This window comes from Rhinatrema bivittatum, chromosome 12 (genome assembly GCF_901001135.1).
Source record: "Rhinatrema bivittatum chromosome 12, aRhiBiv1.1, whole genome shotgun sequence".
Taxonomy (NCBI): Eukaryota; Metazoa; Chordata; class Amphibia; order Gymnophiona; family Rhinatrematidae; genus Rhinatrema; species Rhinatrema bivittatum.
This window is the reverse complement of record NC_042626.1, coordinates 7,423,785-7,491,479: the sequence shown is the minus strand read 5'-3', so window position 1 is coordinate 7,491,479 and position 67,695 is coordinate 7,423,785. Positions and strand designations below refer to the sequence as shown.

Here is a 67,695-nt window from a genome sequence, read left to right as displayed (position 1 = left end):
AAAATGTTGCAGCTTTAGTGCTTGTTCACACTCGCAAGCCTAAGAAACGGGAATGGTTTGTCCGATGAATGATACAATTGATCACGCCAGCATGGTTTGTCCACGCATTCTCAGTAAATGAGATACCGGCCGAAGTCTGGAATTTAAAACCTGCAACTGTTTGGATCGGAAACACTTTTTAAGAGGTATTTTTTATCATCATCATTTACCATTCAGCCTGCACAAGGGATCCCAGTGGGTGGAATTTAAATAATAGTTGTAATAAAAATGCATAAAATAACCCTGTTGAAAGTAGTATAGAACAGATAAAAGGTACCACAGAAATACTTCTTGTTTCCTCCCTGCCCTTCTACTCTCTCACAGCATAATCTTAGCTGGCTACACTTTCATATAAAACATTCCTGTATATCCAACGGTGATCGCTTTCGGCTTCTTTTGCTCTGCCCTAAAGTGAGGGCAGTCAGAAGCTTAAGCACCTGCTCCTTCATTGCCGGGTAGCCCCAAGGAATCGCTGGAGGATGTGTTTATACACACAACACTGTTTGTTTGTTTTTTTAGATACACTTGGTGTTGTCTTCTTAAATACTCTTTTTGTCTAATAATTTCTTTGAACAGGTTTTGCATTGAAGCACAGCTCTCGAAAGCTAGCGCTGCCACCCAAATCCAGTTTTCAGGAGATGCTGATTTCACCCCATTGCCCGCATGAACTTGTAGTCCTGCTTGTCTTAGCGAAATCAGTGGGGACACCCAAACTATAAATCCATGTAGACAGGGGGTAAAACCCAGACTGAATCAACATGTCCTACAACAATGGAGCCAGCTCCACCTTATCAAGAGCTAGTAACAGATGTATTAAGTTCCTCCAATCAAAAGGTCTTACCTGCATGACAGATGATGCAATCTGCCCAGCTGGTCACTTTGTTGCTTGACCTTTAATTTTTTGACCAAGTAATAAAGGATTTCAGGAAGATCTTCCCATGTTAATGGGAAGGTTAATCAAGACACTGGTGAACGTTTTCCCATTGTTTTGGATCCTTTTGTCCAGATCTCATTAGGGAAGAGTAGCCCCAAAAGTTTGTTTGCTGGTTGTTTTTTTTCAAGGGCTATTTTTGTTTGTTTTTAGGATCATTTATTGTTTTTTGTTGGGGGTTTTTTTTTTTGCCAAACAAAAAATTAAAACAAAACAAAACAACCTGACCAATTAAAAAAAGCAAAACAACCCAAATCAGGCCTCCAACAGCACTAAATGTCTCCTCTCGCCTTCCACAATTGAATCTGGGGCCCAAGACCCACTCTGGCCTTATTCCTGCCACAGATGGAACCCTAGCCAAGGCTTGGGCCCAGCTGAGACCTCCCTGCTGGCACTGGAAACTCCCACCTCGACCCCCACTTACCCCCTTCCTGTGGTATTCATAATATTCTTATGGGCAGGAGTGGAGCCACGCGTAGCTTTACGACATCACTTCAGCGCCTGCTTCCGGTGAGCAGACGCTATCTTGGTCTTCAAACAGGAAGACACTTCCAGAGTCATGGGAGGCCCATCATAGTCCCATAATGAATATGCAAATACCTGAAAGTTTTGGGGAATTTTTGTAGGAGGCCATTTTTGGAATGAAACTTCACATTCTGAAGAAACTAAGACTTCTTTAAACTTCACATACTGAAGAAACTAAGAAACTAAGAAACATACTGAAGAAACTTCACATACTGAAGAAACTAAGACCCCTCCTTCACTTTAGTGACTTCCGAACAGTCCTCCAAGCCACCATATTCACAAAGTTAGATTATTGTAACGCCCTACTCTTGGGTCTACCTTCAACCACAATCAAACCGCTGCAGATGCTACAAAATGCAGCAGCTAGAATCCTCACAAACTCACGCAGATCGGACCACATAACTCCAATACTCAAAGAACTTCATTGGCTTCCAATCCCTGCCAGAATCCAACATAAATGCCTAACAATTATCCATAAAACTCTACACAATAAAGAGATGATTTGGCTAAATGATTCACTCCAATATCACTCCCCCAAGAGACCAACCAGATCCATTTATTTAGGAACTCTGTCAACCCCTTCCCACAAACTTTCACAGCTCGCCTCCACCCGAGAGAGAGCCTTTTCCATAGCAGGACCATCTCTATGGAACTCAATGCCCCCTGACTTACGTCTAGAGCAGAGCACAACAACCTTCAAAAAAAAGTTGAAGACCTGGTTGTTCAAACAGACATTCACCTAATCATAGCATCCCTGGTCAACATAGCTCTGTATTAAAGTCTGTAATTTACAATGTAACATAATGTAATATACCTTCAGATAATGTTATATAATACTCTACTACTGTACCGTATTATAATGTGGCAGTAATGTAATATAGTTGCTTTCTTTCTTTCTCTCTTAACGTTAACTCTATCCCTCACTAAACTCTGCTTCTCTTTTTCGACATCCCGTTCCTTGGAATTTACCTTGTTAGATGTAACTATTATTTTCCTCCTACTGATGTTAATTGTTACCCCTGTTATAATGTAAACCGATGTGATATCCATTTGAACGTCGGTATATAAAAGTTTTAAATAAATTAAATAAATAAATGAACTTGGAATGAACCAAAAATGGCCTCAATTGTTGTACTTTTTGCATTTGTTTGAAACGAATGCATATCCATAGGCATTAGCCATTTTTTTTCCAGTCTTCCTTAGCCTTTCTATTCTCTGGTCTCCGACCATTTTGTACATTTCTTTTGGAGGAAACAATCTGTATGAGTATTAAGAAGGATCACGTAGATTAGCACAATAATTCACAATTTGAACAAAACTGTGCAGATGGAAATGATTACATACACTTGGGCTTTTAACAATTCTGTATTCACATTCTCTGCTGACTCTTCAGTGTTATGGGAGCTTAAGGAAACTCATGTCACCATAAATTTGGCTAATCTCCCCTTTATTGATGGGTTTACGTTGAGTCCCAGTGGAATTAGTTGGGAACAGAAAAGATGAGCTCTGTACTTAGAGAGTCCTCGGTCACAGAGACAGCCTTGTGTGAGTTACATAAGTAAGGGTGAGGATCACCAAGCCCATCCCGTCAGCATTCGCGCATGTGCTCTCTCTTTTTCTCCATGTTATACCCTCCATGTCTTCCTTCCAGTATCCCCTCTCCCAACCTTCTTCTTCTCTCACTTTCAACATATAATCCTTCTCTTTCTCTCTCTCTCTCTTTTTAAATATATATATATATATGTTAACATGCATATACTGTATTATGAATTGCGAGCAATAAAATATGCATGTAATGAAGCAATTTCTTTAACTATTTTTGGGATGGTTGCCTTGGAGATTCCTGCAGAGCGGCATCTCCATTTGAATGCTGGATTTGGGTGAAAAGGCATTGGAGCTCCTGACTGCACATAAAGTCAGGACCAGTGGGCAAGGATAGAGAATGCCAGCCAGGGGTTGCACATCTGGAGGAGGCGGAATCTGAAGGTCAGGAAAGGAAGCTCTTTGTCAGTGAGAAACTGACAAAGAGCTTCCAACTATTTGGGCAGGGGAGATCTAAGTTTGGTCCGTGGAACTTAGTTTTATACTTCGGGATTAGATATTGCATAAGAACAAAGGAAGAATAACATACTTGAGATTGGGAATAAATGCCGGGCAACATTGCTCTGCTATAAGAAGGTGAGTTGTGCACTGGAATGGTGACAGCATTCCTGCAGGGTTGTGAAAGATGGACTTAGAACAAAAATAAAGAATTATTGATATAAGGGCAGGGCAAATGTGGGAATGGAGCCAAAGGAGAAGCACATTTTAAACACTAAGTTTCACCCAGAACCTCAGGAGTCCACTTTTCGGGACTTGTGCATCCACCCATAGTCCACATATGTGTGCGGATCCAAAAACTCCCACCCCTGTCAGGGTCTTCATGTCCTCCCTGACTTGCTGTGAAAATTTGGAGCAGACAGGCCACCAAACAAGCTGGAGGGAAATGGTTGTCTCTCCCTTAGGGAGAGATGTCAGCAAGGATATCCCCCGAGGAGAAGAGGACAGGCAGTAAGCAATGGCGATGAATGAGCTGAGCAATGCTCCTGCCTCTGTCATGGCTTTACTTACAGCTTACAATTACATTAGGGTGGGCGATGATTTTTTTTTTCAAGAAGGAAAATCTGCCAAGCTAATTTAACCTGCCATCTGCTGGGGATATCCATGCTATTTGCTACAGGAGACCCAGAAAAGTCCCTTTCCTTCCCAAAGCCGCAAGACAGCAGTTCCAAGCAGAAAACTTGCATGAAAAGTTGGGCTAGCCTCAATGAAAAAGACACAAAGAAGCTGATGGACCACATCACTGATTCTGGACAAAGGTGAAGAAGTGAAACATGGCCAGGTGAAAATTAAATGGAGGAGGGAAGGTGCAAAGCCAGGATGGATGGATGGATGGATGGATGGATGGATTGATTGATGGATGGATGGATGGATGGATGGATGGATGGATGGATGGATGGATGGATTGATTGATGGATGGATGGATGGATTGATGGATGGATGGATTGACATTTGATATACCATCTTTTTCCATGAGTAGGCTCAAGGCAGATTACAAAACAAGTTTTAACTATCAGGTGGAGTCCATTGGTCGAAGGTAATTTACAATCACGGTTGAATCAAATTCACAGTGGAATGCATATAACTTCCAGTCCTTTCTTGATGGTTCAGACCGATAGGTTGGAAGGACTCAGTGTCTCTGCCGAGGGGATTCTAAAGGACGTACATAGAGAATGGCAGCAGTAACAGATCCCTCGTCCCGTTAGGCTTAGCATAGGAGTGCAAGAGTAGCCTTGTGGCCAGAGCAGTGGGCTGGGAACCAGGGTTCAAATCCTGTTGCTGCTCCTTGTGACCAGGGATAAGTCACTTCACCTCCCACTGTTTTAGGTACAAACCTACAGATGAACGCTCGCACATCCACCTCTCCTCGCTGCCACAGTAACAGGGATGCACAATGGCCCGAGTGCGCTCTGCATTAGGCACCCAGGGGAGTGGCTGTGCCTCCAGGGCCAGTTCAAAGTTTTTTGCTACCCTGTGCGAACAATTACTATGCTGTCTCCCCCACCAAAACGATTCATTTAGTCTCTGTCCCAGCCCATCAAATAAAGCCCAGCTCCCTCCTGCAGTCATGGACCCCGCCCCTCACCTCCGTTACATATCCAGAACACAGACAGACAGAATGAAGAGATCAGAATAAATATTTCAAACCAGTTAATGAATGAGTATCCAAAATTTCCCAAACACCAATAAAATATTTCAAAATATCCGATGAATAAAAAATCCACTACTTAAAAAATGTTCTAATTTTCCCCCTCCCCAAAATTTAATATTTCAAAAGAACAGAAACATCAAATTATGCCCAATAATTAAAACTAATAAGAATTTAAACATCTCCTGCTCTCCATACCTGGGATCTTTTGATTTCCATCATCATGGACTGGGGGAGGTAGGACTATACAAATTGTATCTTCCCTCTCACACACACGCACAATAACCCATTCATTCTCTCACACATTCTGTCTCTCACATACACCTGCAACGTCTTCTTCACAGATATGTGTGTGTGTGTGTGTGTGCCTGTGAGAGCCTATATGTGACACATAGGCTCTCTCACAGGCACACAAACACACACACAAGCACACAGGCTCTCACAGCCACATTCACGGGCACATAGGCTCTCATACAGACACACACAAACATACACATAGGTTCTCCCACACACACACATACAAGCTCATACATATACATACGGGGCTCCTATTATCATCAGGCTGTGCTGGGTGCACTCCACCATGCTCCAATGGCCTTCCTGTTTGGGGGAGGAGTGGAAGTTGTGAGCGGACGCTGGCACCTTCTCTCCTTCTCGGCATCGCAGTGGCATAGCCAGAACTGATTTTTTGGGTGGGCACAAGTTTAACATGGGTGGGCTGTAGGCATGCAGGTCTTGGACCTACTACTTGTATTCTTATTGATAAATATTGCCATATACTGCACCCTACAATGGCTTTCTAAATTGTTTGCAACAGGCATTATGCATCATGCACAAAACTTTAAAACATTTTACCTCAATTATTTCAAGCACTTACCAGAATTAAAACTTCCTTTATTGATCTGTATTTTATATTTATTGCAGTTTATAAATGCATAAGTATATCATGTAAAAAGCACCAAAAAAATACAAAACCAAACAGATCCAATCAATTATGTAATAAAACAAAAATTTATATATTCTTTCATGAATCCTCTTTGCAGAAAGCCAGAAATCATCATCACTACAATAAAATATCATTTCATCAGAACAGGTGCAGAACAGAGCTAGGACAATTCACATTACAACCAACATGAAAAAAAAATATTCAAATTCTGGCATCACCTCAGCAAAAAATATCCCTCCACTGCTATTTTGTGAAGTAACACAAACTCCTGCAAAGCAAGAGACATCTAGAACCTTGCCATGCCCTACAGTCACAGCACTGACGCTCAGGATTCAAATAACAGCAACCTTATGAAAAATCAGCAATGCAAATACAACACCAGGCCCTAGAACATTAATATACCACCTACTGGGGTAACAGAACAAGCTGGACTGCTACAGAGAAACTACATGCGAACAGAAATACTGCACTTCAGTCACACACACACAGGCAAAACAGAGACCGACCTTTACCTAATAGAGAAATAAGTGACTACAAATTAGAAACAATCAGACAAAACTAAAATAGAAAGCCTGAGAAACTAGACTCTGAACAGTAGAATACTGAAGAAAGTGCAAAATACAAAAATATAAGAAATGCACATTCCCAAAGATGGCATATTCAGGTTGCTAAAATCTCTAAATATATATATTGTTTTTATCTTTGTTGTCTGATCTTTGTATTTTTCTAATCAGTTGGTCTTGGTCTCTTTTTCACATTTTTCCCTTGTCGCTCATTTCCTAATTCCTTTTCAGTGTCTCTCTTCTCCTTCTGTCTTCTTCCCGTCCTCTCTCACACACACTCACATGCTTTCTCTCACAGACTCCCTCACACACACAAGCTCTCACTCTCATACGCTCTCCCTCACACACACAAGCTCACATTCTCTACACACACACACACACACACACATACAAGCTCTCACTCTCACCCCGCCCTGCCACCCGCAGGCTCCCATTCTTATGCACACACAGATGCACACCCAGGCTCCCAATGTCATCCACATGTACACATTCAAACTCCCATTCTCACCCACCCACACACACAGCCTTTCCATTAGACATAGCCAAAGTAATACTTCTGCCAGCGCAGGGATGGGATCCCATGACGGCCTTGCAGCTCTGGCCCTCCTCTTCACCGTCGCAGGGATGGGATCCTGTGATGGCCTTGCTTTTTCTGAAGCCCTCTCCTTTTCACCATCACAGGGATGGGATCTCACGACGGCATTGCTCCAAGAGGTCTCTTTTTCAGCCACCAGCAGTCTCCTTCAGCTGCCGGCAGGTTGAGCTCCACCGGCAGCCCGCCGCCCCCGGTGTGTTGCCCCGGGCACATGCACGATATACACAACCATTTGCGCCAGGCCTGTGTGCCCCTACATCAGCCTGGCCAGAGCTCCCCCCCCCTCCTTATCCCTGGCAGGGCTGAATCCGATTGGTCCTTTTCACTCCCTCGCCCCGGATGGCTTGTTCAGCGTCACAAGTACCCTCAGTGGAACTAAAAGCTGGAGGAAACGCTCCCTCCCAGCGGGGATCCCTGTGGCAGCTCCTTCTCTCCCCCTCTGGTCTGCAGGGCCACAGCACTGCCAGGCCCTGAGCCAGGTCGCCCTCCCTAAGTTGGAGAATGATAGCCCCTGTTATTTCAAAGGGACCAGTAATCCATTTTGCACCATGAGGGGCAATAAGGAGGGGATGACTCAGAGGCTGAGGCCCTTGAAGGTTCCTATTCAAAGGATTTGTCAGGGGTAACTTTTTCAGTTTTGCCCAGGCAAAATGTAGGTGGGTGCTAGAAGGAAAGCGCTGGGCAATGCCTATATTGTGTGCTATCCGGGTAGGGCTGGTGTAAAACAATGTTCTCCAGGCAGTGTTAACTGGATATATTCAGCGGGAGACTTCCCCGGCTGAATGTGCTGGATAAAGGCACCTGCTACCGTAACTGCCTGCCCAGCATGGACCTCTGAGAATATTCTGGGAAAACGAGTCCAGTAATTATTGCATGAATTCAACCCCACCCGTGCCGGAGGGGGAAAAGCAAGGGCGTTGTAGAGACGCTGGATCCCAGAGGAAAGTGGAAGTTCCCCGTGACGCCCTCATGTAAATCAGGAACTCCAACGCCAAAGGAGAACCCCCTGTCTGCACCGCATCCCTATGGGGGTAGGCATCGGAAGGATTCAGCAGAGGAAGGGAACTTTGTGCTGAGGAGTGTCCTCTGTACCTGGTACTTCGGTGCCTGCAGACTATGTCTATACATAAACAGGCCAAGCTTGAAGCTGGATATCTACCGTCTGCCTTGAAGAAAGAGTTGGCAAAGAGCTGCACGGAGGCGATAATGTCATGCACCGTCTGTGTAGCTGCTTAGGGGGTATATCAGCTGAGGCCAAGGTGCAAGTTATCCCAAGTAGTGAAAGGCATCCGAGGCATCAACCACAAAATTAACCAACCCTGGTAAACAAGGCTGCTGGCAACTTGCAGAGCTTTGGCACATGCCCATGGAAAGTACAAGGGACTATTATACTTGTGACGTTATCCCTGTAATGTCAAATAAACTGGTTCTTGATTAATGAATCAGCGTGATCAAAGTTACTGCTGCTGAACTGTACCTACTGCAGCCTCTGTGACCTCACATCCTGTCATCTGTGACCTCATATTCCATGGTCACTCAGTTACATAAAACATTGACGAGGAATGGCTTCAATGAATCGTAAATGATGGGTTTTCAGGCAACAGTCGTACAAAACAACCTTTATTTATTTCTTAACTTTAGTCACATGCTCAATTTATATATTCACATTGCTCCCCTAGCAGATATTAATCTTATTATTATTATTGTTGTTGAATAAAGCAAACATATTAGAAGGGAATAAAACCAGCTGTAGGCTTTGAAGAATTATTACACTAATGGAAATGAAACCCAAGGGCAAATGGTCAATCAAGCAATAGTGGAATTCCTAGACCCATTGCTGTGAAACAAACATATATGACCATCATTATAAAAGTCGGTAAAGTCTACTTATTGGTAGAAAAAGTGGTCTTTTCCAGACCTCGTCTTGTTATAATCTTTGGTCATATGAATGTGTTCTTTTTGAAGAATTTTTCTGTATGCAATTTTTAAGAAGAATAGAAAGTATAAGAACTTAACTTAAAACTCCTCTTGTTCTTAAAGGAGAGCCGCCTGACGCTGCCACCAGCACTGTTTCAGTGTTTCGGTTCCCTAGGGCCACACTTCCCGGTCCCCCGCTGACCCAGGGAAATGGAACTCTTCCTCCGCCCGGGCAGGAGAGCTGGCACTCAGCAGCACCAGCAGGGTCTCTTCTTCCCACCCGCTCCAAGGCCCGGAAGAGGAAGTGGTGTGCAGCGGCCGCGTGTGCGGGAAGAAGAGACCCTGCTGGGGCGTGCAGCATCGGCCCGAAGAGGAGCGGCGCGGAGCCGAGCAAAAGAGGAGCGACGTCAGCCCCCGCGGCGGATGGAAGTCCTTCCTCGAGGCCGCGAGGGCTGGCAGCGGAGGAGGCTGCTGCTGTCACTAGTTCGGTGGGGGGAGATAGAGAGTGAGTGAGTGAGCAAGCATATGTGTTGGAGATTGTGTGTGTGTGTGACAGCATGTATGTAAGTGAGTGATTGAAAGCCTGTCTGTGTGAAAGAGAGTCTGTGTGTGTGAGAGAAAGAGACAGCATGTAAGTGTGTGATTGAAAGCCTGTCTGTGTGAGAGTATGCATGTGTGATTGAGATCCTTTGTGTGTGAGAGAGATAGCATGAATGCAAGTGTATGATTGAGAACCTGTATGTGTGACAGATTAAGAGCATGTGTGTATAAGTAAGAGAGAGAGCACGTGTGTCTGTGCGTGAATGAGAGTCTGTGTGTATAAGTAAGAGAGAGAGCACGTGTGTCTGTGTGTGAATGAGAGTCTGTGTGTGTGAGAGAAAGAGACAGCATGTAAGTGTGTGATTGAAAGCCTGTATGTGTGTGTAAGTGTGAAAAGACAGACAGCATGTGTGTAAATGTATGATTAAGAGCCTATATAAGTGAGAAAGAAAAAGCATGTGTACATGTGTGTGACTGAGAGCCAGTGTGAGAGAAAGAACTTGTGAGTGAAAGAAAGGGGAGAAAGTTGCAAGCAAACCATCCCACCTCCTGCAAATTCAAAACAATCTCCGGGTACCTGGATATCAAACGTTCCCAGGTATGCAGAGCAAAGCATTTTTTTATCCTTATTTTGCATTACTGGGTCTTTGTGTCTACTATTTTAAAATATTTTATTGGTATCTAGAAATTATTGTTATGAGTTTTTAATTATTGGATATTTCATTCAGCAGCTATTTGGAAATCTGTTCATTTTGTTAGTATGGTTTTACTGCTATTGATTTTATATTTCTTGATTTGTTTTGAGGACTGGTGAAGTTTCTCTTTTGTTACACTGCATGCAATCTCTCTGGCTTGCTGCGGCTTCCAGTTCAGATTTTGTTTGCATGTTTCTAGTTAAGCTTTATTGTCTCTATTCTTTGTGAGATGAGATATTCTGCTGGCATGTAGTTACTGTGTATGGCTCTATAGCAGCCCAGCTTGGTCTGTTTTCCTAATGGGAGGTGTATTGGTGTCTTAAGGCCTGGTGTAATATTTTCAGTGTTGCCTTTTCGTAGGTAAGGTGCTTCCTGTTTGAGTGCTAGAAATTGGTGTTTTGATATGCGATGTTTACTATTTATGCTATTTCTGTTCAGACAGAGTACTTGTCTTTCCCTTGTGCCATTCTTAACAATAAAAATAATACTGGTCCTTTATTTGTTTATTTCCACCATGAATTGTAATGAGCAGTGTGTCACACATGTGAGTGTGGTCTGTCAGGTGGGTCACGATGGGAAAAAGATTGGGAACCACTGTCTTAGAGCAGTAGAGTCCTTTCACAGAAGTATTTCACTCATGAAGATGTCAGCTGAATAAAACCGGCTAGATCCTTATAAGTGCCAATATGAAAGCTTATTAGCTTTTAACTTGCTGGTTGAGCTGTGCTGAGCTATGTCGCTCCTAGAAATGACAGCGTTATATGATGGTCATATATGTTTGTTTCACAATGATGGGTCTAAGAAGTACTGGTGAATTTTGAATACCACTATTGTTTGAACAATGATTGGCACCTGCACACGTTACTTCTCCATGGTTTTGCAATGGGGTAGATAAACTTAGACGCTGGCACTTTTTTTCAAGCATTCACCCAACAAAACAGTTCATTCTGACAAATCCCGACTTTGATATTCTTTCTGTGTATCCTGGATATAGTTTTAAGGTTGTGCTTGCTTGGCTAAACAGTTCATCTTGTTAAGGTCAGAGGCCCACCGACCACAGTCTGCCCCACAGCTGCAGCCCGGGCTGAAAAGATCTGTTTCTAAATATCAGCCAAGTTAGCGCTGTCTCTGCAGGCGTGTCGTCCGACTGTCACGTTCAACAGACGTCCACCACGGAAAATGAGGAAGGCATTTTGAAACCAAAAATGGTGTATTTTCATACATGTAGGCATGCAGAACAGTGGCAAAAAAAGATAAATTCAAAACCAAGAACAAAAACTAATATGAATTTTGTATTCATCCATAATTTAGCCAAAGCAATGCCATTCTGCCCTGCAAATATTTGGGGTAAGTTAGCAAAGAATCAACAGCTAGAAACCACTGCCCACAGAATAATGAATTCAGAAACCCTGGGGGGGGGAATGAATGGGGGCTGTGTTCTGCAATGAGATTTCCAGCTGGTTACACTTGACCACAAACTAACACATCCTTGGCAAGTTGAGAACTTTGAGGGCTAGTAGCCACAGAAAACTGGATTTAGGCTCAGTTGCATCGCCCATCTCATTGCGTCCCATCTTTGTGCCGAGAACTGCAGGCGACAGAAGACAGGCACCAGAAGAGGTAGCCTAACCCAGGCCTGCGTTTACCTTCTCTTCCACCGCATCCTGGCATAATGGTAACTCTGTTCCCTGACCGTGCAAGTGGTAGCCACACATGGCTCAGCTTGGCCTGGCCTGGCCTGGAGCGTTCTGCTAATATGGATTGGGATTTTCCAGCCTGTGAATGGCGACCTCCTTGTGTCTGAACAGAATTTATCCTGTTTATGTAGGCCAGACCTTCACTCCACTTGTCGTGGATTATTTAGGTGAATTTTCAGCGATAATTAGTTTCATAAATTAGGAACGTAAGTTACATCCTGACTCTGCTTGGTCCCTATACTTAACCTTCCTGCCAGAATGCTAAATTATGTCCTAGGTGCAGTTATGACTGGGTCCAGGTTTCCAGAACCCAAAGAACAACCATGCAAGATCCTCGAGTCCTTTATACTGTTGACTGCGTTTGCATTGCCCCCTGTAGGTTTAGGCTGTTTTAGAAGTGTGCCCAGAAATCTGTAGATGTGTCTGGCAAGAGCTGGACAAGAGAGAAGGAGCCCGCGAAGAGGCTGGCATGCTCCATCCCTATCCAATCTACCCATGCCATGGTCAGAGCACCAATCGTTACCGAGGAACGTACGGTAACTCGACAAGGATCCAAGCCAAAGATACATCACACAGAAAGCACATCCTGTACGGAAACAGGAAGCGAGGAGAATCTATAAAATGAGTAGGTTTGGATGATTAATGAAAGTATGTCCTCATTCCTTCAGCAGAATGATGTACTGCATTCCAGGCATAGTCTGATCTAAATGTTTAACACAAGCATCATAGAATTTAAGAGCTGAGAAAATCAAAATTGGAAAAGCCAAATACAGCAGACAGATGAGATCTGACTCACATAGTTTCAACTGCATATGGACTGCAGGCCTAAAATAAACTGTGTGGATCAGGCTTCCAAAAAGGCAGGGGTAACTGGAACAAAGGGGCCATGGGTACCACTCTAACGACCTGGATGGTTTGGACAACAGCCTCACTAGTTTTGGTGGCTCTGTGGATTAAGACAAAATTTGGTGGTAGGACCATGGGAAGGGGCCTGAGTAATAAGCAAAGTGGAATAGGACAAGGAGATGGCAGAGGTCAGCATTGTAACAGAACTGAAGCCTGCTTGGGACAGATGTAGGGAGCAGTGGTAGGAACAGGGTGGAGAGGTTGGGGTGGGGGGAGCTGGTTGAATTCTAGGAATTTCTGTGCTCATTTACACAAAGGATCCTTCTTTTCTATGCAGCTAAACGTATGCACCTTGTATGCAGCTACCGTCAGTCTACTTAGCCAGATAGAGCTGATTTAAGTGGGTTAACCCCTTGCATTATGTACGCAAAAGGCAATGGCATTCACTCCCACCCCTCGAGGGTGGCCAACAGGTCGGGTTTTCAGGATATTCCTAAGGAATATGCATGAGAGGGATTTGCATACAACAGAGACAGGTGCATTCAAATTTATCTCATGCGTATTCATTGGGGATATCCTGAAAACCTGACATGTTGGCAACTCTTGAGGAGTGGGACTGAGTACCACCGGCGTTCAGACTGCTACATTTTGAAAATGAACCTTAAGCTGGAAAACCATTGTATGCACACAGATCTCATGAATATTTGTGCATAGTTGGATACCTGGAAACCCGAATGTGGCTCTGGCACTTGTAAGCTGGAGATTTCCGTCCCTGATCTAGGAATTCAGCCTCTTTATTAAGAGCTGCCTGGAAGGGTTTGCAAACCCTCTCCTTCCATTGTTTTCTGATCTTTACACGTCTCTTAGCCTAGGCTTTGGTCACTAATATGGATCCAAATCAAAGCAGAGCTGAAGTGGATTAGAAGATTAAGGGCCTGGTTTACCAAGGCTATGATGGGAAAAAAAAGGCCTAAATCCTTTATGAGATTTATCCCACGATTGGTAATCTCGATCTTCAATCTGAGAGGCTACTTCCTGCGTCACCCTCCTGCTGTCCTCTAGCCTTTCAGTGCCCTTGCCAGGAACGTGTCAGTGGCCCTATTCTGATTGGCTGACGAGGGGCTCCATGGCGACTTTAAATGGAGATCCCTTGTCTGGAGGCCGTGCCTCTGGGACTCCAAATGCAGAAGAGTTGTTTCCATTTCATTAGAAAGTGGGATTTTCATGTTCTTTTGTATTTGTTAATTATTTAAAGAAACTTATGTGAAGACCATTAGCTTTTTTTTATTTTTTTTAACTTCAGCAATTGTCAAAAAAAGAAGTATTTTTCCCTTCCACGTGATAACTTGGTGTCCCTCTTTTACATAATGGGGAACAAGGATGGAAAATCGATGGAGGAGCTGAGTACCACAGAGATCCACCAGTGGTACAAGAAGTTCATGATGGAGTGTCCCTCGGGCCAGCTGACCCAACATGAGTTCAAGCAGCTCCTTGGCCTGACAAACCTGAGCCCGGCTTTGAATCAGTACATCCAGCAAATGTTTGAGACGTTTGACTTCAACAAGGTGAGTAAAGGCTACATTTGTTAGACAGGATCCTTTCACCGGCTTTCTGAAAGATGAAGTAACTCGGGGTGATATTATCCACCTGTGAGATATTGGGTCAAAGATCGTAGAATACTAGAGGGATCTATAACACGCTGGAAAGGCAACTCATCTATATACAATGATGAGGAAGATTTGCTGTAGAATGAAACAGTTGCACCAGTGAATCTGGAATTATTTTTAATTCTCAGGTCCTGAAATCCAAGGACCAGATTCATTAAGGCTTTTCTCCCATTTTGTGTCCAAGGGGGAAACCCTTAATGAATCAGGTACCAAGTTTGCAACTGTAATAGCTCAGTGCTGTTTTTCACAGAATGCCTCAGGTTACCCAACAAAAGCCACAATGTTCTCACCCCATGGCCACTCGTGTTTTCAGGATATCCAAAATGACTACACATAAGACAATTTTGCATACATTGGAAACGCAGTACATGTAAATTTCCCTCATGCAAAGTCATCATGAATATCCTGAGACAGGTCTGGGAAGCTCTGCAGTGTCCCTGCCCTAAGGCACTCGTAATCTAAGGCTTCTCTTTTGCAGACTTTGGAGAGGAGCCCAATCTCTGTGGGATAGATCCAGATATATCCCCCATGCTGACCTGAGTACCCTTTTATGAGGCATGAAAATCAAGACTGCCAATGGGATGAGCACTTCCCGGCAGTCCACCATTTCTATGTTTCAGGAATTGTGCAGAACTGATCGCTTAGTACACAGATTTTCATGGAGAAGGGACAATCACCTGTAACAGCACAATTGTATTTTGAGTATGCAAATAAGTCGTTCTGAGGCAATAAACACATCATTGTAAATTAATAACCAATCAAAGCAAACCCCAGGGTACCTGGAGGCCAGAGTTATGGTGTATAGGTTTAGCTTGCTGAATATTAGAAAACTTGCTCACTTGCACACAGCGGGGTTGGGAAAACGTGAATTTTTTATATCTTGCAATAACTAAAGGAGCTCAACATCATCTTGACCTTTGTCTTCTTCTGTTCACCAAAGTCATATCACCTTGATGATGTTGACCTACCGATTTCTATTAGGGACTTATTTATTCTTTGGATTTTTAATTCACCTTTCCCTTTCAGCTCAAGGCAATCTTCAATATAGTTCAGTACAATAAATAATAAGGGTATACAATAATATAACAGGAAACTTCAGTACAGTAATGAAGACTTGACTAAAGTGGTGTGGTTGCCTTGCTAGTCCACCTGGATATGGAGAAATAAAGTTCAATAAATGAGCTGTAGGCAAGACCTTTTTACTGGACTAATGTCATACATTTGTGACTTGCTTTGGAGAGCTTGTGCCCTTCATCATGATAGTGCAGAGTGACTAATGTATTACCTACGACTTGTTTGTTGGCCTTGAAACTGGCATGGCAGCATCAAATGAAGAGCAGCTATTTTGAGTAATAACACAAATGCCTCCAACCCCTGGGAAGCTCATCAAAATCTTTTATTGCGCACCCTGTTTTGGGAACACTTGGTAATACACATTCTATGACCCAAAATAATGAGTTCTATTCATTTGAAATCCTTTCCTAGCCCTTTGGCTCTTTGTTGGTATGCCCCTAGAAGACTCCTCTAAGATAGACCATGTGGGGTTTGGTCCAGCCTGAGAGTAAGGTCCAGAGGCTTTCTGAGAGAGCTGGAGAAGGAGCAGCAGCTCCTAAGCTCTCCCTGGTGTGGAAAAGCAACACCTGACTCTGGGGTCAGGTGCCTTTCCTGAAGAACAGCGAGTGACCCACTGGAAACCTGTAAGCATGGGTAGGAGAACGCTGCTTGTTTGAAAAAAGCTTGTAAACTCTGTGGGGCAGTGAGATAACCCCAAGCAGAAATGGATCATGCCGCTCTGTGATGTGACATCTCCAGGGCTGTTCTGACCAGCTATGGGAATCCCATGTAGTGGGAGAAAGCAATAGGGGAGTATAATTGCCTTTTGAGGGTATAATATCAGCAGTTACATTCAGACTCTGCCAAGGGGGACTGACAGTGATCTGGGCCCCCAGGTAGTAAGGGTCATTGGCCTCTCATGGGAACCCTAACTACCCATTCAAGGCTAGGGGAGAGTGCTGTGAGCCCTCAGCATTGGCCTATTGTGTGAATGCTATGGTGATTCTGCCCCTTGACCCTGCTGAGTTGTTTGTGATTGGAGACAGGTTGAAGGAAAGCTCCTCTTGCCTACTTTTTGTGAAGATTGCAGTATAAGTTGAAAGTACTGCCATTCTGCAAAAGTACTGGGCACACATTATGGTTTGGACTCTATTATGACCTTTTTTTGTAAATAAAAACAGCCAAGTTTGGAACACAGTATCAGTGTGGCTTGCACTTTTTGAAAATCCCATCAATCCTAAAGATTGTGTACTGAACCTTTTTGCCGCAAGTGGCCACCCCCTTTCACAACTGTTTGACCTGTGTAATACATGGAACCTACGCAGCTATGCTCACCGCTGCTGGGGGACAAGTGTCAGTGAGGCTACAGTGCATTGTGATGTCATCACAAGCTGCCTTGCCATTGGCTGGCACCTCATGATGCTTTCACTTTGTAGCGGAGAATTATAATGGTAACCTGATGCTCCTTGAAATAGGTCAGAATCCCTTCCAATTTGTTAAAAACAGTTAGGCCTAGAGTCATAATATAAATGAAACTTTAAACTACTTAATGTGCCCTGTAGTAATTCTCAGAAAATCTCATGTTTGTAATTGAATAAAGTTATTTATACCTAATTGAGAGTCCAGGGTTGAGTCAGGCCAATAAGGTAGGTTACAATGTTCGAACCAGACCCTCTGGAGAATGATTTGATGAACAAAATTCTCTCATGTCACTTTTCTAGACACATAAAATGTCAAAAAGGTGACATTTTTAATCCACAATTCAAAACTTGTGGTGTTGCAAATCGCAAAGTGCAATTTTGAGAATTACGGTTGCAAAAAAACCAAAAAATCCAAATAAATCATAGATGGCTAATGAGGCAGTTCCTTAATCTTAATCCAGGGCTCCCGGTTTCTCTAAGCAGTTCCAGCTGCCATGCCGTGGTGTATTCTGAACGCTATCATTCCTGTTCTAGGATGGCTACATGGACTTCATGGAGTACGTAGCAGCTCTGAGTTTGGTCCTGAAGGGGAAGGTGGAACAGAAGTTGAGATGGTATTTTAAACTTTATGATGTGGATGGTAATGGCTGCATTGACAAGGGAGAGCTCTTGAATATTATCAAGGTGAGTAGTGGATGGGTTGGATGCCTGCTCTGTTAAGAAAATGCTGAAGAAAATGGAGTAGGAGAATGTATCCAGAGCAAAGCCTGGAAGCCAGTGGTACCTGGACTAAACTGGCTTGTACAGTGCATTGCAGCATGCAATCAAGTGCTTATTATAAACTGAAATAACACTACACTATGGATGCTCAGCTTCCCGAGCCATGGACAGCGAGCTGTGTGACTTCTGCTACTGGCTCCTGCTGACCTGATGATGTCATCATCAGGAAGTCATTCCAGGGCAAAAGCACAGCTTTTGATATTTATCGAAGTCCCCCAGAATCCAAATAAAATCAAGGCTATCAACTGTTAGCAATTCTATTGTGCCAGCCAGTGGCACAGCGAAGGAGGGGGCAGAGAAGGTCAAAGCCCCTGGGTGCCGAACTGTAGGGGGTGCCCGGGGACCTCTGTAGGGGGTGCCCGGGGAGCTGTAGGGGGTGCCCAGGGACCACTTTCTGTAATTGTTTTTTATCAGAGGGGGGTTATTTGAAATGACTGCTGTTTCTGTGACCTTAAGCCTTTCTACAAGGAGGATGGTGGAGGTGGGAAGGCCCCCCGGGCACCAGAGAGCCTTCCTATCCCACTGGTGAAGCCTCCAGCTTTGAGCCATGCAGAGGAAGGCCATAAGGACCTTCCACTCTCCCCTGCTTTCTATGTCACTGGCAGATCCTGCCCAATGCCCGGGCATTACCCGCTGCTGGGCTTCGTGCTGGGTACTATGCACCAAGATGGAAAGTTACTCTGAGGAGTTAGAGCTGAAACCTGGCTGTCTCATTAAAAGGACAATAATTACGTTTTAACTCCCTTTTGGCTTAAGAATTCCGATGCACTCCTGCATTTATTACCCCCATCCACCAAAGCTCTCAGGAGCTGAATCGACCATCTTGTTCTTGATGCAAACCAAAAACCGATCTCCCAATTAAAGCGTCAGCTCTCTGCTTGTGAAGCACATTATTAACACAAGAGTTTATTTGAAGGTAATTTATTATTTATTTTAAAATAGTTCTGAAGCACTTACCCAACTGAAAGGATTGATTAAAGCCGATCATCAGAATCCCCACCGCCCACTCAGCTGAATGTTACCCTCCCAAGGGAAACAGCCATGACCTCCAGTTTCTTTCAAGATGAAAGCTAATTCTGTTCAGCTTTGATATGAACGGGGCGCCCTGGCTCGTAACCCAGATTTCCTCAAACCTTAGACACATATTGGGGAGAGCATAGATCGCCTGCCAGCAATGAATATTTTTAACCACGGGTAGCGCACCCTGGGTTTTCCAGTTTTGATTTATTCTGTTCTGTTCCAGGCTATAAGGACAATTAACAGAAATAACTACGAAATGACGGCTGAGGAGTTCACGGACATGGTGTTTGATAAAATTGACATCAATGGAGATGGTAAGTGCAGGGGGGAGAGGGGTTACTCCTCTAACTTGCTCATAAGGAGGGAGGCGGCCATACTGTGTGCGTTAATGGGGCTCCCAGGCTTCCGAACCCCTGAAATGAATCCACAGCATGAAGGATAAACCCTATTGGCAATCCTGGCATGGGGTTGGGAGGGGCAGATGGCTGTTAGGTATTGGGAACGATACCATTTTCTTACCGATTTCCATGGAACATAAAAATCAACTAAAGCTGCCCATGAGGAAAGAATCCCCAGATTAAAAGCAGGCCAGACTGCAATGTTTCCGTTCATCGCTTCTTGGTAAAAAAAGAAAAAGGAAAAAATGATAATATCTGAGCCTCCGGCACCTAAGAATCGATCTAAATAGCTGAAATTCCTGCAAAACTTTCTGGAAATCTGCAGCCCTGAAAGCTATTGTCAAAAGATAGGGTCATGGCGCCCTCCAGAGGCAGAAAGCAGGAGCGCACTGAGTCTTATTAACAAGTACAATTGAATAGGCCTATTTACAGGACTTTCCGGTCTGTGCACTGTAGGGACTGCTCTGCTGCATACACACACTAAGGGTTAATAAATTTTGTCTGTGCATATAGCTTTTCCCTTAATATCACCAGAAAGAGCAGAAATCCATGCTTGTAACGTCGTGCATCACAGAAGTAAAGGAAAGACAAGAGGGTCTAAATAAAGGGTTCTTCCATCTGTAACAACAGCTGCAAAATTAGCAGATGAAATCATAATAATTTTTAAAGAAGTCTTGAAAGGCACAGTTTCTGGCCAATGCACGTGGAAAGCTGCAGCTTGGCTCATGTGTGGGGCTGCTCACATTAAACGCCGTCTGTGATAGAAGTTATCCCGTTAAGGTTAATACTTTACAGTCCTTTTATTATCCATCCTATGTACGTTCTAGACTTTGCTGGGATCTAACCTTACGTGGCATCTTTCATGAAAATAAGCGTTGACTGGCTTTCATCATCTAATTCAGGATGGCAGAGGTGTCGTCGTCTCGGGGATGAAAAGCCCAGCTGCCAGTTTTGGTGCCTGAGCTACGTCTCTGTTCTTTGAAACACCCCCCCCCCCCCCCCCCCCCGTTCGTGCACTTTAATGGTTTGATGTGCAATTCCGCTTTGTGCCCAGGCAGGCGGCAGGCATGGCACACGTTAACCTTACCCTCCTCTTTCTGTGTGTGGCAGGTGAGCTGTCCTTGGACGAGTTCCTGGGGGGAGTTCAGAAGGACGAGCTGCTACTGGAGGTCCTCACTCGGAGCCTGGACCTCAAGCACATCATTCGTATGATCCGGGACGATGGCAGGAGGATCAAAAGCCTGCAAAATGAAGAGCCATAGGGGGAGAATCCCCTCCCTCCCTCCCTCCCCATCAGAGAGCAAGCCACACAAACCAGAAGCAATAAGGGAGAAGCATTTGAGAGCTTTATGTTCTGTGTTAGAATATTATCTTAGCAGAACAGGCACAACGAGCCCTGATGAGCTGTGCTGTGACAGTGACAGCCTCTGCGGAGGAGATGGACTGATGGGAAATCACGGGAAGTCTTTTGCCACCATAGACTTCTTGGTGGATCTGGATTTCCATGTGCGCTTGTCGGGAGCTGCAAAGTCAGCCCGCCAGAAAGAAGAGTAGTGCTGAGGAAGAGTTGCTAGCCCTCAACGTAAACATGTTGCCCACTCAGAGGATTGAAAACCTCTGTGACATGATGGCGCCACCACCTAACCAGCACCAAGTCAAACTAAGTTGGCAAAGTAGTAACGTAGCAGATGACAGCAGGAATAAAGACCATGCAGTCCATTAGTCCTTGCTGCTGACCCGGTTCTGCTTTCCGCACTGCTAAGGATAACGTGCCAGCTGCTAGCCACAGTGTGGGGCTGCCTGCAAGATCTCTGTCCTTAGGCAGGACAATCTCCTTTTGTCTTCCTCATTTGTACCCCATTATTTTGCATAAATGAGCATACAAGGTCCCCACCCAATTCCCTCCAGCACCCACCTTTCCCATACCCAACTTCTAAGCTAAATAGCCTGTGCATCTGGCTCCCTGTGCAGCCTGCCAGACAGACCTGGCTGCATAAGTACCTGCATTTCTATCCATTTCTGTACATTTTAACAGACATTGCCAGGTACCTAAAATAATATAGCACTCTGCACCCTTAGGATGTGTAAAGAACTAATGGTTGTCCATTATAATTTCAGATGATCTGCTAAGAGAAAATGTGTTCTTTTTCCAGCTAGTAGCACTGCTATAGCAGCTTCTGCTTGGCTTAACACGGGGATAAAACATATTTGCGAATTTCCAAGAAAATAATAATTATTCTGTCTGAGAGTAGGTAGCACTAAAGAATTGTTTGTTTTAAGATGTTCTGTATGATATGATCATGCGCAAGCTGTCTTCATCAGTCTGCATAAAATACTGTAATTTTACTTGCATGCTCTGCAGTGGTCACTGAAAATAAACTGCCTGCATATCTTTTCTCTTTTTAATGCAATATTTTTTACATTTGATGGTCTAGCTCTCTTTTAAATATAATCCCAGATGCCTGAAATTTGGGCCTTGGTTTTTTAATTTTAAAAGCTGCCGTATCTTGCAACACCCTTGCTGCTTTCCACAGCTTGTAACTGGTGAGGAAGGAGGCAGGGGAGGGGAGATCAGCGCACGAAACCTTTGCTGTAGTAGAAGAAACCTCTCCATAAGCCACCATAAACCCATCTCAGAGAAAGACTGGACAAAGAGCCCCAAAGCGTCTATGCAGGGTCATTCATTCATTCCTTTTCTTTTCTCTCAACACCTTAAACCTTACGCTGTGTGTGTGCGCGCCTATCCGTGCGTGTGTAGCTACAGCTACGTTTATACAGACTGGCGTAGGACCAGAAAGAGAGGGCAATGCAGTGGGCGAAGGTAGGTGATAACTGGAACTGGGTGGTGGGGGAGGGGATCGAGCAGTACTTACTATTATTCTGGTACTGTACATTGTCTTCACTACATAATACTTTGATACTGATACTCCATCGCCATGGAAGCTCAGGGTTCAAATTCCACTTCTCCCACTGAAGCTTTTTAGGCAAGTCACGTCACCCTCCACTACCTCAGGTGCGAGCTTAGAACCTAAGCATGTTTCCCATGGAGAAAGAATTAGAGAAACCCTGTAGTAGTAAATAAGTCCCTTAGATTGTAAGCTCTCTGGGGAAGGTACCTTACTGTAATTCACCTGGAGCTCAGGTTTGCAGAGGAAAGTAATTAAATCTGAAAGCTCCATTTACCAGATAACAGATTGTTTGGTAACTCATGGACTGTGCCCCCTGAGGTTCTAATTTTGTCTGAGGAGGCATTTGATCAGGGAAATCCTATTATAAGGGAGACATGAAGGATTATGTTGCCAACAGGGATTAAAGGAAGAGGCAGGGGATTTCAGCTCTGAAGACTTTAACAAGGATAAAGGCGTCCCAGCTCCCATGGGCAGAAGGGGACAGAAGAGGAATGCTGCAGGCTCCTTTGTACAGACCCAACCACTGCATGCACGTGCAAAGAAAAAGTCTTATCAGAGCCACGAGAATGAAAAGGGTGTGCGCCACCCGTGTAGGAGCCGTGGGCACCCACGCTCGTAACCAGTGAAACTAGAGGCCACCCGCTCTACTCCCACGTTCCCACAGCTTCTACCCCAGTGACTGCTAAGAAAGACCTGCAAAAGTAAGAGGGTATTAGTTAACACAGCAAGGATAAGCAAAATTCATAGTGCCATGCTGAGGTCTATGATAGAAAATTCTTATCACAGTTTCATTTTGCTTATCGGCCTCGGCTGCCCTTGAAATATATATTATTATTGTTTGCGGGGGTTGTTTTTTTTTTACAAGCTTATTGACTTTTTTTCATTCCATGGGCTAGAGCCGAGTTCTAATTGACCTCCATGCTCCTGAGATATTCTGTGCACTGCATTTTATATCTTGTTGCCAAAATCCCTTCCTCCCCTTTTCCTGCCCCAGATATTTGGGCCAGCATAAAAACAGCTGCTGCGTATCCCCACATAAAGAGCAAATACAAGACTTAAGAAGTGAGAGGCTCATTTATTATATAAATAAATTCTTTATTATGTCCAGAGATTACAAAAATGTGAATACCACCCTATACTCACTGCATGTTCTAATACACAAGAACATAAGAAGTTGCCATACTGAGTCCATGAAGCCCAGTATCCTGTTTCCAACAGTGGCCAATCCAAGTCAAAAGTACCTGGCAAGTACCCAAACATTAAATAGATCTCATGCCACTAGCATGAGCAGTGGCTATTCCCTGATATCAGTTTATGGACTTCTCCTCCAGGAACTTGTCCAAACGTTTTTTAAACCAAGCTAAGCTAACTTCCTTAACCACAACCTCTGGCAAGAAATTTCAGAGCTTAATTGTGCATAGGGAGGAAGAATAGCCTAGTGGTTAGAGCAGTGGCCTATGAACCAGGAGACCAAGGTTCAAGTCCCACTGTCGCTCCTTGTGATCTTGGGCAAGTCACTTTACCCTCAATTGCCTCAGGTACAAACTTAGATTGTAAGCTCTCTGGGGATAGAGAAATACCTACAGTACCTGAATGTAAACTGGTGTGATATCTCAATTGAGATGAATGTCAGTATATAAAAATAAATAAAAAAATTATGTGAAAAAGAATTTTCTCTGATTTGTTTTAATTGTACTACTTGCTAACTTCATGGAGAGCCCCCTAACCCTTCTATTATTTAAAAGAGAAAACAATCGAATCACATTTGCCTGTTCTAGTCATCTCATGATTTTGTAGACCTCGCTGTTCAGAGAAGGCGACAAAAATGGTGGGGGGGGGGGAGGGGTCTCCATCAATTGACTTATGAGGAGAGGTTGAAGGACCTAAATATGTACACCCTGGAGGAGAGGAGGTGCAGGGGAGATAGGATACAGACCTTCAGGTACCTGAGAGGTTTTAATGATGCCCAATCAACAAACCTTCTCCATTGGAAAGAAATCAGTAGAACTAGAGGTCACGAAATTAAACTCCAGGGAGGACGACTCAGAACCAATGTCAGGAAATATTTTTTCACAGAGAGGGTGGTGGATGCCTGGAACGCCCTTCCAGAGGAGGTGGTGAAGACAAAAACGGTGAACAATTTCAAAGTGGCATGGGATAAACACTGAGGATCCCTAAAGGCTCGAGGATGGGAATGAGGAAAAGAGTGCATGGGGGTAACTTGCTGGTGTGGCGGTTACTGCCCTTAACCAATAAGTCTTCATACTATTGATGCAACTCCATCATTGCTCTCTGCTTTAACAGCAGGGGGGAAAGAGGAAAAGGGGAATTGGACTCAGACAGCAGCCAACAAGGACATTGAAATCTACAGTCTGGGAAAACAAACAAGCATGGGGGTAACTTGCTGATGCGGAGGTTACTACCCTTAGCCAATAAGCCTTATACTTGTGATGTAACTCCAACATTGCTCTCTGCTTCAACAGCAAGAGATAAGAGATAACGGGGAATTGCACTCAGACAGCAACCAACAAGGGCCTTGACTTTAATGGTTTGGGAAACTAAGTATGGGAGTAACTTGTACATCACGGCACTTGCCACCACCATCTCTTTATGGAGGAGACCTGTATGGCGCAGCTGGTGCTACCATAAGCTTGCTAGGCAGACCAGATGGACCATTTGGTCCTTTTCTGCCGTCATTTCATTTCTATATATATCGTATCCCCCCTCAGCTGTCTCTTCTCCAAGCTGAAAAGTCCTAACCTCTTTAGTCTTTCCTCATAGGGGAGCTGTTCCATTCCCCTTATCATTTTGGTAGCCCTTCTCTATCGCAATTATATCTTTTTTGAGATGCGGCGACCAGAATTGTACACAGTATTCAAGGTGCGGCCTCACCATGGAGCGATACAGAGGCATTATGACATTTTCCGTTTTATTCACCATTCCCTTTCTAATAATTCCCAACATTCTGTTTGCTTTTTTGACTGCCGCAGCACACTGAGCCGAAGATTTCAATGTGTTATCCACTATGACGCCTACATCTCTTTCTTGGGTTGTAGCACCTAATATGGAACCCAACATTGTGTAATTATAGCATGGGTTATTTTTCCCTATATGCATCACCTTGCACTTATCCACATTAAATTTCATCTGCCATTTGGACACCCAATCTTCCAGTCTCACAAGGTCCTCCTGCAATTTATCACAAGCCGCTTGTGATTTAACTACTCTGAATAATTGTGTGTAATCTGCAAATTTGATCACCTCACTTGTCGTTCCCTTTTCCAGATCATTTATAAATGATTTGGAATTTGCCTGCACATGTCGCTGATGTTTTAGGTACTTCTCAAGAGCTTTTCTGAAAGCTGATTAGTTTGGCTGTCCCTTCACTCTCCCCCCAACCCCCTAAAACCATTAATGCATAGGAACACAACGAGGACACATCTCTGGCTTCAAGGGAAAGGCCAGTGTCAGTGGCACTCATAGTCTGTTAATATTTCCACTGCACTGAAAATTCCCCTTCTAAAATAACATCTTTTCCTAGGAGATATCCTATAGTAATCTGCTCACAAGCCTGGGTGAAGCAAAAAAAACCCCCCAAAAAACAACCCCCCCCCCCCCCAAACAAATAGAAAATAGTCCAGAAATGTAAAGCGTGGTACATTACAGAGCGATCGCAGCATGAAAAGTTACCGTGTTTTACTCCCTTGAATGACGATGCTGGGAATTGAGGATCTGATTGGTCGGTGCCCAACGCCAGCGTTCCACCAACCTCATCCCCAGCGGGAAAAGACCTTGAGATCAACAGAATAGTTAAAGCGGCCAACCTGAAACAGTTTTGCTATAGATTCTCAGCCTTATATTTTCCATTTCTCCTGAATCATGATTTCCCGAGAGTGGGGCATTCGGTGAGGAGGCACAGAACCTTGTGACGTAAATATATTAATAATCGAGCTGACAGACGTTTTGCTACCTGCCATCTCTTCCCGCGAGGTATTAATGAACGACTGCTACCTCTCCACTTACCATCTTTGGAACACCAATAGATGTACGCAGCACTGTACAGGCACACTGAAAAGAGACACCCAGGTGAGACAAACAAGAGGCTACAGGAAACTGATTTATTATAGAAAAAATGGTTAAAATCAATAAGTCTGAGGTCAGTGACAGACAGGGTTTAAGATTTTAAAGCAGACTCAACAAGATGAGGGAGGTCAATACAGGCAAAGCGCGCAGAAAGGTGGAGAACATAGCGGCAGGAGATGGTGAGACAAGAAACAGTATCCCCTACTGGTCATGATTAGTACTGCAACCTAGGCTTAGCGATGAGAAGGGACCATAAGGCTATATTTGCAAATAATCAGTCTATGAACATCGTACTAGAAAGAGGCCACTTTAATCATCTCCTTGCCCCTTTGGCTGTTTGTGTCCTTCAGATTAAACTATGCATCAAGTTGTTGGAAAACTCAACCTTTAGACGTGTGCACTTTTCCAGTTGTTTCATGGTTAGAATAAAGAACTTCTTCTCTACTCATTAATCCACCCTCCAGGGTTAATCTCCATCTGGAGCATCTTCATTACCCACTTGTCCTTCCGTGCTCCGTCAATGAACTCATCGAGGGACAATTGCCCTGGTAGAAAAAAGAGGGAAAAAGAAATAGTAGGCATGACATTAGGGCTCTCTGTTTCACAGCGGGGAGCAGTCGGGAATGAACTCGATTCCTAATGCTGCAAGCAGGGCAGTCGATGAACAAAATGGTGCCCAGGACAAGGGCTGCTTTCGGAGCTCAAAAGAGCAGCGTGTGACCCTGCCCAGTTTAGTGTCCAGGGCAGTCGTTCCTCTGGCCCACCCCTTGTAGGTCAGTGGTATCTATTCTTCTGGTCCCTGGTTTGTTGCTCCATTGACCGGGAGGTCTTCAAGAAGCTCTCAGTTGCTCTTTTGATGATGTTAGCTATGACACTGTTTGCCATGTAACAGGATGGGCCCCAGGAGGGCTCTTATCTGAAAATCCATTACTAAACTAATTACTTTTTTTGTGTGCCTAATCTGATTCATTTTCTGTCAAAGCAACTAAAGGCCAGATGTTAGGTTCCTGCCAAGGTAGGGCAAGGAGAGTGCAAAGAGCCTGACAGTCAGTTGACTTACATCATTTTGGAAATAGCACATCTTCTGCTCCAGGATTTAAATTCCCTGAGCCTTCTCAAAGGGATAAAAAAAAGTCACAGAAAAAATGGAGCAACCAAAAATCTTGTACAACATGTGAGTCTGACCCTAAATACTTTTTTCCCTAAAAGATAAAAAAGTCTGTTTTGGTCCTAGGGGCACAGAAAGCCTATTTTTAAAGGGGTTTCCCCCATGTGCACTGAAAAAGAGAAGCAAACCTGAGAGGCAAGTTTGTTTTTGTTAAAATGCCTTCTTTTTCAGCTTGATCCCAGGAAACCGGGCTCAAGTTGAAATGAATTTGTTTTCTTTTTAGATTTTTCTTCTGTTTGGGTTCTTAATATTAAAACATAATAAAAAAAATGTTAACCTTTTTTTCTTTGATGATTGGCCTGAAATTCAAAAACCAACCTCAAGCTGAAGCAGCCTGCTGACAAGTGGATCGTCCCGAACCTTGCTGAGTCTGAGGGCCAGGGAAGGGAACTGGTCAAGAGGAGCAGAGTCCGAAGGCCTGGCTGAGGTGCGGGAACTTTACCAGCACCCACATCAGGGCCCAAATTCTAAAGGTAAGATACAGAAAGGCGCTGCGCTACTAGTTAGGTCCTGCTTCGGGAACATTTGGGGAAATGTTTCAGTGACCTGAAAGCCTGGCTCCTGGCTCTTGCAGTGATAATTTCTCCCTAAAATAGATAACTTCATCCATAGTGACAACAAAAAAAAAAAATCATGGGGTGGATGCACTTGAGGAGCTCTGTCCTGGAGGGTCAGGATTGTTGCTTGAACTGCTGCATTCTCGCTGGACACGAGAGGAGATGAGCAGAATTCCACTGACCAGGCGCAATGACTAAAACATGCATCCAGTCCTTACCATCTCCGTTCTCGTCCACGAGCTGAAATATCCTGTCCACCACCTCCTCCGGCGTAAGCAGGGGTGCCCGCGCCTCCCTCTTCGGCCAACGCGCCTTCTTCAGGCGGTAAATGGACTGAGAAGAGAGAGGTCTCGTTAGCAAGAGATGGGGGGTGCACAGCCCCTTACAGTTCGGGCGTGGCTGGCGTCCCTGCAAGGTCTTCCCATAAACCAGCCTGAGCTCTGTTTATGGACAATCAGTCCAGGTTTTAAGCCCAATGTGTGGGAAGACATCTCATGCATATTCAGTAGGGATATCCTGAAAACCAGATCGGCTAAGGGGGGACCCTGAGCAGGACCACTGGAAGACATGGGGGAGCTCATATGTGGCCACATTATGTACCAGCGTGTCAGGGGGCTACAGCATTGGAGAGGGAGCCCCCCACCCATCTATGACCACCCAGGCAACTGCTTGGCTTGACCATTATGTGACCCTAAGGATAAGTTCAGCCAGCACTGACCAGGTGACCAGAGCAACCAGTAAGCATGGACATAATCTCTGCAGAATTACATCGCCATACGTCCAGTGCGGCCAAACCAGAACCGGGCCAGCCTGTGTCCTGGATGCCCCAGATATCTGATCACCTTACTTTCTGTTTCATGACTTTACCTGCACAGAATGCTCACATGTTCTACTCCCTTTTCAAAAAGCTATATACCACAAAAATAATGTTAAACTATGATAGAAATAACCCTTTTAAATGGGGCATTTATTTTTTAAGCATTTTATATACCATCATTCCTAATAAAGATCACAAGAGACATTCATAGACCATGGCTATTCGATAGTTTGATGAGACATTCATAATGTGGGTCCCTACATTCAGAGGGTCAGATCAATACATTCATGACTCAGGTCGATACTTGAAAGAGGAATAGCAGATGACAGGCTGAGTAAAAGGCACATTTCATGATGAAGAGTGTGCCTAATCGTTCTTCCCTTAGGTTGAGTGTATCTGCGTGGGAATTCTTTGAGAATGTAATTGTTTAGTTCATTAGAGACTCCTTTCTTCCAACTGAGTTAGGTTAGATTGGGTGCGTTTTTGAAAAGCCATGTTTTTAGCTCCTTTTTAAATTTCTTTTTGTCTGGTTCATAACCTCTGAACAGACATTAACTGGCATGAAATGTCCTGTGCAACTGAAGAATACATTTGCAATTGCTATAGCAGTTTCTTTATAACAAATGTGTTGACCCATGCCCCATGTGCTATCCAGGAAGACCATCTCATAAAGGAGTGGATATTGGATTTGTACATAACTCACTCCACACCTGTAAATGTAAGAGTCTCTGAAGATTTACCTTTACAAAAAGATGCAAAACAAATCTTCACTCCCTCCTAGCTGAGGTGATTAAGGTCAGCCAGTGGGGGGCACACTCGAGCCACCTGCCCAGTATGCCAGGGGTAGGATACAATAAACCCTGGGCACCCTGGTTACCATATTCCAGCTAACAGTGCTGCCATTGTTCCTCAACAGTGGACTGCATTGTTTATCTGGGTAATGGTAGGAGTGAGCAGATATCTCTCTACAGTAGCATTAAAAGAATAAAGAAAAAAGAAAAGCAAATCTGTGTATTAAAGCTCTCTGGTGTCGCTTTCATTTCGGGGGGAACCAAGAATCAAACCTTTTTAGTGAGGCAGTGCCAGTGGCAGGCTACTTCCGCTCCAGTCTGTGAGCTGTCATGAATTCTTGCCAAAAAATCTGCATGTCTTTGTGGACTGAGGCAAAACGTTCATAAGCCTGAATCTGCCGGAGCAAGCTGGCTCCTGTCCACTGGTGAAAAGTTTCTTTCCAGCAAGGGAAGAATATAATTACCTCACAGGGATGATCTGGAAAGCAGCAGAGCATGGCGCGACCTCAGTGTCCCAAGCAGATTTCCCCAGTGCATTGCACCTCTGGGGCTTCCTCTCCTGTGCCTCGGCTGAAAAGCAAGAACCACAGGCACCTTCCCTTCTGATCTGGGGTCTCTAGGGAAGGCCAAGTGTGTGAAGTGCTGCCTCCCCTCCTCAGGAAGGAGCGTCAGTAACCAGGGCATGATGGAAAGCCAAAGGATATAACCAGATAGCTCCATGTCCTATGCAACAGGCTGAGCTAGTCCTGGGTTTACGTCAATGCACGTAGTTCTCACTTCTTGAAGAAAATCTGGAACTGCACCTCCATGCAAATTCAGGCCAATACAGTCGGACGCGCTAAAAAGTGCATCCGATTTCAGTGTGCAAATGAGAGGTCCTGCTAAAAGGAGGCACTAGGGACAACTGCATGCCGCCAGGAGGGGTGGCTGTCAGCGGGTTTGGAAAACGGACGCTCACTTTTACGTGCGCCCGTTTCCCTAACCAGTGCACAGCCTCTCATAAAACTGAGCATCCATTCTGCTATCCTGACCCACCAGCACATTTTTTTAAATCTTTATTTTTACCTTTTGGTTCCTCCAACTTAACATTGCTACACTTAAGTTGGAGGATGTAGAGAAAATCAGTATTTTCTGCTTTTTTGGGCTGCTCAGAAATTAAGCCCTGCTCTTGGGCAGGCGCTAATTTCTGAGCGTAAAATGTGCGGATCGGCCACACATTTATTTTTCCTGGATCCCAGGCGAATGATTAATAGCTTCATGTGATGAGCGCTATTCGTTTCGGGGGGTTTGGACGCGCGTTGTGGACACGCTAAACCCCTTATTGTTTAAGGGGTTGTGGCCGCGCATCCAAAACGGGTTAAAAAGTGCGGCACTTTACAGTATCAGCCTGATAGAGAGCTAAAACCAGGACTGGTTTGTTCTAAATGGTGCTAAGTCGTTTTCTCAGTTCCCAGTTAAAGTTAAAAAGAGAACTTTAGCTCTCTGGTCTTCCATTCACAGTAACATCTTCTCAGGCAGGAGGTACTGCTGTCTCTGGGCCATAAGACAAGCAACATAAGAGCCACAGACCTGGCACCTGAGTCTTGATGAGTAAAACCTCTTTGTAAGCCAATCCCAATTCATATTTAGCCTCATCCCTAAATCCTGTCTGCATATGAGACTTGTGTTTTCTCAAAAGCTCACAGGCAGCACCATCTTTGGGCCAGGGTTTGTGTTGGTCCAATAACTTGGACCAGAACTTGCAAAAGACCCCTTAGGAGAAAGCAAAGATAATCTCTACCAAGCCAACCGGGACTCACCTCAACTATTTCTAGGAGCTCGGCCTTCTCTATGCAGCCGTTGCCATCTCTGTCATAAACTTTAAAGGTCCACTTCAGTTTGTGCTCCAGTTCTCCTCTTAAAACGAGGTTTAAAGCTGCCACATACTCCAGAAAATCAATGGTGTTATCCTGCAGGGAAGGAGAGATAATCATAGCTCTTCTCCCATCCCGCTGGCCACAGGCGCATGCAATGCATTCAGGATCTTGCGGGCTGAAGGCAGAATGCTGACACAGAAAAAAAGCAAAACTGAGATTCTGTTCACCCTGACTTCTCTCCCCCAGTCCTGCTCCTTTTCTCTCTTTCACTCTTCCCTTCCCTGAACCGGAATTTGCAACTCGTTAGCAGGTTCTGGAAGACTTGAATAATTATGTGAGCTGAGCTGAGTGCCTAGAATGCCCAACAACACTGAAGTTGGACTCACAAATAAATCTACTCAAATATATTTAGGGACCTTCGTTCTCAGTTTTTATTTTAGTTTGTCAGGGAATTTCAATGTTATAACAACAAATGTCAGTGGGAAAATGACTGATATAACACACTGATTTCTTTTTTTGTTCTAATGTTGAAATTCCCAGGCAAACTAAAATAAAAGCTGAACTGACAATTCCCTAATTATAATAGCAATACCTCTCAGATCTGACTCCTGATTGGTAATGTGTCCTCTGTATTTTATAATGTGTGGTATAATACCATACACTGAACCTCCTCTGAAACAGAAAAGAAATTATTACAAGGCCACTACATCAGCCTCAAGAAAAAAAAAAAAAAGTAGGTCTGAAAGTGGAGAAAGGAGCAATGCCCCGACTCTGATTATTCAGATTCTTTCCGTAGCTTACAAACTATAGCACCGCAGTGCACATGCAAAACACTCACAGGTCTATATGTTTTAAAAACAAAGAGGATTTTGCAAGCTGAAAATGCCGAAAGAAGCAGGACTGGATTTAGAGATGGACAACATAGGCATATGCCTAGGGTACCAAATTCTGAAGGCACCCAAAACTAGAACTCCCCACACTGCTCTCTGATTTTTGGCAGTGAAATCCTACATCCCTGATCCTCTGCCATAACCTTAAATCCAGCCCTGGAAAGAAGTGAAGCTTCAAGAAATGATTTTGGGTATTCGTTAGGGGACATGAGATCATTTATTTATTGAGAACATTTGGTGTCCGACTCCTCTTTGTGTCTATATATTCTACTGTGACCCTCACTAGCCTCTCGTGGGCTCTGGTCACAAGGCACGGAAGAACAGGTAATATTCTAACAATCTGCTATGACAGTGATAGATCCTGAGAGAGTGCCACTCTCTCCTTGACAGGCCTAGAAATTCAGATTGCTTCAAAGGAAGTAAAAAACCAAAATAGTAAGTGCCGGATTTCCAAAAGCATTTACACACTTAAAACTGGGTTTTACCCGTGTAAATGCACTTTACCCATGTAGATGCACTTTTGAAAATTGCTACAATAAATGTCATTGAATTGTTCATAGGATTTACCTGCATAAGTGCAATTAACGTAAGTAAATGGGCTTTGAAAATTGCTACCATAGTATGTTGCATTTATGTGTGTAACTCCTTTGCAAATAATCCCTTAAGAGCAATGTATTAGCAGCTAGCAGAAAAAACAGTAGGGTTAGCTCAGAATTAAAAAAAAACAAAAACCCAACACATTTATTTCTGTGTCAGTTTCTGCTTGACTGCCGCCTCTATCACTGGATAACAGCAGAAACAAGCTGGAACCCAGACTTAAAATTAGATTGGTAGCAGTGATCGCAGGTAATGCTGTATTTATTTTAGGGGTTTTACTAAAAGAACACTTGTTAATGTTTTTTTTCATTAGATTAAGCCACATTCTGCCTCTGCAAAGCAACCTCTACAGTAAAGTCCATGGAGCTGCTGCAGGGCAGAGCATTCTGTCCCCTAGAATAATACAAGCCACAAAGTATCCATTAAGTCATTGTGCTACTTTCTATCCAACCAAGAGGAATGCACATTTATTTTTAGTTTTTATAAACCGACGTTCCTGTATAATATACATATCACACCGGTGTACAAGATACATATCTTGTACAAGATACATACCGGTGTACATACATACGGTGTACAAGATACATACCGGTGTACATACATATGGTGTATATGTATCTTGTACGGTGTACAAAATACATATCTTGTACAAGATACATACCGGTGTACATACATACGGTGTACAAGATACGTATCTTGTACAAGATACATACCGGTGTACATACATATGGTGTATATGTATCTTGTACGGTGTACAAAATACATATCTTGTACAAGATACATACCGGTGTACATACATACGGTGTACAAGATACATATCTTGTACAAGATACATACCGGTGTACATACATATGGTGTATATGTATCTTGTACGGTGTACAAAATACATATCTTGTACAAGATACATACCGGTGTACATACATATGGTGTATATGTATCTTGTACGGTGTACAAGATACATATCTTGTACAAGATACATACCGGTGTACATACATACGGTGTATATGTATCTTGTACGGTGTACAAGATATGTATCTTGTACAAGATACATATACATATATACAAGATACATAATATACATATCACACCGGTGTACACGCCCTAACTAAGACACTGGAAGCGCGGTACCCTGACATAACTACACCAGGTTCGGCAAACGGCAAGGGCCCTGACCAGAGGAGGGTCGGAAGAAAGGAACACAGGATGTGGGCAGTCGATGGTCTGGAGGAGGCCTCACCCCATTTTTGTCGAAAGCTCGGAACATGTGCTCCAGGTAATCGGCCGCTTCCTGGTTGCCGGCGACCCCAAAGAAGTGCTTGAACTCGTGCATGAAGAGGGTCCCGCTGGGGCACTCCACCACAAACTTCTTGTACCACTCCTGGAGCTCGGCCACATCGATCTCCACTTTGCTGGAGTCCTCCGCGCTAAGGTGCTGGCCCATGCTCTGCCAGAAACGAAATGGAGAAAGAAACGAATGGAAGAAATCCAACGAGATTGCAAGGCTCTTTCTCTTGGGCTCTACTCTTCAGGCTTGTTGAGGGGAGGCGTGGGGGGCAGGGGATGTCCTTTTTTCCTTCACTGTTATCCCCTCTCTGGTTTCAGAAAAAAATTCAACTTTTCAATCTTTTATTATTCTGTTTTATCTAAATGTTACAGATCATTTCGTATTCCTATCTTCAGGGAGCTTGCAGCCTGCTCTGTGCACCAGAGCCTCCAGCAGGCTGCCTGAGATTCTCCCCTCCCCTCCCCTCCGCCGCTGCCCCCACCCCAGTACTGAGATCTGAGGTCATGGGGGCTGTCAGAGAGACCTGGACACAGTCTCTAGTCTCTATGGGCAGGATGCCTTTCAGAGGGCTCCCTCAGGGTGCATCCCTAAGCTTCAAAAACAAAGTGGCATCCTAGAAAAATAGTTTGGACTTCTGCAGCGTCTTTCATCCAAACATGAGCCCTAATGGCTTCAGAAGTAAATACTTCCTGAACATGCCCATCTTTGGGGTGGATAAGCATATTTTTGGGACTTAAGACTGGTTGAATGCCCCCAAAGAAGATGAGGAGAAGAAGCGATGTTGTTACTATTATAACTTAATTACAGCTCGATGCACTCAGGTCAGAGAAGATAAAGCGACTTTTCAAAAGCCCCCAGAAAAAGTTGATTATACCAAGGAGATTCGGACCAACATCCCCCTGGTTCTTTAGCCTGCAAGCCCCCCTCAAACACTTCATAGATGCCTTGTCCACAGCAGAAGTAACTTTGTGCTGAATGCACCTGGGCACACACCCAGGTGCGTAGCTACCTGAGCACATCTCTCCAGGCCCCGCCCACATTCTGCCCCCTTTCTCCTGATGCGAGATATTCGCGCATGCAGGTGAGTGGCTTATAAAATTGGGTGGCCATGCACTAGATGCGTGCCCATCCTCTGATTTTGGTATGCACCTGGCTTTTAAAATTCACCTTTAAGTGCCCAGGATGATTGTATGTCGTCAGCTTTCCCCAGAAACAATGATTAATATCACTTACTAAAGCAATCTCATTAATAACCTCTTTTTTTATCTAGTCTCACTACCCAGCTGCTATTACATCCTGTCAAGTGGAGGGGGCGGGGGGAGATTAAAATCCTACTGTAAGAGGATTGCAGAAACATTAATAGGACACATTAGATTATGGTTTTGTGCTGGCAGAAGGAGAACAGGAGGATTAAACAGGGTTCTCAAGGAAGCACTTTTTTTTAAGGCAAGAGAGATGATAAACAAACATTTGAAATACAGCAGAAGTAGCTACAAGTGCATTTTCTGATTAAGTTAATTAGAAATCTCACACTGGGATCCCGTTTGAATAAAAGGTGCTGAGAATCCAAAATTCATCATGCGGATGATACCTGAGACAACATCATGGAGTCAATCTTTGGAAACCGCCTGGATCCTAAATTAGAAAGATTTTCAGCTGACCTTAGGGACCTAAATTTTTGCATGCAAATTCACTTTTCCCCCTCCCCTAACTCTGCCCCATTGCCACCCACTAAATTTAGTGTTTAGACCTACTCTGTTTTCAAAGGGGTAGATTTATGTCCCTAACTTCCAACCATTTGGAAACTGACCTCCATATGCTGAGTAAATACCCTAAATTTGCTGCTGAATGTGATCTCGTTTAAAGTCATTTTTTCTCACATCTCGCCCTATGTTGTTATCAAAGGGGACATGAAGGGTTCATTTTGAATGTCTGAGTAGAGACGCAGGGAAACCCAGGCAGGCACCTATTACTCCTTTCTAACGGGCTTTGCAGTTGGTTGCCGGTGGGCCTTAGTTTTAATTTAAATTCAAGGTTTTGAGGTGATCCGCAGGTCTGGCCCCTAGCGATCTTTCTGCCTTTTACCTGTTAAACTTAGCTGGGACGTCTCTTTATTAGCTTTGACTGAGACCTGAATTCGGTCATTATCAACTTCAAGAAGAAGGTGCTTGCCTTTTCTTCAGAAAGAAATTTAAATCATTTTCAGTCCAGTTGTTTGTTACTTCTATAGGCTTTTGCAGTGTGATAAGTCTTATTATAGAACCAGAGAAATGTGATGGCAGAAAAAGACCGTATGCCTCATCCAGTCTGCCTGTCCGCCCAACTAATTGAGCTTTACAATTCCCATCTCTCCCTCAGAGATCCCCTGCATCTATCCCCTGCTTTCTTGAAGTCAGATACCGTTTCTGTCTTCACCACATGCATCCACCGCCCTCTCCGTAAAGAAATATTTCCTAAGATTACTCCTGAGTCCTACCTAGACCCTCGTTCTAGAGCCTCCTTTCCATTGAACGAGACTCACCTCCTGTGCATGCAAACCTCTGAGATATCTGAATGTCCCTGTCATATCTCCCCTATCCTGCCTTTCCACTTAGATCTTTAAGTCCTTCCCCATATGCTTTAGAACAAAGACCACTGACCATTTTAGTGACCTCCCTCTGGACCGGCTCCGTCCTGTTTCTATCCTTTTGCAGGTGGGGTCTCCAGAATTGTACTCAGTATTCCCAGTGAGGTCTCACCAGGGACCTGTACAGGGGCAGTGTCACCTCCCTTTTCTGCTGACCCTTCCTCTCCCTATGCAGCCAAGCAGCTTTCTAACTCTCGCTGTCGCTTTAGCCACCTATTTGGCCACCTTGAGATCAGATAAAGTTACCCCCAAATTCTTCTTTTATTATGGTGCTTGTCATTTTTTGTTCATATCTGTTCTGATGTTGATATTTTTATCCGCTGAGGATACAGCCCTGCATTAGCAGAATATAAGTGATGCGTCTAAACATAATTTTTTTTTTCACTTTTTGCATTTAAGCCCTTGTGACTGTGAAGTTCCCCACCCCCACTTTCTTTTGCCGAAACCTATATCATATTAAAAAGGGCCTTCCGGTGAGAGACGTCACCTCCAGGTAGCCCCTGTGAGATTGCTTGTGCATTCTGTTCTCATCTGCTTGGTTTACTGGTTAAACTACTTTAACAAAAATGCACTCAGCCTCTAACCAGTGAAGACCAGGTGAAGGGCTCAAGGGGATGCTATTTCCTGAGCTGATGTCAGTCAATTCAGTGAAACTAAGAGACAATGACTGTCCTATTCCCAGAAAGCATTAGATCATAAGAACATAAGAACATGCCATGCTGGGTCAGACCAAGGGTCCATCAAGCCCAGCATCCTGTTTCCAACAGAGGCCAATCTAGGCTACAAGTACCTGGCAAGTACCCAAACATTAAATACATCTCAAGCTACTATTCCTTTTTGATTAATAGCAGTTTATGGAATTTTCCTCTAGGAACTTATCCAAACCCTTTTTAAACCCAGTTACACTAACTGCCATAACCACATCTTCTGGCAATGAATTCCAGAGCTTAACTATGCACTGAGTGAAAAAAGAATTATTTGATTTGTTTTAAATGAGCTACTTGCTAACTTCATGGAATGCCCCCTAGTCCTTCTATTGTCCAAAAAAGAGTAAATAACCAATTCACATTTACCCATTCTAGACCTCTCATGATTTTAAAGACGTCTATCATATCCCCCTCAGTTGTCTCTTCTCCAAGCTGAACAGCCCTAACCCTTTTAGCCTTTCCTCATAGGGGAGCTGTTCCATGCCCCTTATTATTTTGGTTGCCCTTCTCTGCACTTTCTTTAGTGTAACAATATCTTTTTTTGAGATGAGGCAACAAATTGCACACAGTATTCAAGCTGCGGTGTCATCATGGAGCGATAGAGGCATTATTTTATTTCTTTAGATTTATATTCCACTTTTTGCACTTTTTTCAGCCATCGTTTTATTCACCCTTCCCTTCCTAATAATTCCTAACATTCTGTTTGCTTTTTTGACTGCCGCAGCACACTGTGAAAAGAAAAAAAAAGACAGATGTTGAGCTTTGTAATCCACTTCCAGGGCACACTGCATGCAAAAAGAAAAAGTTAAAAAACCACTGAGTGCCTAATGAAGGTGGCAGTTTTCCAAAATATCTTGAGCAGTACAAGAGCAATTCAGAATAGCAGATTTAGCAAAACAAAAGAAAAAGGGTTTTCTGATACTTCTGAAATCACCAAGTTTCTCTTTTTTTCAGCCTGTATTTTATTTTCTTCCTCCGTGGATGGTTTAAACTTGTAATTGGCTCCTCTTACTTGGCCATAATTATGAACTGCAGAGAATCAGTGGGGGGGGGGGGAGGGGGAGCACCGCTGTGCTGATCATCATCAGAACCCTCATGCTGGCACTGCAGAGATACAGCATATGATCTTATCAATGGGGGGGGGGGGAGCGCCGCTGTGCTGATCATCATCAGAACCCTCATGCTGGCACTGCAGAGATACAGCATATGATCTTATCAATTGGGGGGGGAGCACCGCTGTGCTGATCATCATCAGAACCCTCATGCTGGCACTGCAGAGATACAGCATATGATCTTATCAATTGGGGGGAGCGCCGCTGTGCTGATCATCATCAGAACCCTCATGCTGGCACTGCAGAGATACAGCATATGATCTCATCTCAGCAGAAATAATTATTTCTTTTGTTTTGACTAAGCAGTTTTTCCTCCTGAGGCTGGGATCCGGCACCATGAGCCTTCATTCAGAGCTTCCCGTTTTATATCCTCTCCCAACTTATGTTTAGTCCTGCAACCGTCCCCCTGGAGCACTGCAATCATGGGTCCTAACTCCAGTCACTAGGTATCACCACTGCATGATGACTATGACTGTGAGTGCCTGCTCCACAGCATCCCCAGCCTCGGGCCAGTCCTGAGCTGGAAATGGAATCCAGGTCCCTCCTCATGGCAGTGTGCAGCAGAGGCACAAGGACACAGGCTCCACATAAAAGTAGTGGCACAAGTGGAACATGATGCTTGTGAAGATGATGAAGGTGGTGGTAGTGGCAGGGACAGATTTAGGCATAGCCAATATAGGCACTTGCCCAAAAACTGAGACTCCCCTCACTGCTCTTTGTTTTCTGGGTGCAAAATCCCCTTACCCCCAGTCCACTGCCTATAAATGCCACAATCTTAAATCTGGCCTGTGGTAGTGGTGGTGGTGGTAGGTGGGGGAGTGGGAGGGTCTATTGTATTAGGAAGTGAATTGGGGAGACTGGATGAATTTATCTCAGGTTATCTGCAGTCATATTCTACTTTTCCATGTTCTAGTGCCAAGCTCCAACACTAGAACGCCTAATTAATATTAATTTTAGTAGCACTATAATAGAAATGAATAGCCATCATTAACCTACTGGAAGCCTTCTGGAAGGTGAAGTTTGAGGAGAACTACAGGAAGTTGCAGTGATTCAGACACCTCAAAGAGCTGAAGAAAATTCTCCAGCAATGATTATGTGAATCACTGTAGCCCCAGGTGAGAAAAAAAAAACCCCAGTCCCTGAGATGGAGCACCACCTTAGAGAGAGCAAAATCATGCCGAATAATCACTGATAAGGGGCAGGAAGTCCTGGTATTGAGTAGAGGGGGTAAGGGAAAGGAAGGAGAAGCAGGGTGTAGCTCCACAAACCCTCCCTGGACACACCCCTGGCAGAGGCAACATGGCGCAGCATTACTCACAACGCTGAACATATCCCGCAACCTCTTTGATCATATAAAAGGAAAAGAAAACAAGTTAAAAACTGCAAGCCCCAGGAGTTACACAGAAATGCGCCCCATCTCACCCGTCTACTCTCCACCCCTCCCACCACTGCTGCCACCAGTTCAATGGTGGCAGCAGCGCCAAAATTCCTCTCTCCGTCTCCAGTGAGGAGTGGCGTCACTATCCAGTGACGGCCATCAGTGGCGCCTCGCTCGTCCCAACTCCTCTGCCTTGTGGCACGTGGGGCCACGTGTGTGTGTGTGCAGAAACACGGACACACACATGCATATGGATGGACAGACAGGCATTCTCACTATAGCAAGACTCGCCTAAGAAAGGGCAGGGGTTTTGTGATGAACATTAATTCCAGGGTCACCACCATTGTCACACAGATGATATTATTCCCAGGGGGAATTTTCAAATTATGCATTTTGGGGCAATGAGTAGGACTTTGCTTCCCAGCTTTCATTATGAAGCTCGCCCTGGATACTTGGACAATTACAACTATTTTTTTAATAGAAAATAACGTATAGACTTGAAAATGTAATCTAGGGCCCTATGTACTATAGGTTTTCTCACATTTTAAGGTCCATATTCAACCTCTGGCAGGCTAGCACAGTTAGCCAGATAAACTTATTAGGCTAACTTTGCAGTGATATTCAGCGGTTATTTTAAAGTTAGCCAGGCTGAAAATTGGCACTTATCCGGCTAATGTACCCGGACAGTCAACTCTGCTCTGGACAGCTCCCATCCCCAAGTTAGCAGCACAACTTCCTAGATGGATAAAAGTTATCTGGGGTGTGGTGAGTTTTCTAATCCCATTTTTCCGCTACATCCAAATTTAGCCAGCAAATGGCACTGAATATCAGCTTCTTCGTTTCTATAGTCAAGATGCTTGGCACACAGGGTACTAAGTGAGCTATTAAAACCCAGGGTGCTCAGTGAGAGGAGAGGGCAGGCCCCAGGTGAGAGCAGGGCACTACAGTGAGGCCTCAGGTAACGGCAGAGCCCCAATGAGCGGGAGGCCAGGCCACTGGTGGCAGCAGCGGGCACTTGGGGCCCCAGGTGAGGGCAGGGTGCGCAGTGAGGCCCCAGGTGAGGGCAGGGTGCGCAGTGAGGCCCCAGGTGAGAGCAGCGTGCACAGTGAGGCCTCAGGTAACGGCAGAGCCCCAGTGAGCAGGAGGCCAGGCCACCAGAGGCAGCAGTGGGCACTTGGGGCCCCAGGTGAGAGCAGGGTGCGCAGTGAGGCCCCAGATAACAGCAGAGCCCCAGTGAGCAGGAGGCCAGGCCACCAGAGGCAGCAGTGGGCACTTGGGGCCCCAGGTGAGAGCAGGGTGCACAGTGAGGCCCCAGGTGAGAGCAGGGTGCGCAGTGAGTCCCCAGGTAACAGCAGAGCCCCAGTGAGCAGGAGGCCAGGCCACCGGAGGCAGCAACGGGCACTTGGGGCCCCAGATGAGGGCAGTGCGCGCAGTGAGGAGGCCCCAGATGAGGGCAGTGCGCGCAGTGAGGAGGCCCCAGGAGAGAGCAGCGCGCGCAGTGAGACCCCAGGTGACGGCAGAGCACAGTGAGAGCAGCGCGCGCCCACTCCTTGCCTGCCTGTGCGCGCTTGCTAAGCCGGGCTGGCTCCTCCTTTCTGCCAGCAAGGTGTGTCCGGTTGCCCCGGGCAACGTGACGTCGGTCCTACCTGAGCCTGCCCCACACCGCCGACGAGCCCCGGAAGGAGAGTCCAGGAAAAGTCCCGGGGAGCGCGCGCAGGCAGGCAGGCAGGCCCCGCGGGGCGAGGGGGATCTGCACGGTGAGTACCCGGGACGTTCCTCTGGATCAGAGGATTCCCAGTAACTTCCCAATGACCCTGCTACTAAATGCACCCGTCAGGTGCTGCTGTGCATAAAAAGAGTTTTCTTTTTCATGGCTGCTCCCCTTATCTGGAGGTTCAAGGTTGCTTTTTTTTTTTTTTTTTAATCTGTCTGGTGTGGAGAGGGCTCTTTACCCCGTGTGAAGATGCTCATTGGTTTACAGTTAGTGGTCCTCCCATGGGCTGTACCCCTCGTACTTCCTTGTGCTCACTCAGACCTGCGAGTCCGTGGTCCCAGGGGCACGAGGATCAGGTAACCATGGAATTTAATCTTGTATTGTGCAGTGCACTCTGAGCAGCAGGTAAATTATACACTTTATCTTGTTATTGATAATTGCATGCCAGTGCTACCAGCTGTATGTGATGGGGGGGTGAAGGGCTGTTGTGCACAGAGCAGGAGAGCGACATTGGGGTGACAGTGTCTGGCGATCTGAAGACGGGGAAGCAATGTGACAAGGCGATAGCAAAAGCCAGAAGAATGCTGGGCTCATAGAAAGAGGAATAACCAGTAAGAAAAAGGAGGTGATAATCCCCCTGTACAGGTCCTTGGTGAGGCCTCACCTGGAGTCTGTGTTCAGTTCTGGAGCCCGTATCTCAAAAGGGACAGAGACAGGATGGAGGCGGTCCAGAGAAGGGAGACCAAAATGGTGGGAGGTCTCCATCAATTGACTTATGAGGAGAGGTTGAAGGACCTAAATATGTACACCCTGGAGGAGAGGAGCAGCAGGGGAGATAGGATTCAGACCTTCAGATACCTGAGAGGTTTTAATGATGCCCAATCAACAAACCTTCTCCATTGGAAAGAAATCAGTAGAACTAGGGGTCACGAAATTAAACTCCAGGGAGGACGACTCAGAACCAAGAATTTTAAAATCTACAGTCTGGGAAAACAAGCATGGGGGTAACTTGCTGATGAGGCTGTTACTACCCTTAGCCATAAGCCTTATACTTGTGATGTAACTCCAACATTGCTCTGTGCTTCAGCGGCAAGAGATAAGAGATAACGGGGAATTGGACTCAGACAGCAACCAACAAGGGCCTTGACTTTAACGGTTTGGGAAACTAAGTATGGGAGTAACTTGTACGGCACGGCAGATGCCACCCTCTGATGCTACCATTATAGGGGAGACCTGTATGGCCACGGCTGATACTACCATAAGTTTGCTGGGCAGACTGGATGGATTGTTTGGTCCTTTTCTGCCGTCGTTTCTATGTTTCCCAGTATAGACCATGCACATGCAGCAGTCCTGTAAAACACTGGATGATATTTTGGATAGCACTGGGAACACTTGACGCTCCCTGCAAGTATGGAATTCCAGGTCACAGCTATAAATTGACCTGCTGGTCCAGCTCGGCCGCTCAAGGATCCACAGCCACACCACCAGTGATTGAGTAATGCTTGCTGGTGGAAACCCCATAATTGTGCACGTATGTAGACATGGAATTCCACAGGAGGGAAACTAAAGGATCAACAAAAATATATATATTCATAAAGCCATACCTTTTTATTGGACTAAATGCCCTTCTTCACTAACGTTTTACCTAAAAGGGACAAAATACTAAACTGCATCTTGGTACTGAAATCTGGTTTCACCCAGGGCAGTGTCTCTAAATGGGTTAGTTTTGTGCAGGAATGAGCCTCGCTGCTACGCCAGGACACGCTGGCTATGATCTCAGACTCGGAAATTTATTGCTTGTGATGCTCGCAGCCATGCCTACTGCATGCCAACACCACCCCACGTTGTGGAGGGAGCCGAAACATGCCTGCTGTCTAATACAGAGGTACCTGTATAACAGAGAGAGGTAATAGTACATGAAAGTTTTATTGTAAATCACTCTGATTCTGTTTCTAGGAAAGCCATCTATCAAATGCAATAAACGAAACTAAACATTTCTTTTCCAGAACAGTAAGCACGGTCTGGGTAAAGAAATGATCTTAATATGCAGAGTCCCATTTTAGGCAAGTTTCTCTGTATTTTCATTTCAGAATTAATAACATAGTAAATGACAGCAGAAAATCCCCAAGTGGTCCATCCTGTCTGCCCTGCAAGTTGTTGTTGGGTTTTTTTGTTTTTTTTGTTTGCAGTACCATGCAGGTTACCCCATGCCTTCTGTTAAGGGTAGTAACTGCCTCTCCGTGCAAGTTACCCCATGCCTTCTGTTAAGGGTAGTAACTGCCTCTCCGTGCAAGTTACCCCATGCCTTCTGTTAAGGGTAGTAACTGCCTCTCCGTGCAAGTTACCCATGCCTTCTGTTAAGGGTAGTAACTGCCTCTCCGTGCAGGTTAGCAGGTTACCCCGTGCCTTCTGTTAAGGGTAGTAACTGCCTCTCCGTGCAGGTTAGCAGGTTACCCCGTGCCTTCTGTTAAGGGTAGTAACTGCCTCTCCGTGCAGGTTAGCAGGTTACCCCATGCCTTCTGTTAAGGGTAGTAACTGCGTCTCCGTGCAACTTACCCCATGCCTTCTGTTAAGGGCAGTAACTGCTGCTCCATGCAGGTTACCCCCATGCTTTCTGTTAAGGGTAGTAACTGCCGCTCTGTGCAAGTTACCCCCATGCTTTCTGTTAAGGGTAGTAACTGCCTCTCCGTGCAGGTTACCCCATGCCTTCTGTTAAGGGTAGTAACTGCCGCTCTGTGCAAGTTACCCCCATGCTTTCTGTTAAGGGTAGTAACTGCCTCTCCGTGCAGGTTACCCCATGCCTTCTGTTAAGGGCAGTAACTGCTGCTCCATGCAGGTTACCCCCATGTTACTGTTAAGGGTAGTAACTGCCTCTCTCTACAGGTTACCCTCATACTTTCTGTTAAGAATACTAACTGTAGCTCCCCGCAGGTTACCTCCATGTTTCTGTTAAGGGTAGTAACTGCCCCCCCCCCCCCCCCATGCAGGTTACCCCCATGTTTCTGTTAAGGGTAGTAACTGTCGCTCTATGTATTTAACCACTTTTCTTCACTTCTATCCTCTAGCCATTAGGGATCCTCTGTTTATTCCAAGCCCCTTTGAATTCTTTTTCTATTCTTGACTTCATTACCTCTTCTGGGAGGGCTTTCCCAGGGCTGGATTTAAGATGATGGAGTCCATAGGCAGAGAACCTAGGGTAATGATTCCCTCACCCTGGAAAGCCGAGAGCAGCAGAAGTGGCCCCAGCTTTTGGTCATCTTCTGAATCTGGTGCTCAGCACATGTGCTGATGTTATTTATGCCTAAAACCAGCCTCATTTTTTCCATGACGAGATATTTCCTGACATTCTTGAGGTTATCCCTGTGGAGTTTCAAATTATGACCCCTAGTTCTGTAGCTTTCTTTCCAGCAGGAAAGATTTGATTCTTGTGCATCTTTAATGCCTGAATGGTATCTGTCTGTATCCTATCTTCCCTCTCTCTATGTTTAGGACTTTCAGTCTCATCTCAGGTCTTCTGGTGCAGACCTCACACCATTTTGGTTGGCTCCATCCTGTCTCTCTCCTTTGTGAGATGAGGTCTCCAGAACTGAACACAATATTCCAGGGGAGGCCTCACCAAGGACCTGGACAGGGGCATCAGTACCTCCTTCTTTCTTCCTGTGGTTGTGCCTCTCTCTATGCATCCCTCTGGCCTTAGCCGCTGCCTTGTCACACTGCTTCGCTGCCTCCAGGTCTTCTTCAGACCCTCCTACCCTGAGGTCCCTCTCCCAGTCTTTCTCCCCCCATCACGTAGAGCTCCTCTGGATTAGTGGACTCCGCACTTCTCAGCTTTGAATCCCTTCCACCATTCCTCGAGCTTTCTCACATCACTTCTCATCCTCTCCACTCCTTGAGGCGTGTCCACTCTGTTGCAGATCTTAGGGTCATCTACAAAAAGACAAACCTTTCCTTCTAACCTTTCAGCTATAATCGCTCACAAAGATCCTGAAGAGATGCGATCAGCGAGGCCCTTCGCTTATCACCCCTCTCTTCTCAGAGTCGCTGCCGTTTACCATTCCACGCTGACTTCTGTCCGTCAACCAGTTTGCCATCCATTGCACCACCTTGGGGTGCCATAGCAAACGGAAGTCTTGCCTCACAAATCTGTTAGATGAGCTGGTTAATCTTAGTGTATCTGGATTTTCAGAAGGCATTTGACAAAGTCCCCCATGAGAGACTTCTCAGGAAAGTCATGGGATAAGGAGGCATTGGTAACTGGTTAAAAGGCCGGAAACACAGGATGGGATGAAACGGCCAATTTTCCAGATGGAGAAAGATCACTAGTGAAATGATCTGACAAAGGGAACAACAAGTGAGCTGATCCAATTTGCAGATGACATGAAATTATTGAAAGTTGTTAAAACCACAGTGGATTGTGCAGAACTGCAGAAGGCCCTTGTGAAACTAGGACCTGGAATCTAAATTTCAGATGAAATTTAATGTAGAAAAATGCAAAGTGATGCACATAAGGAAAAATCATCCCAACTACGGGTACCCGATGCTGGGTTCTGTATCGGGAATCACCACCCAGGTAGAGGACCTCTGAGTCCTTGTGGGCAGCACATTGAAATCCTCTGCTCAAAACCGCAAACAGAATGTTAGAAATGATTTGGAAAGGAACAGAGAATAAAAGGGAAAGTATCACATTGGCTTTGTGTCAACTGCACCTTGAGTACCGTGTGCAGCTCTGGTTGCCTCGCCTCGGAGTTAGAAAAAGCGCAGAGAAGAGCAACTAGAAAGATAAAAGGGGTGCAGAGCCTCCCCTATGATGAAAGGCTGTGCAAGAGAAGAGAGGGGACATTCCAGAAGTTTCTAAAATCACGAGTGGGGTGGAACGAGTAAAGAATGCAAAACCATGAAACTAACAACCTGCAGATTTAAAACGGATCACAGGAAGTGCTTTTTCACTCGGTGCACAATCAGGCTGTAGAATCTGTTGCCCAAGGACGTGGGCAAGGCGACGAGCACAGTGGGGTTTGACAGAGGTTTGGACAAGTTCCTGGAGGAAACACATTAACCGCGTAGACTAAAAAAAAAACCCCACGGCTATCCCTGGAATAACAAGAAAGGGATCTCCCGGGTACTTCTGACTCGGACCGGCCTCTGTTGGAGACAGGATATTGGACTGGGTGGGCCTTGTTCTGACCCAGCATGGCACTTCTTATATTCTGAAGGGGGGAGGGAGCTGGAGCTGGTACTTGTGCACCAAATCCAAGGCACAAAATGGAACATCCCCTTTCTGTTGTAGAAATTGAATTTGTGTAAAATGCAGCGGGTGTCTGAGCAGCTCCTGCACGTTTCCTGGAAATGCGGTGACATTGCGCACAGGGAACACATTGCATGGTAGCTTTGGGGGGCTGTCGCTGCTCCCTGGATCACAAAATGTGCCGAGTGCAGTCATTGCAAATAAACGTGCGCTGTCTCCAAGTTTTGTGGACCTCCCACATCTGCCCTGTTTTAGACCCAGATGCTGTTTTTTTAATGTCGCATCTTTGCAATCATCGAGCATCTGTACTGAGTAGCCATAGCCTTTCTCTTTTTTTTTGCATAGTCAATGCAGGTAGCGTGTTCTGTGTTGGTTGCCAGTGACACAAATCCCTCAGCTGAACCATATCAATCTAATGCTCACATCTGATGTCTTATGGACCCATTTTAAAGGTATCAAAATCAACCAGGATACCAGTTTTCTCCAAGATCTACCTGCTGCATCGTAATCATACCATTTGCACTGCTAGCTTAAGCGTTGCAGCTAAGATTCCTGAGCAGTCACTGCCATTCTTAGAAATGGTGGATCTGGTTACTGGAGCTGGCCAGGTGCATGTGTACCTTGGCTGCTATTGCTTCTCACTCTCCGGTTTTATTTTTTACCTGAGACATATTGAAGGGGATGAGTCCTACCTGCGATTTACTTGGTCTGAATAGGTAGGAAGGATGAGTTGAAGCATTTGGAAGAGACCAGCAGCTGTTACTGAGCTTCCAGTGGACGCAGCTCCTGCAAACAGCTCCTATGGCTCTGCTGCTGTCATTTGCACATTGACGCTGCTGATCAGGTGCTCCGCTTCAGCTCTCGGCTGCATTCAGCGGGGTAACCTGTTAGTGCGTTTCATTTTGGTTCTAAAACTGTTACGTGAAATGACCAAAAAGCATAAAGCGATTCGACATGTAACTATGTATGGCAACGAATAAAGCTGAGGTTTGAAACATTTCCAATCCACTAATCTGACTGTGATCCTTTGAAAGAGCAATCCAGAGTGGCATTCCTATAAAGCGATCGGGCAATCATGGAGTCAACTGCAGAGACCTCCACACATTCATGTCTGCCATTTTTTTAAATTTAAATTTCCTTTTATTTAAGAGAAACAGGGGAAAAGCACAAGAAATGCCACACTGGGTCAGGCCTAAGGTCTGACGGTGGCCAGCAGCTGGCACTTAGAGGACACGTGTGTACAGGCATCCGTCTCTCCGTGTCCAGCGAGCGCGATTTATCCCAGACTGATACATTTAATGGCCCGAGTCTGATCCCGCGGCAGGGAGTTCCACAGGACACTTCTGCGTCACGTGAAAACGTATTTCGTTTTGTTTTAAGCCTGTCACCTGACTGCGTCCTCGGGTGCTCCTTCGCTCTTGAATTATGAGACTTGGTGAATTAAACGCCTCTATTGCAGCCTCTCTCCTTATAGATTTTACTGTTTTTTTTACAGTGGTTGCTGTTAATTATAAGCTCTAACTGAACTCTGGACATAATTACCCTGTTGTATTTTTAGGTCTTCTTGGCAGACGTCTTTAATCCTAGCTCCTTTTGACAGGTGGCACAGCAATGTCCCTCATTAGCATATGGTATAAATAGTCTGTCTTAATTATAGTTTATTCTTCTGGAGTCCTGAATTATCTGTCAGCTGGAATCCAGGCCGGTGCGTAACACGCGGTGTCTGACCCGTTTCTGCTTCCAGGAATATTTGTCTTAGGCCCTCCCAGGAAACAGGTTTTTTTAAGTTTTATTTTATATTTTATTGTAGTGCTAAGTCTGCCATTAAAAATGAAAAAAGCAGCGCTTTCTTTTTTTCCTTCTCTTGAAATGAATAATTCTATAAATTCCTCCTCTTTCCTAAGCAGAGCAGAAGGTACACAGGGAGTTCCTGGTGGTGGTGCTGCAGAGGTTTCTCTCCCCTGTGGAAGGGAGAGCGCCGTTATCGTTTTAACTGTAAATTATAAATGCTTGTTTTCACTTTCTCCAGTGCCTGCCATCATCCACAGATAATTGTATTTATTTATTTATAGAGATTGTTTCCAGTGTAATCCCAGTGAGGAGGTATCATCCAGAGGTCTCCTGCTGCATTATCTCCCTGTGGGGCCGCTTACGTTTTCTCCCATTTTGTATCAGTGTAGGGGCCCTACAGACTTCACATCACTCCCAGTGACACAAAGTGCATGTATTTGATAACAGAGAGGTCCATAGTCAGAAGATTTCTCCGGGTAACTGTGGGAGTTAATCGGAAAAATCTTAGGTTTCAAAAATCCCCCCTCCCCAGCTCTCCATTTTAAATTTTATCTGGGTAACTCATTATCCAGACAAAATTTAGGCAGCTAAAAAGAGGCAGTGATGGAACATTCCAGGGGCAGGTTTAACTTTAGCTAGTTAAGCACTGCTTATTCAGCCCTAGCCAGCTAGAGTTATCCGGATGAGTGTGCTCATGGTGGCGGGCAGGTGTAAGGTTATCGGGATGAGTGTGCTCGTGGTGGCGGGCAGGTGTAAGGTTATCCAGATGAGTGTGCTCGTGGTGGCGGGCAGGTGTAAAGTTATCCGGATGAGTGTGCTCGTGGTGGCGGGCAGGTGTAAAGTTATCGGGATGAGTGTGCTCGTGGTGGCGAGCAGGTGTAAGGTTATCCAGATGAGTGTGCTCGTGGTGGCGGGCAGGTGTAAAGTTATCCGGATGAGTGTGCTCGTGGTGGCGGGCAGGTGTAAGGTTATCCAGATGAGTGTGCTCGTGGTGGCGGGCAGGTGTAAAGTTATCCGGATGAGTGTGCTCGTGGTGGCGGGCAGGTGTAAAGTTATCGGGATGAGTGTGCTCGTGGTGGCGGGCAGGTGTAAAGTTATCGGGATGAGTGTGCTCGTGGTGGCGGGCAGGTGTAAGGTTATCCAGATGAGTGTGCTCGTGGTGGCGAGCAGGTGTAAGGTTATCCAGATGAGTGTGCTCGTGGTGGCGGGCAGGTGTAAAGTTATCCGGATGAGTGTGCTCGTGGTGGCGAGCAGGTGTAAGGTTATCCAGATGAGTGTGCTCGTGGTGGCGAGCAGGTGTAAGGTTATCCAGATGAGTGTGCTCGTGGTGGCGGGCAGGTGTAAGGTTATCCAGATGAGTGTGCTCGTGGTGGCGAGCAGGTGTAAGGTTATCCAGATGAATGTGCTCGTGGTGGCGAGCAGGTGTAAAGTTATCCGGATGAGTGTGCTCGTGGTGGCGAGCAGGTGTAAGGTTATCCGGATGAGTGTGCTCGTGGTGGCGGGCAGGTGTAAAGTTATCCGGATGAGTGTGCTCGTGGTGGCGGGCAGGTGTAAAGTTATCGGGATGAGTGTGCTCGTGGTGGCGGGCAGGTGTAAAGTTATCCGGATGAGTGTGCTCGTGGTGGCGGGCAGGTGTAAAGTTATCGGGATGAGTGTGCTCGTGGTGGCGGGCAGGTGTAAAATTATCCGGATGAGTGTGCTCGTGGTGGCGGGCAGGTGTAAAGTTATCGGGATGAGTGTGCTCGTGGTGGCGGGCAGGTGTAAGGTTATCCGGATGAGTGTGCTCGTGGTGGCGAGCAGGTGTAAGGTTATCGGGATTAGTGTGCTCGTGGTAGCGAACAGGTGTAAGGTTATCGGGATGAGTGTGCTCGTGGTGGCGAGCAGGTGTAAGGTTATCGGGATGAGTGTGCTCGTGTTGGCGAGCAGGTGTAAAGGTATCCGGATAACTTTATTTGGGTAAGATTTTGACTTTGTCTGAATATATTCAATGAAAAGCGTACCCAGCTATGTTCCGCTGAATATCTGAGCAAAGTTATCTTGGATTCTTTTTCCAGATCAGTTTACCACTCCCCGGCATGGATTGGGGGTTGGGTTCTGCTTTTGGTGAGTGCCTGTAAAATCGTTGCTGGGCATTTACTGTATTACTCTGAGCTTTTGTGCTTTTGGCTTCCCTTGCAACGTTTCCATGGGACACGCTATAAGAGGGGGTGGGGGGAGGGGGTCTGCACTTCCCCTTCCTAAGACCTTTTTAACAGTTTTCAGAGCTGCCCTCAGGAGCTGCCATGTTTGCAAGAATTTAGCTTTTCCTGGCATCTAAACGTGCCAGACGGCTGGATGGGAGCACTCGGCAGGGTGTTGGCGAGCGACTGGGGAAAAGGGGGGATGACAAGAATTCCAAGACCCTGATTCATGGGGTGAAAACGTTTGTATGAAGAAGTAAATTCCCTTCTTTTGGGTGGGTGAACGGGACATCTCAACCTTCCATTGCTAATGTCCAGCCCCGTAGCGCTGCGTTACCTGCAGTGCTCAGCTTGGCTGACTTTCTGTGTGTGTGTTTGCAGATCATGGCCTTGCATCCACGCAGGGTTCGGCTCAAGCCCTGGCTGGTAGCCCAGGTGGACAGCGGCATGTATCCAGGCCTCATATGGCTTAACAGAGAGGCCAAGCGCTTTCAGATCCCCTGGAAACATGCGACACGGCACAGCCCGCAGCATGAGGAAGAGAACACAATATTCAAGGTGCAAAACAAAACTGGATGTCTGAACGTGATACATTTTAAATGTTGTTTTATGTAATGTGTGTGTATAAAAACTCCTTGCTATCCAGCGTGACTTGCCTCTCTTCCTCTTCCTTCAGCGCACTATCATCATATTTACCTTTGTCTGTGCCACAGACGTGCCCAAGGATTTTGAAACCTGCACTGCAGATGTGGTTTCTGAGAGTGAAACTGACAGGGAGGAGCTGGGGGCTCAATCCATGTGTCTCTTGCAGGTCACTGGGTCCTTTTAGATCAGTGATCCCCAACCCTGTCCTGGGGGCCCACCAGCCAGTCAGGTTTTCAAAATATCCACAATGAATATGCATGAGAGAAAATTTGCATGTTATGGAAGCAGTGCATGCAAATGTTCTCTCATGCATATTCATTGTGGATATCCTGAAAACCCGACTGGCTGGTGGGCCCCCAGGACAGGGTTGGGGACCACTGCTTTAGATATTCACAAGACCTTGCAGGCATGATGGGATTCCTTTACAAATAAACATTGGTTTTCACATAGACTGGGAGAAAATCAAGAGGGCCAATTCAGCTTCAAGAGCTGACAGTAGGTCTGGATTGCACAGTAGCCAAAATATGCAAATGAAGGTGGTGTTTGGATCAAATATGTATCATAAAATTCAGTGTGGGCCTTCTAAAAACCCGTAATGTTTGTGGCCCTTGAGGACCGGAGATGGCAGCCTTCCAATAAGGAGATATTTTAAGCAAAAAATTGGCTGGTGCTGGTTGGTTACAGACTGCTGGAAGAGCCTAGCCATTGGCTGAGCCTGAATTATGGACTGTGATGACCCAGGATGGGATAACAAGGTTGCTGAAGATGTGCTTTCTCTTCAGGCCTGGGCTGTGGAAACGGGGAAGTACCAGGAAGGAGGGGACGATCCTGACCCCGCCAAGTGGAAGGCCCAACTGCGGTGCGCACTCAACAAGAGCCGGGAGTTCAAGCTGATGTACGACGGCACCAAGGAAGTGCCGATGAACCCGGTTAAGATTTATGAAGTGTGCGATATCCCACAGTCCCAGGGGTCAATCATTAACCCAGGTGAGAGCTGAGGTTAAGCCGCACCACGCTGAGCAAATAAAGAGCCATCTGCCCTCCAGGAACATTTGTTTTGCTTTTCTTGTGTTAAACTGTTGATGACTTCATAAGCTTGGTGCAAACGTGAGGCTCTTGGTTTGTTTCTTCTGTTTGGTTCTCTGCTACGTTCACTGGCCTGAATGTCTTTGTTTTCTTGCTACTATGGAGCATTTCCCTAGTGTCTAGCCAGATGGACTCAGGATCAATGGGTTTATGCTCCCCTGCCAGCAGATGGCGACGGAGTCAGGTTTCAAAGCTGACATCACCCTAGACACGCCCCTGCAGTGACCTCAGCCCTTTGGTATTTCTCTGTCTCCAGCAGAGGTGGACGTGCTTTCCCTATTACTGTACCTTTTGGAAGGAGAAATTCTACTTTTATATTGGAGAAAGAATGAGCCCCGCTCTCCTGTGGTGATACCTAAAGGTCCCTTCCCCAGTTGAGAATTCTTGAGGTGATTTCCGAGATCCCTCAGAGGTGAGCCTTGGTCTGGTAGCCGGTTCCCGGCATGGACTTTGCTGCTGAAGCAGCTGAAAGGCAGCGGATGCAGGAAGCCGAGCTCGACGGTGACGGCCAAAGCCCTCTCCCCCCAACAGCTACAGGCATTGTCGTGTTGGGAACCGTTCCTCCAGATGACTCCAGGAGAACTGCAGCTTCATACCTTCCATCCTTCTTGCCCAAGATAGTCTCGGAGTTTTGTTTGAATCAGTCCATTTCATTGCCATCCCTAGATAAGCACAATGACGTGGAAGAATACTGCCTCCTCCGCCATTTGAATGTCAATAGGCGCTTTGTGCTGTATCTGGAAATTTCAGAACTGGTCTGAAAGACGAATTGCCTGTTTGTCCTTCATTGTGGAAGGAAGCAGGGTGAACCAGCTTCTTGGGCTACCATGGCTCGCTGGATTAAGGAGGTGGTCACGGGAGCCTGTGTGGAGGCAGGAAAGCCATTACCTCTCAGGTTAAAGCTCATTCCACTAGGGCTCAGGCAGTCTCATGGGCGGAAGTTAGACTGCTGTCTCCTATTGACATCTGCCGAGTGGCGATGTGGTCCTTGCACACCTTACCCAGGTTCTATCACCTGGACATTCAGGCCCGGGAGGACGCAGCCTTTGCAAGGGCAGTGTTAACTGGACCATGGGCAGCCTCCTGCCCTGATCGGGAGTAGCTTTTGTACATCTCATTGGTCCTGAGTCCATCTGGCTGCATGCTAGGAAATGGAGAAATTACTTACCTGATAATTTCATTTTCCTTTGTGTAGACAGAGGGACTCGGCATCCCGCCCCCGGCTGCCTAAGAATGGTGCCAAGGATTCACCCGTGGAGTGGATATCGAATCCAAGAGATTATGGATGAGCCGTCATCCAGTCCCTAGATCAGGGCATCTATAATCTTACTGGGGTTGAGTACAGTTATTAGGGGTGTGCATTCGTTTGCAACGTATTGGCAATCTGCAACATATATGCCATATTCTTTGTATTCGTGGGGGTCACAAAACGTATGGCGAACCCTCACGAATACAAAGTATCACTAACAAATAAACCCCCACCCTCCTGACCTCCCCAAGCCTTGCCAAAAGTCCCTGGTGGTCCAGCGGGGTCCTGGAGCGATCGGCCCCTGTGACATAGTAAGGGCAAAGGCTATCGGCGCCATTTTGAATACCGGCAGCCGACTGCCCGAGTGCAGGAGATCGCTCCAGGACTCCCGCTGGACCCTCAGGGACTTTTGGCAAGTCTTGGGGGGGGGGGGGGGGGTCAGGAGGGTGGGGGTTTGTAGTAAATTAAATTTAAAGGGTTGGGATGGGGTTTTTTTTGGGAAACGAATACATATGTAACTAATGAACGGCTCGGGGTCCCCTGAGAACGGATGCAATGGATTTGGGTCCTGACAAATCCGTCCCTGCTGCACAACCCTAACAGTTATGGTTATCCGTGTTTAATCACATTTTAAATCAAGTTTTTTCACTAGTATGTCCACAGTGGCTTTTGAAGAGAATACTGAGGGGCCGAGGTCACTGCAGGGGGGGGGGATCTAGGGTGACGTCAGCTTTGAAAACTGACTCCTTCTCCATCTGCTGGCAGGGGAGCATAAGCCATTGGTCCTGAGTCCATCTGTCTTCACTAAGGACAACAAAATTATCAGGTAAGTAATTTCTTCATTCTTGTGCATTGTGATAAAAGCACCATAGATATATGCAGCGTTGGATGAGCAAAGGGAGATTGAACGTGTGGAAAGGTTTTTGATAAGGTTCAATGACTTCATTGGGTGCCTGACATTTTTAAGCAAGCAGCTGATAAATGTCTGAGTTTAAACAATAAATGGAGCCTCTTCATGTTGATACCTGAGATGTAGAACCGCATTGTAATAGAGTACAAAATGCAGAGAATGTTAGAAATGTATCAAACAACTGATAGAGATGCTTAACAAACCGGAAGAGCCAAGCAGCTAATATACAGACCTCTGGATACAACCTGCAGCTGTATTACCTGGAGCTATTGCCTGTCTCATTGGTGAGTACTAGATGGGAAATCCATAAAATGGGATATCAGCCAGAATCAACAATTGAAATAGGTGCAACCTTTTCCTCTCTCCCCTCCACCCCCATCCCACTGGAAAAAGACCCGAATTTAACGTGTTTCTATTCAGCATGTAGTGATCAAGCTCTCTCTGTACCTGTGAATGTGCAGGCTCCACGGGATCAGCTCCCTGGGATGAGAGGGATAACGACCTGGAAGATGAGGAGGAAGAAGAATTAAATCAGTCTCAGCCTCACGTTCCAATTCAGGACACGTTTCCATACCTGAATATCAAAGGTTGGTAGAGTTGTACACGATGAAAAGCAGCTCCTCTCCTCCCCTTGTAGGTGTTACTGACATCAACCTCTTTAATGTCAGACCTAGTCCACTTTAACCATCTTCTTTTCTGTTGCTGAACAAATGCAAAATCGCCCTCCCTTCAGTCTGGCTTTGCTCTGTTCAAGCAGTCGCTCCAACTTTTGCAGTTGATGTGTTCTGAGCTCTACAAGTGAGCGGGGATTTTGTGTTCACGCCCTGGCCCTGATACAAGAATGCTTACTGCTATGGGGGCTAGGGGGCGGATATAAAGCTTAAAATTTAAAGTCTATTAAGGGTCCAAGTCAGGAAAAAAAAGAACGTCCAGCTGTAGGGGAACTCCGACATCTGTAGGGAAACTTTAATAAGACCCCTGTTGCGTAGCATCTTCAGCCACGCCATGTTTTGTGTGAAACTTAACTAGGAACCCAGCTTTAAACAAGGTTCTGGGCATAATCAGATTTTTCCTGTTCAACAAACTGTGGTACCGTGTTGCTCCGATAATAAACCGTACCCTGAAAATAAGCCCTAGTTTGATTTTCAGGATTTTTGGAGTAGGGCTTGAAATATAAGCCCTAGCTTTTAAGTGGATGCACGGTTCCATCCCAAGACTTACCCGACACCTCCTCCCCCCCCCAAGACTTACCGAAAGTCCCTGGGGGGGGCCTAAACCAGGGGGGGGGGGCAGACGGGGAGTTGTAAAAGAAAAAAAAATCCAAACCCACCCCAACCCTTCAAATTTACTTCATTGCACCCCCTCCCAAACTTGCCGAAATTCCCTGGTGGTCCAGCGGAGGTCCTGGGAACAATCTCCCGCTCTCTGGTCGTTGGCTGCCAGTAATCAAAATGGCGCCGATGGCCCTTTGCCCTTTCCATGTGACAGGCTATCGGCGCCATTGGCTGGCCTCTGTCACATGTGTAATTAATCAAATTTGAAGGGTTGGGGCAGGTTTGGGGTATCTTTTCGGGGGGGGGGGGGGTGCAGCCGAAATAAAATCAGCCCGTTTGGCCATATGATAGTACCGTGCATGCATGAAGGAAATACGTTTTTCAGAGTAGTAAAATTCTGATTTTTTTTTTTTTTATCAATTACTGTGCTAAAAAAATCCCAAATTTTATTATGGAAAGGCCAAGGCTTAATTTTATCCTGTTGAGGTTTTGTATACAAAGGGGCTTGTGTTGAGGGACAGCGGTAGATGTCGCCATTGCTGGGAGAAGGGAGCATGATTCGGCTTTGCTCCCTGTGCCAGTGATGGAGCTGATTTCCACATGTCTGCTAATAAAGGTTTGTTTGTGCAGATAACGAGTTCTGTACGTGCTGTGGCCTTCCCGTGCAGTGAGTCAGGCCAGAAGCTCTTAGGATTCTGGAAGAACGAGTCGGGCGGCATGCCTGCGGGTCGTCGCCCTGTGCTTTCGGTTCCTTGACCCAGGTGAACGTGGACTGCCTGGCAGCAGGGTTGCTGGGACGCTCGAGCAGCATTCAGTCCAGATGTGCTGATGCACTTTCTCTCAGATTGTGTTCATGGCCGAAATGAGAGAACTTTCTTTGCTACACTTAGAGCTTCCTGTTTCTCTTTTTTATTTTTTTTCAAGACTGGTTGATCCAGTCCTGCTTTTATTGCATTGCATGCAGGGGAATGTAGTTTTCCCCCAGGAAGTCAGAACTGCAAATTCATGGAGGCAGCAGGGTAAAACCAGGACTGGATCTACGTCTCCTGAAAAATTAAAATGGAGGAAAGTATTTTTTTATGTTTTGAATTTAGCTGATTTTCAGTTTTTGGCTGTCACTGGTGTCAATGAAAGCACAAATAAATCCAACCAGTAGAGGAACTCTCTCAGCTAGGGAAAGCAGCTTTATTATATTTCTTATCTGAAATAACACAAAAAACGAATGGAATTTTGTTTTGTGTCATGTTTCCTGCCTGTGCGATTAGTAAAGTAAGCATGCAGGAAATGTAAAAGAAAGACCTGCAGAAGGAAATGAAACGATAGAAACGTCGTGCACACCCCCTCCTCTCCCAAACCCTGGCCTGCTCCAGGCCCGGGGAGATTATTGGACTAATTAATTAAAACAAAAGGTAAAGGAGGCCTCAGTTTGGGGTTTTCTGTAACTTCTAGAACTTTCAAAATTTCAGAAAAATGTTTCATGACAAAATTTTCAATTTAAAAACAAAACAAAAACCACCACTGAGCTGTGAAATCTTTCCCAAATAAGTGATTCTTGCTCTTCAATGGATTAAATAGGCAAGGTGACGCTGCCCGAAAACGCCCCATTGTATTTTAAAATGTATAATTGACCAAAGAATGGATACAGTTAATGCTCCACCAGCAGAATTACTTTAACGCTGGGTGTGTAATCACGGTTTTTGAGGAATGTTAGAACTAAAGCCCCATTTCGTGCAAACATTCAGACATTGCCAACCGGTCAATCTACAGGTAGGTCTGCTCTTGTGTTCTGTTTTCAGAAATTACCTGTCTCCCTGTCGTTGGTTCCTAGATTCCCCGATGGGCCCAGCCAGTGTGGGTAACTGTAGCCCTGAAGCAGTGTGGCCAAAGGATGAGCCTTCAACCATGGAAGAGCTTCCACCGCCACCCATCTCGGTCGACTATTTTAGCTCACCGGAAATGTGGATTAGCTCTTTGCCAAGTAAGTGCAAATGTTCGGCAGTTCTCTACTGCAAGGCAGCTAAGGGATCTCCAAGGAGCCCTGTTTCATCACAGCGTCATTTCTTAAAGAGCCTGTCCGAAGGCCCGCTAGACCGAATTAGTCAAGTCATTCTTGACCCACAGACTCGGAAAATCTGTATCATAAGTCCTAGTGCAGCCTCAGCCAGGCAGCACCAAACATGACCTGTAGCAGAGGACATGTAAAAGGAGCATTTCTCAGAAGAATCAGCTAGGTTAGAATGCTTTCCCTTTGTAGCTGTAATCACCCAGAGAAGGAGCTAATAATCAACCATTTCTCTCTGAGACCGAAGGCTTCCTTCTGGCTATCCTGCGTCCTCCTAAGCTCTCCGTCCGGTAGATCAGTGCGAAGCAGTGAAGAGATCTCTCCTGCACAAGCCAAACCCTTGAATAATTAGAGAGAACTGTGTTTTGCATTAGCACGTTTCTGTGCTGTGAATGGCACTGGAGTGCAGAGCACGAAGGGTGCCGGAGGTGGTGGGAGTCACGGGAACCCTCGTCTGCTGGGATGAGAGGGACTGAAAAATCTGCTGTGGCCCGGCCATTCAAAAAGGCCACAGAGGGATGTGCAAGCTGGGGCTGCACATCCCTCTGTGGCTTCCCAGACAGATCGCTGTCAGGTATTCCAGGGGGCTGGATGAAGGGAGCTGGATTGTAATTGCTACAATTAAAAGAATCGGGCAGCAGTGATGATGCATTAAACAGATTCTCTAATGTGTAAGTTTTTGGGGTTTTTTTTGTTTTTTCCCCTTCTAGTGACAGACCTAGAAATCCAGTTTCAGTACCGAGGGAAGGAGATGGGCCAGTCCATGACGGTCAGCAACCCCCAGGGCTGCCGGCTTTTCTACGGTGACCTTGGCCCCATGCCGGACCAGGAGGAGCTCTTTGGACCCATGACCCTGGAGCAAGTGAGGTTCCCAGGGACAGAGCAGATAGCCAACGAGAAGCAGAAGCTGTTTACTGGCCGGCTGCTGGACGTGATGGACAGGGGCCTGATTCTGGAGATCAGCGGCCATGCCATCTACGCCATCCGCCTGTGCCAGTGCAAGGTCTACTGGTCTGGCCCATGCGCCCCCTCGCCCAACATGCCCAATCTGATTGAGAGGCAAAAGAAGGTCAAGCTCTTCTGCCTCGAAATGTTTCTAAGTGGTAGGTTTTGTAGGGTTATTGCAAATTTCTAATCTCTTTTTTGGCGCTTTATGTCTTTTAAAAAAAAATTGCTCATGTTTTTGCTTTGTCTGGCTGTGTGCTCGTTTATCTCCTTTCAAGCTACAGAAACCACCTTTTCAGGAAAGGTAGATCTGTATAAAAGTTAGAAAGTGATATAACATTTCCACGTGAAAATTGCAGGGTGGAGAATCGTTTCCAGCAGTGGTGCCTGCCTGGTCCTAGTCTGGTAACCCGTAATACTGACAGCTTGTGGCCACCGCGAGTACTGCAGCCTGCACAGATAACATGAACCAGGCCTTGCTCTGCACATCTTTTCTTTCCTTAATGGATATTTAGCAATAATGTTCCAGGTTTTGTGCAGTGATAACGAGACCAGATTATGAAAGGACTCTCTCCAGTTCTGCTCCTCTCGGTGGGACACATTCTCATTTTTTTATAACGAGGGACTCGCGGCACATCGTTGGTTTGGTGTTTACGCACCCGAGGTGTGGTTGCGTCGCTGGCTTTCCCACACCGGAGCCCCTACCGCAGGAGACTGAGCGGAGGCAGGAACAACTTTTCTGTCTGCCCGCGGTTCTAGTCCCAGTCAAAGTTCCCTCTCCCCCCCGCCAGCCGGTGCCGGTGCAAGGATACCCAGCCGCCCTAGCTGGTGATGAGTCTCTGTCTCCCCAACTCCACCATCGGCGATCTCGCCTACTTCTGCGTCGCACCGCGCAGCTCCATCCCTTTTCAAACATTTCACCCTCGCGGTCTACCTGTCGCGCCCCCCCCCCCCCCCCCCATTCCGGCGCCCTAAGCAGCCACCTCGTCCACCTAATGCATCCCTGCCCCCAGCTCCCTGAAAGCACTGCCCACGTTTGGAAGCTGAAACGGTGTAATGTCCCCTTGCCATCAATCTAGCTCCACACCAGCTGCAGTGATGCCTTGCCCAGCCGTTCACAAGTTATGGGGGGCAGACGGAAACTGAAGCATACGCGGTCCTCCTTCCTGTCGAGCGGAGGTCAAAAACAAATCGCAAGGGAATTTGAGCTGCATGCAAAGCATTCCTGAGGAAATCCAGCTTTTCTGTGCACACGGGCGCTAAGCTTCCGGCATTGCAACCACTTACATTGGGTGTATTCTCTTTATCAGGGCTCATCGCCCATCAGAAGGGGCAGATGGAATCACAGCCCCCCTACGAAATGTATCTATGCTTTGGAGAGGAATGGCCTGATGGAAAACCCAAAGAAAGGAAACTGATAGTAGTTCAGGTAAAACAAAACTCTTTTTGGGTTTTTTTTTTTAAAGGAACGAGGGTTGGATCGCTGTGCCCGGAAGGACTTGGCCTCAGGTCATTCCACCCCTGGGCCAGATTGGGGGGGGGATGCTGTGAAGTCAGCGCTCACGATCACGGTGGGTGGGGGACACCTATTGGCTGGATTTAGGGCCTATGATTGGAGGCCCCTGGGACACGGCTCCTGTGTAAGTTGGAGAAATCCCCCTAGGGATTATGGACGAATGCTCGGCACCAGATGCCAGCCCCTGGTAGTGATTGGGCTGGAAGCTCAAAGGAGCAGGGGGAAAACCTGCCAAGGTCACAAAAAAAGCGTAAAAGTGCAAATCCCTGTACTGGAGCTCTTCAGGGTTTGATGGGGCTGCAGCCCCTCAGGATCGAATGTAACTTTCAGACAAACCAGAAGTTGAGGGATAGAGGTTTCTCTTTCCATCTTTTTTTTTTTCTGACTTGTGCAGTCTTGAAATGCAGAAAGTTGTAATTTTCTGCAGCTTCTGGAAGGGAATAAATTGCACGGGAGGGGGAATACCCTGCAAGCAAAAACCTGAGGAGAAAGCACCATGGGAACCTCATTTATTCATTTAAGCCCAAATTTTTAATGGCCCGCGTGTGCAAAAACCGGGGCTTACGCGCTTGGCCGGGCCCTGCACAGGCCGAGCACATTTTAGAAAGGGCCCGGCCACGCACGTAACCCTGGATATGAGCAGAAGTGCCGGGAGGGAGGGGGCCGGGACAGCGCCATTAGCCACTGTCCTGGGGAAGCGTGCGCCGGCAGCCGGCTGGCGTGCAGAGTTTACTTCTGCTCCAGAGGAGCAGGAAGTAATGAAACAAAAAAACGCGAGTAGCTAGGTAGGGAAGGGTTGGGGAGGAAAGGACTGGAAGGGAACTGGAGAAGGCCTACTCGCATTGCTTTTTAAAAATCCCCCCGCCCACACACATGCGGAATTTAAAATCTGGCGTGCATATGCGTGTGCTGACGTGGGCACGTTATAAAATAGCCGAGTCCATCTACGCACGCCGGGAACCATGCTCACATGGGACGCCCGTGCGCGCCTTTTAAAATTGACCCCTTATTTATTTTATTGATTGCCTTACTCTTAAACACACCCAGGGTGATATATTGTATTTTTTACTTTTTATATAGTTATACAACACACAGTAATAAACGTACCTTTCTGTAGCAGTTACCAACAGCCATTATCACAAATCAAACGAAATCCTTGCCCAAACGTTGCACCACTTCAAATTTGTGCAAGGACTAGGCACTTTATTTTGCCTGAGAATTAAATCGGGGCCCTCGACAGCATCATCTGTGCTTTCCAGTGCTTTTAGCTGAAGGGCAGTGCCATCCACTGCCATGGGAGAGGGTCCTGGGTTCCAGTCCCAGCTCAGTCACCGGGGCTGTGGGTGCTTAGACGGCGGCGTTAAGCAGTCATGGCCTCTGGGAGAGGGTGCAGAGGTGACACCTAGTGGCAGGATGCAGAGCTTCTGATTGCAGGAAGGGGCTCTGGTGTGTGGCCCCCAGCTCCAGGGACCTTCGCCGCGATGACTGGACTAAGAGGTGGCAGGAGATATAAAAGTGGGGATAAATCTCCAGGTCGCTGCGCCTGAAGGCTGGATCCCAGCCTTGGAAGCTCCAAAGAGCAGGAGGAAGCTGCTAGGGCCAGTCCCCCTCCAAAAAAGCCCCCAAAAGTTCAAACTGACATTCTGCAAAATTCTTTTGTAAATTGCCTTGAGCTGAATGTAGATAAAGTGATTCAGAAATTTACATAAGTAACCCTGTTTTTCCTTTTCCAAGTCAATTCATGACTGAATTTTTGGATTTGTAAAGAAATGTACTTTGTTCTGGATTCAGCTGCTGCTTGTGGCTGTGGAAGCCCTGCACGTAGTCCTCGGGGCTGTTGCACCCTTAAGGAACGTGCCAGTTTGTGCACACCAGACTCGTGCCCTCTTACACGTGCCAAGGAGAGTGAGGATGTACTGCTCTTGAGCCGCTCAGCCTAGACTTTGCTTAGTTTTGTTTTCTGCTTTGCTTCCTGACAGATCATCCCGGTGGTTGCTCGGATGATTTACGAGATGTTTTCAGGAGATTTCACGCGTTCCTTTGACAGCAGCAGCGTGCGGCTGCAGATCTCCATGCCTGACATTAAGGACAACATTGTGACTCACCTGAAGCAGCTTTACCGCCTCCTACAGACTCATCAGGGCCATGACACGTGGTCTATGCAGGCACCCAACCTCCACATCACTCAGCCCTTGCCGGCACAGTGACCAAAGGACCGGCAAATGGCTTCAGCATTGCTGCCTTTCCCTTTTGCTCGTGGGCTTAATAACTTGTGCCTGTGTAAATTACCAGCTTTATTTTACCCCTCCATTAAGATTGATGCAAGCTTTACCTTGAAAAAGCCATAAAAAGAATTTTTATCAAAGTGCTGTCTCGATTAAACTGTAATCTTTTCTGTGCCACAGCAGCACTCCCTCCTAATCACATATCGTGCTTTCTACTCTTCAGCAGGGACCTTGAAGCCTTAAGGGGACTGGGACGGTGTTTTCTCATGGCAAAGTCACCGGTCCACATCTGCTTCAGGCTTGTAATGATTGGAAAGCATTTCTCGCTGGGGACGCCCTTCTTTCTGATGTTGAATGAGCTGGTGCTCTCAGGTGTCTGTATCCTGCTCATACCCCATTGTCACACCAAAGATTTGCACCAGCATGGAAGCTGAATTACTCGCTCCGTCCCCCCCCCATGTACCCTCCCCAGAGCAGGCTCTGAGGGATGCATGTACTGCTCCTGCCTGTGCGGGTGACAAAGAAGGGGGAAGCTTGCCTGTATTGTACCTGTTCTGTGGTTGCTCAGATATCAAAGGGAGCAGAAGAACAGTGGGGTTCAGGGGAGTCCGTGTGTCTGACTGCGCTCCAGGTGGCATGCACAATTTTTATGGATAAGTTTATGTCAGGGGGCTGTGATTGCTCTTAAAATGCCTTAATGAGACAAAGCACTGCAACCCCCGAGGCGCATGGAAAACCGCTGGCACAATGCCTCTTTGGGTAAGTCTCATTCTTGTAGCACAGTTCAACTTCTACATTTCAGAGTTGCAGACTAATCAATTGTACAGAAGTAATGTTCCAAGCCTTAGCTTTTTCTGTCTAGTCACTGTGGCCGCTCTCCTTCCCATAGCTGAATAACCTGGACTATTTGGTCTGTTTCTTAAGAAGGCACTGAGCTGGCCCCAATCTCGCTAGTTGCCTGTGCCTTAGATATTTGTGTTGATTTGGTTTGCTTTTTGCAGAATCTAGGGTTCATGGGTTCTTTAATGTCTGAATAAATGGCATCGTGGCCTCTTGGGCTACACCTGTGAAAGTCCAGGACCTGAAGCTTATTTGGGCTAAGTGTTGTGGGGAGATATTCAGCTCGGTCACTGAAGGTTTGCTCAGACCAGAACTTGGCAGAACAGCTGCAGCCCAATTTGGGGATTTGTTCACGGTGCTGTTGGGACAGACTAGCAAATTAAAACAGTTTGGGTGCTAGAGTATTTTTCTTCCCAGATTATGCCCTAGGGTTCCCGGTTCATCCAGGTTAACAGAGAAATGCTTCTGTCCCTATTGCATGCAGGGAGCTACAGCCCTGCTTTTAAAACTCAGGACGACATCTCCACGCACAAAGGGGTTAAACCAGATACCGGGAGTTGCCTACCTCCTCATTCCCACTTTTACAGTACGTTATGTTGGCGCAGTAGGATCTGCTTGATTATTTCTTCAACTAGCAGGAATACAAATTTAGGGGAGTTGAAACTATAAAATTGAGTAAGGTTGCAGGGCGCTGTGGTTCTTTTGTTTTCATATTCGTTTTAATAAAAATAAATTTGTAATCTCTGTGTATGTCAGTGACTCATCAGGGCAGAATAAGATGCCTGGGAAATCTACGATGTGTGAATGTGCGGAAAGGGCTCTGCAATTATCATACCTGGGACTCTCTGGATGGGACCCGGAGCCTCTGGCATTCTAATGGAATTGCCGGGCTAACACCTATAATGAGAAATTACTATTTACCTGATAATTTCCTTTTCTTTAGGATAGTCGGATGAATCCAGAACCAGTGGGTTATGCACCTCTACCAGCAGATGGAGACAGAGCAAAGCTGCCACCACAGTAGATATGCCCCTGCAGTGACTTCAGTATTCTCTTCAGACTAGCTAAACTTGATTAAACAGATGACTGTGAGCACTGTGGAGCTGCCGCCATCTTGCTCCCCTCCAGAGGGACTTGATTTCCGCATCCCGGCTGCGCCGTTGCTGGCCCAAACACCATCGGATGATTGCCCCGCTCCCCCCCAGATGACGTCACCTACCTGGGAGGAAGAAGAGCCAGAGGGCAATGCCGGAGGAGGAGCTGCCTGCCTGACTGCGAGCACTGTGGAACTGCCGCCATCAGCCAGTCATCCCAATACAGGAGTACCAGGATCCCATCCTTTCTCAACTCTGCTGACTCCACCACCCTGGGTGGGGGCCAGACCAAAAGGCAGTGCCTGAAACTGATAATGGTGTCCCGAAGCCACGAATCGCAGAAAACATTGTTGCTCTAGTCGGATAGGAATAGGCAGGTTCGCCTCAGATAGGTCCAAGGAAGTCAGAGATTCCCCCAACTACTGAGCATAATGTTTCCATGTGAAAATGAGTCTTCCGCAAATGACGGTTGATGCCTTTGAGATCCAGGATGGGACAGAAGGAGCCCTCCTTCTTGGGCACAACAAAATAAATGGAATATCGACCCGTATTTTCTCGAGATGAGGGCACTGGAACCACAGCCCTCAGACTGAGGAGTCTTGACAGTGTAGACTCCACCCACCTGCTTCTTCTGCAGGGAGACCCTATGAACACATCCCGAGGAAGACTGTGAAATTCCAGCACATATCTCTCTCGCATCACCTCCAGGACCCTCTGCCCACCTCTCCTATCTCCTGTTCCCGGGGGGTGGGTTGGCAAACATTGGGAGGCTCCACTACCTGAGCCTGTGCCCTGTCTGGGAGAAAAGGACTGAGACCTTCTGAAAGGTCGTTCTTCTGTAGGGTCGAAAACGCTTGGATCTCCTGGCTCAACCTCTCCTGCCAAGGGAGCGCAGCGCCTGCTTCTTATCCTCCTGCAACCGGTGATTCGCCCCACTTACTGGCCAGTTTCTCCGCTCCCAAACACGAGCGAGCCTTTAAAGGGCAATTTCATAAGATCAGCCTTGGAGGTCGCATGGGCTGACCAATTTCTCAATCGTAACTGAGGCTTGGCCCCCTATTACCAAAACCACCCCTCTAGCTGAGGGCAGACCAAATTCCAGCCCGCATCTGCCAAAAAGGCAGATGCGGGCTGGCTCCATAACTGCCCTGGAATTCACTCCAGATTCATCGACCGCCTGAGAGAGAAGTAAACAAGAGCGAGCCACCAGGGAACAAGAAGAAGCGATCTGCAAGGTCATTGCCGCTGCTTCAAATGCTTAAGGATGGCCTCATTCCTTCTATCGTGCACATCCTTCAAGGCCACTCCTCCCTCCATGGGGATAGTCGTCCGCTTGGAGACGGCACAGACCAGCGCATCCGCTTTCGGAAAACGCAAACGCTCTCTCACCACTGGAGCCAGAGGGTATAGGCCTTCCACAACCCAACCCCCTTTTAAATTAGCCTCCAGGGTGCCCCACTCAAGATCAACCAACTCTTGAATGGCCTCCATAACAGGGAAAAAACCAAGAAGCTTTACCCAAAGAAACCCAAATAGGATTTTTTTTTTTGGTTCAGACATGGAATCTGCCCCAGGTACTCTCAGCATCTTTAATGTCTGGGTAATCAGAGCCGTTAGCTCATCTCTATGAAAGAACCTCAACATTGTCCTATACGGTTCCAGTCCTGGAGGAATTTCCCCATCCTCCAGAGCCAGGATCAGCCTCGTCATCCGTGCCATCCGGATTCCTGTCGGGAGGAGCTGCTGCCAATCTAGGTGCACTTCGACACTTAACAGTAGTAACGGGAGAGTGAGAGGCCACCAGCTGTGACCTTGACCTGGCAGGATTGGACGGGGCTGAGGACTGTGCCTGAAGAAAAGGCCGAAGGCTCCATGCCAAAACCAGAAGGCATCTGTGCTGTGCCCACTCAGCTACCTTCCCCCGCTGACGAACCAATTAAGGGATTTCCAAGGTCCAGCGCCCCTCCTGCCATGTCTTTACCCAGGCCCTCTTGAGGCTGGGAAGAACCAGGCTTAGTAAAATCAGAGGAAGATAATTCTTCCTGAACCTCTAAGCTGTCCTGGCATGCCAGGCTGAGGTGCCCGAATACGACAGGCACCACAGAGGGAAAGGCGCTTAGGTTTCTTAGCCACAGGTGCCATCAATCTGTCAGTAAGCTTAAAAGGTGACTGAAGGTGTGTGTGTCCAGTTAATTTCATGCTGTAAAATATGTAAAAAATGTAGGCATCTCAAGTTGCAAAGCTAGGAGCACTTCCATCCTTCCAAATGTAAGTGAATAACCACTGCAGCCCAAATTGTGTGCACAGTAAGTGTGTGCCTTACACGGAAGCTACCATCACCTGGACGCCCAAAAACTGGGTGTCCTGCCTAACATGTAGGAAAAGGTGTTTGAAAATGCCGCTGTGGCCTACCACACAATGCCCAGAGAAAAGCTTCAGTAGGGCCTAGCCCACATGGGCTTTCAACCCAAGCTGCCCACATCCCTTAATCTCCCTCAGGAGCAGGAATGAATGTCGGAACGGTGCACTGCGGATGGAGACCAGAGGAAGGGGAAGTCTTACAAACAGCCCGTCTACTCTGTCTCTATCTTTTTTTTTTTTTTAAGCCTTACCTGAGCTAAGCCTTTCCCAGCTGCCTACAGAGATGGTCTCCGGCTGCAGGGGGAAGAGGGCATATAGCATCACAGCCGCGCTTGGCTTCCTGCACCCACTACCTTTCAGCTGTTTTAACAGCTAAGTCCATGCTGCCTGAGAAAACCAAC

At 46.2% G+C, this 67,695-nt stretch overlaps 3 protein-coding genes across 4 annotated transcripts; 2 read left to right on the top strand and 1 right to left on the bottom strand.

Annotated features, from left to right (window-relative positions):
• Positions 1-14,409: 14,409 nt before the first annotated feature.
• On the top strand, positions 14,410-21,953 carry GUCA1A (guanylate cyclase activator 1A). Its single transcript, XM_029573436.1, has 4 exons — positions 14,410-14,607; positions 17,718-17,867; positions 19,207-19,297; positions 20,492-21,953. The coding sequence occupies exons 1-4, from the start codon at positions 14,410-14,412 to the stop codon at positions 20,641-20,643; spliced, it is 591 nt and encodes a 196-aa protein (XP_029429296.1). The 3' UTR covers positions 20,644-21,953.
• A 4,156-nt stretch (positions 21,954-26,109) lies between these two features.
• GUCA1B (guanylate cyclase activator 1B) lies at positions 26,110-34,687 on the bottom strand. The gene is given in 4 exon segments (XM_029573120.1): positions 26,110-26,918; positions 28,317-28,431; positions 31,506-31,655; positions 34,287-34,687. Coding segments are annotated over 4 exon segments (594 nt in total). The 5' UTR covers positions 34,491-34,687; the 3' UTR covers positions 26,110-26,793.
• Positions 34,688-41,717: 7,030 nt separating this feature from the next.
• Positions 41,718-64,583, top strand: IRF6 (interferon regulatory factor 6). 2 transcript variants are annotated; one of them, XM_029573119.1, is made up of 9 exons: positions 41,718-41,914; positions 50,962-51,010; positions 51,469-51,645; positions 52,515-52,719; positions 55,439-55,564; positions 58,080-58,229; positions 59,024-59,416; positions 60,569-60,687; positions 62,754-64,583. In XM_029573119.1, the coding sequence occupies exons 3-9, from the start codon at positions 51,472-51,474 to the stop codon at positions 62,979-62,981; spliced, it is 1,395 nt and encodes a 464-aa protein (XP_029428979.1). In that variant the 5' UTR covers positions 41,718-41,914; positions 50,962-51,010; positions 51,469-51,471; the 3' UTR covers positions 62,982-64,583. The 2 variants fall into 2 exon arrangements, with proteins under 2 accessions (XP_029428979.1, XP_029428978.1); XM_029573118.1 differs by lacking the exon at positions 50,962-51,010 and having other exon boundaries at positions 41,722-41,914.
• Positions 64,584-67,695: the final 3,112 nt, after the last annotated feature.

Bases quoted from the DNA above. Each gene is read 5' to 3' on its own strand.
- GUCA1A (XM_029573436.1), top strand. From the start codon at position 14,410: ATGGGGAACAAGGATGGAAAATCGATGGAGGAGCTGAGTACCACAGAG. The intron at 14,608-17,717 runs GTGAGTAAAGGC...TTCCTGTTCTAG, and splicing joins AGACGTTTGACTTCAACAAG to GATGGCTACATGGACTTCAT. The intron at 19,298-20,491 runs GTAAGTGCAGGG...TGTGTGTGGCAG, and splicing joins AATTGACATCAATGGAGATG to GTGAGCTGTCCTTGGACGAG.
- IRF6 (XM_029573119.1), top strand. From the start codon at position 51,472: ATGGCCTTGCATCCACGCAGGGTTCGGCTCAAGCCCTGGCTGGTAGCC. The intron at 59,417-60,568 runs GTAGGTTTTGTA...TCTCTTTATCAG, and splicing joins CCTCGAAATGTTTCTAAGTG to GGCTCATCGCCCATCAGAAG. The intron at 60,688-62,753 runs GTAAAACAAAAC...GCTTCCTGACAG, and splicing joins GGAAACTGATAGTAGTTCAG to ATCATCCCGGTGGTTGCTCG.